At 40.7% G+C, this 72,089-nt stretch overlaps 3 protein-coding genes across 5 annotated transcripts; 1 reads left to right on the forward strand and 2 right to left on the reverse strand.

The window, feature by feature from the left end:
* The first annotated feature begins 18,507 nt into the window (after positions 1–18,507).
* On the forward strand, positions 18,508–22,542 carry LOC145435385 (uncharacterized). Its single transcript, XM_080312659.1, has 2 exons — positions 18,508–18,721; positions 20,789–22,542. Exons 1-2 carry the CDS (start codon positions 18,586–18,588, stop codon positions 22,540–22,542), a joined length of 1,890 nt encoding a protein of 629 aa, XP_080168785.1. The 5' UTR covers positions 18,508–18,585.
* A 7,177-nt stretch (positions 22,543–29,719) lies between these two features.
* Positions 29,720–30,531, reverse strand: LOC145435386 (uncharacterized). The gene is made up of 2 exons (XM_080312660.1): positions 30,438–30,531; positions 29,720–30,369 (listed from the first exon to the last, which is right to left on the reverse strand). The coding sequence occupies exons 1-2, from the start codon at positions 30,529–30,531 to the stop codon at positions 29,822–29,824; spliced, it is 642 nt and encodes a 213-aa protein (XP_080168786.1). The 3' UTR covers positions 29,720–29,821.
* Positions 30,532–55,045: 24,514 nt separating this feature from the next.
* On the reverse strand, positions 55,046–58,223 carry LOC145434915 (uncharacterized). 3 transcript variants are annotated; one of them, XR_013913626.1, is made up of 5 exons: positions 57,328–58,223; positions 57,113–57,269; positions 56,626–56,800; positions 56,201–56,558; positions 55,046–55,803 (listed from the first exon to the last, which is right to left on the reverse strand). XR_013913626.1 is itself a non-coding variant. In XM_080312148.1 (5 exons), exons 1-4 carry the CDS (start codon positions 57,506–57,508, stop codon positions 56,424–56,426), a joined length of 648 nt encoding a protein of 215 aa, XP_080168274.1. In that variant the 5' UTR covers positions 57,509–58,223; the 3' UTR covers positions 55,046–56,326; positions 56,383–56,423. The 3 variants fall into 3 exon arrangements, 2 of the variants coding, with proteins under 2 accessions (XP_080168274.1, XP_080168273.1); XM_080312148.1 differs by having other exon boundaries at positions 55,046–56,326; positions 56,383–56,558; XM_080312147.1 differs by having other exon boundaries at positions 55,046–56,558.
* Between the last annotated feature and the right edge of the window lie 13,866 nt (positions 58,224–72,089).

The following is a 72,089-nucleotide window of genomic DNA, read 5'->3' on the forward strand; positions in this document are numbered from 1 at the left end:
CTCCGAAATTTAGAGGTTCACGTTCACAAACGAACCTTGGTAGGTTCTGCACTGTGAAACTTTTTCATATATTACAATTCTAACATCATTATAACATCTTTAGTTGAAATGTATTTATTTCAACTGCGGGCCACTCTATGCAAATCAACACTGAACGAGCATGCACCTTGACAATCTCAAAATTTTTACCTGCTTTGTTATAAAAGTTTGCTCAAAATATCCAACTTTCTGTTTGAGAATATTTAGCTTAACCCGGAATCATACGCTACATGTAGGTAGTCAGCGAATAGTGCTTATTAAACAAATCAAGGAAATTTATGCCGTTGTCTGATGTAAAAAATGTAGCAGGCGTACGGGGTCAATCTAGAATTCATATGTTTATTGTATCATAAAAACTAAATCTGTGCAACTGGGGTGTTGGCTAGTGCTCTATAACTTGTTAATGGGGTAAAACGCATAGCACACTCTGTTCAATATCAGTGTAGCAACGCGGACGAATATATTGTACGGTCTGGCCTAGACCGTTAAAGCGTAAGCTTAAATTCCCTTGTAAGTCCTCGTCGCAATTGTTAGCAAAACAGCGGAAGATATTTATTTTATGGGAATATTATATCATTTGATTGCTCCAGTTTGCTCATTTGGCGACGTTTAAAAAGTCAGTAAGTACTTCAGAATTGTGGCATTATGTGGCCCGAGTCGTCTCTAGGTATCGTGTACCAGTACAGACATTAATATCTATCACTTCACTGAAATGTAGGGTTGGATTTACCAATATGCCGTCGCGTGACGTCATGAGGTTCACGTTCTCGTTCACACAGAACCTTTCGAAAAGGTTCGCGTTCACACGAACCTGAACCTTTCAGAGGTTCACACCATCCCTACTAAAGAGTAGAACACACATTATCGTGAGTTATTTGCTCTTCTCATAAACTTGCAAGACATAAGTATAACTTGGAGCAACGTATCATCAGGTAGCGAGCTCTAATGTGCCTACTCTCCTTGACCGTTTTGCATCTTATGTTCCAAAGAAATAAAGCAAAAGCCTCAACACAATCATGTGGGTTTTTCATCCTTTCGACAAACTGGAGCCTCGCGGGACCTCTGTGTCAGCTCTCAAATACGATTTCTGCCAGCAAGTATTTTTCACTCGCGAAAAATACGCTGTATTTTGGATAGGAGTACAGAACAGATTTTAAGACCCGGCCATCCAAGCACAGACGTTGTACAAATTCCGAACAACATTGTTTGGCCCAGAAGGGTTTTGATGAATTAATTCGAAGCAAAACGAGCGAAAAATGTTGCTTTTTTATTGAGACTCTTGATAGCTTAAGCTGCATATAGTAGCCAATTTGTAGCACATCTGACCAAAATGTTGTTGAGCAAGCCTATCTTCATCTACTTTTTGTATAACAATTTTCGATTAGTTTGTGCGAATGAAATTTATTTTACAAAAAAGTGCGAACGGAGCACAGAAAGGTTGAAAAGCACTGGTCTACAGCAATTTTTGTTGCACATTAGCCAGTAATGAAGTATTTCTTCTTTCACCCGAGTACTCAAATATGTATGCCTACATGTATAGCAAACACCAAATGTTTATAGTAGAAGGTAGATTTGAGATATACTTGCGTCACCGTTTTGCGTGAAACTGTACGAGGACTATAGGTGGACGAGGCCCATATTGCAGCTATTTACTGTGTTATTGGTCGTTTGAGTTAATCGCGAAGATGCACTCCGCCATTACGAGAGTATAGCCACCCCGACTATAATTGCTACAATATGGTACCCATCCCCAAAATCTTTTTGAAACCTACCGATTTCATTACTAGTCCGATTTTTATTTTTCACAACTTCCCCTCTGACGTGCATTCGGGATTGTTACTTCGATATTTGTAACTTCGTGAATATTTACTGCAGTGCTGATAATTCTGCTTCAGTCGCAATGCTGACTACATACACCTTCTCCTGTTTGTTTTTATATTCAGCTAGCTGATTTGCGACATGGATCAAAAAATAAATACAGGCGAGATCAAATCATTCACGAGTTCCAGTATGAGATCTGAAAATTATTGCGAAAACAGTCAGCTGTATGAAAGACATAAAATTGTACGGAGTGGCGTAGTTTCGATGGATAGATGATCGAGAATACAAAAACCGTCACATTAGTCTAAGCAACAGTAACGAGAACAAGTAAGGTCTCTTCAAATACGGAGAGTTGAGGTCATCTGAATCTGTTAAAATAATATTCTTATTCAATGTCGTAGCGTAAATATCTTTAGTCAAACAAGTGTACGTGAAAGGTAAGGTTGATATGTAATGTATTCTCTAATAACGTGGTTCTCAACCTTTTTGGCTTCGGGGATCCCTTTGTGTCCGCAGACTCCCTAAAATTTTAGTTCAAATTTTGCTCAATTATGGTGCAGCCGCCATCTGTCTTGTGCAAATGATATCTGTAGGCTAGTGGTAATCTGTAACAAAATGACTTTTCTTGAAATTAACATACTATTTATGTAGAAATTGGGTTGACTTTTATTATTTCAAAGCTAACTTTGCAGCTGTATTTCTTGAAGTACGTGACCGTCTCTTGTAAGTCCATGTCTTCGATTTGATATGAACGACTGCCGCAAACCTGTTTCTACAAAGATAGATGAAGGCTAATGTAATATTGATGCGTGACGCTTCTGACGGCACTTTTGCCGTGATCGTAACATTCATGACACCTTAATAAAGAAACATATTTTTAGTGAACATATCACGTCCAACCTAGTCATTTCTATCTTGAATCTCATCTTGAATTAAGTTATTCTGTAATAGTGGTCATGTATATCATAGGATAGAATGGATTCGTGGTGAGGTTCCAATCCCTTCAATGGGACAAATTAGGGATAATACTTCAGGAATTTTTTTTTATTTCAAACGGCTGTTCACTAATTTGATGACACTGACAACTTCAAATCGAAAACGTTACGCGAACATTACGAAGTCATCCTGATTGACTTTACTATCTTCATATTTTTATATATTCCCCAAACCCCAACAAAACGCCTCGAAACAGTATTATGTTTATATCAGTAGGTTATTGGCAATTTGGCAATTAAAATGAATTTAGCACAGTAGGATACAACGGCGTGCTCTCAAAAGAGAACAGGCCTATTAAAATAAATTAACATCGCCCTGACCACAGCAATGACAAAGACGCCAACGAGATCGCTGCGACTCATCCTCATTCCGACACTCGGCACTATTCAACATTCCCTTATTTTTCCTATATTGTCCCTCCATTGTTCAGTGCCGTTCGGTGAGGTTCATAGCTGGTGACGAACAGATCCCCTCACATACACACACAAAAACATACACACACACGTAAAGTACCTGATAAAGATACACAAATATGTGAACAACAACAGCAACAGCAAGAAACGCGGTTAGGGGAAAGCGTTTTCTCCGCACCCAGTAAGCCGTTGCGATTCTAAATTTTACAGTACACGTTTAATTTTTTTCCTTTAGTGAAATATTCTGTTATTAAATACATATTGAAAATTAGGGTAAGGGGATTAAACGAAAATCATAAATTATATTCTGTTTAAGGTTCTAATTTTGGTTTTACAGTGTCTATTGCCCTTTGCTGGTCCACTCTCCGTTTTTACAAGATTGAAATGGACACTGTATTAGCAAAACTAAATATGTCACCCACTAACATCCGGACTGTGGAAAACCATGGTTATCTTCATTATTTTAATTGAGGATGCTGATTTCCGTGAATTAGGATTTGCAAATACATAAAACCTGATTGAGTTGACGTCCTGTCTGTTATCACCTTAGCCATCTTCAGACGCAGGCTATATATATATATGGGCTACTCCTCGTAATGTGTTCCATGTAAGCGGTGTCTAACATGCTAGAAGTTGGCAGATATGGAATCAAACATAGAATATTCACCTTACCTGTTGTAAATGACTATTGCCGTCGGGAACACCAGAAGACCACAAACAAAGACAACGCAGGCTATATGTAAATAGATATCACATACAACGATTTAACGTAGCTATGGATGGAAAATACATTTTAGCTACGTCACAAAGGGAATGTATTTACTTCGCATTACGTATTGATCTTCGCTACTATACAATTCATACAACACTGTCGGTTTTCGAAATCGATAACGCGTTTCACTGTGCTGCGATCGTCCGATTGTTAGCGAATATAGTGCGTGAGGCAGATTCGATTCTGTTTCACCTGGCTATTGTTTCTCTGCGCTGCAATTGTCCGTAATAAAGCCGAATTTTACCTTCCTTGGCTATTTTGAGGCGGCTCCAGTGCTCTAAGATAGGCAATATTCTGATTTTCAGAATCGGTGCGACAATAGCATTTGATAGATACCAGTTATTACGAATTATGAGCTGTTTATGATGAATTCCATTGTCGCAGATGAGGCACGACCCGCCCGTGCCTCATCTGTGCCTCACCCAGGGCTTTGGAGCAGCCGTAAATTTAAACTGCTCCAGCTCCGGCTCCGGAGCTCTCTTCTATCTTTCATTAGCTCCGGCTCCAGCTCCGGAGCCGCATTTTTTCCACTGCTCCGGCTCCGGCTCTGAAATTATCGAATGGGCCTATCTATATCAGGGGTGGCCAACCCGCGGGCCAAATGTGGCCCGCGAGAGGGTTTTGCGTGGCCCGCGAATAATTTCCTATTATATTATCGAAAATGAATTGCTCAGATTGTGAACTTGCAATGCCAACCAAAAATTACAATTCTGGCTGCGACACTTGGGATGTTGATGACTAAATTATCAGTTCCGACTTACGACTCATTGGCAGATCCAGGGTCCAGTCACATTTTCAGTAAATCGTCGTACATTATAATAAACTTAAATAGTAGCGAAATTTTTCTTCACGCTTCGCGAGTTTAATTGTCACACGATTTCTTGCTTGGTAGCCTCTCCTACTGAAAATGAAAAAAAAAACGCATAATTTACCCGATTGAGTCTAACTGTATTCGCAATTACGGGAGATAGTCTTTTCGCGTTTGCGCTCGCATAAAGATCGTCGACGATGAAATGTAGGCACAATATGATTGGAGACCTACGATATCGATGTGATCAGACGCCGAATAGTCGTGTCCTTGCAAACTGAGCCTAGCGGGCGGTATAGGCTACAATATACCCGCAATACTCAAGTAATAATATTATTGACCTAGTTTATTTATAAACTTTTTTACCCGCTTGGCGCGGCTAGCGGACCGCACACTCGTTCGTCAATTGCATATGCCCCTTTAGCCGAAAAAGTTGGCCATTACTGGTCTATATAGATTACTAATCTACCCATAGGTTAGTTATCTATATTAATCTAGAGCAGTGGTTCCCAACCTTTTTCGACTCATCGCCCCCTTTTCAAGCTCAACGCCGATCATCGCCCCCCAGATTTTGTGAACCGAAAAATCGGTATAAAATCTGTAGTCATCGGCGGGTTGATTAAAAAAAAAGGTCAACTTTTCGGATCGTTGTCGAATTTTACACTTTTGCAACCAAATTTCTGTGGGTTGAGTAAAAAAAAGGTCATTTCTCCGAATTGACTCCAATATAGCCGTTTTAACGCGTCATCGCCCCCCTATCGCCCCCTTCGCTATTTTCGCCCCCTGTCGCCCCCTTCGTCATTTTCGCCCCCTAGGCCGCCAAATCGCCCACGTTGGGAACCACTGATCTGGAGTCTGTCAGCAGTCAGTAACATCCGATGTAGCAACGAAGACATATAGGTGCCGCCGTGCCGGCTTGTGACGTCACACTGAATACTTGTCAATTGTCGACAACATCATAGTTGCACTAGATTGCACTTTATTCTATGCCATTGCTGTGCACAGCATTAAAATTCAGGCCTGCTGTTCAATTAAGATAAATCAGCAGATGTGGTTGTTGCATATATATATATATAATTATATCTTATGAAATAGGTCGGAGCCGGAGCTACTCCTAAAATAACAGGCTCCAGCTCCGGCTCCGGCTGAATTTTATGTAGAGCTCCGGCTCCGGCTCCAGCTCCGGTGAAAATGCACGGCTCCGGGGCTCCGGCTCCAGGCTCCGGCTCCGGCTCCGGCTCCAAAGCCCTGGCCTCACCTCTCCTTTCGTGCAGTATTTTAGAACAATAAATACGAAAATTGGTGATGTTGGATAAAAAAATATTGAAATTTAGTTATTCCTGGACATCGACGGTAAATATCATTAATCATTGAAGGTTTTCACAATTTTCTTTTCTTATCCCAGCGACAGGTTAGGCAGTGCCTCAATTGCCTCCATTGACCACGCGTCACTGCCATTGTTCCTATATTGGGTGTAGAAGAGAACAGGCAATCCCAAAAAATGCGAATACTGTTTTAATTCCGATCAAGTGCAATGAATAAATCTGTTATCATCTGCCGCTTTCCAACTTTATCGATACAAGAAATAAATATAAATATTGACGGCATTTCGAGCAGCTTCTCCCGGACGCCATAAACATGCTAATTGCGACTGTATGATTCACGATTAAGCCTGGTTAGAACAAGCAATTCAGTTTCCTGCTCATGACTTTATGGACTGCAGATCAGCTCCAGTGACGTGCGGTCCAATGAGGCAGGTGAGGCAGTGCCTCACCTGTCATCAGGGCGAGTGACTGAAAATTGTGAAAACCCTCCATGAGTCGATGATTATTGATAATTTACATCGATGTTCATAAATAACTAAATTTGAACATTTTTTCACACAACATCATCAATTTGCATAATTATTATTCAAAAACAGAGCGCGAAAGGAGAGTTGAGGCACAGGTGAGGAACGGGCGGGCCGTGCCTCATCTGCGACAATACAATTCATCATAGATAGCTCGGAATTCATAACAAATGGTGTCAATCAAATGCTATCGTCACACTGATTCCGAAAATTTAAATATTAACAGTGTCAGAACCCCCGTAAAATCGCCAAGGAAGGTGACAATCGGCTTTATTGCAGACAATACCATCGCAGAGAAACAATAGCCAGGTGAGGCACAAACGAATCAGCCTCATGAACTATTCGCTAACAATTGGACAATCGCAGCACTGGGAAACGCGCTATCGATTTCGGAATACAACAATCTTGGCTGTCTTGTAGGAATTATGTAGTAGCGACGTCGAATACGTAATGCGGAGCAAATACATTCCCTTACTTATGTATAGTTGCTATTTATTTTCCGTTAAATTGTGGTATGTGATAGGCATATTCATAGGCTGAACTGTCGTTGCTTTATGCTTCGAATAATTTCTATCGGTACTTGAAGAGATAGTAATTATTATCCATCTAAACTTGCCCATTTAGCACAATAGCGACCATTCCTACATGGATTGTATAATGTGGAATTGCAACGGCTATCAGTGTGCAAAGAAAATGCTCTCTATACCGGCTGCTGTTGTTATTCACATTTTGGATCTCTTTATCAGGTAGGCCACTTTACGTGCGTGCGATTTTGTGTGTGTGGTGGGGGAGTCCGTGCCTCACCAGCCACGAACCTCACCGCACGTCACTGCCCAGCTCCCATTAGACCTAAATAAAAATATGTATGATGTAGCCTACAGAATTGAATCTAACTGTATTCGTGTGTGCTGCGTTTGGTTATGGGACTAGTAGGCACCAGCTTTTTGGCGCCAAAAGACACACAAAGGCTGATAAAGTTTTAGCCAACACGAAGTGCAATCCAGGAGAGATCGTCGGCGATAGAACCTTGGCCGTAGATCACGCAAGATGCTGGTCCTGGCATTGCAATCTGAGTCCCACGGTCTTAAAGCGGCCACCAGTGGGAAATATTGCGCCAGTTAATAAATGCAAATTGGTAATAGCACGTCTCACCACAAAGGTTTTTCTTTATATTTGCTGTGGTACGAGTGAACGATCTTATGAGTGATGACAACTGTCTCCGACGGTCACGAAATAACAGCATAATTCGACTAAGTATTTTTTTACAATTGGCTCGCCCGACGCTTACCCTCCAGAAGCTCATACATATAATTCAAGATGTATAATTACTTGATTTCTAAGTCTTTACAGACACCGCGCATCGATCTGATCTACCGGTAAATCTAATATTTACAACGTTTATGCAATATGGAATTAACAATATCATTGACCAAATTCAGCGATTACCTTCGAAAAATATTCGCTCTTCGCGCGGCAGTAAAGGCACACTGATTTTCCATAACATTAATATTGTCATATAGTATTATGTCTGTTGGTAAAATAAATCTATAAAGATCCTTCCAGAAGATGTGGTAATCAACCAATCACGGTCCAAGACCATCGTTTTTTTTTACTATATATTTCCAAGCCATTAAGGAGGGGGTCATTTACCTCATAGCATTTTACCATCACCAAAAAATTATGGCTACACCCTTGAGTTTGAGTAGGCTACTACCATACGATTGTGAGTCGGACACCTTTGGTGAGACGCCGGCTCCCTACTCTGTCACAAAGCAGTGATTCCTACACTCACTTGCGACTATGTATCAGGACGGATTTCGCGGACACAGCTCCGTGACCATGTCCAATTGTCCATGACTTCAAATATAGATTGCTAAACCAATCACCGAAGCGCTTGATTGACAAAACGCAACGCCATCAGAATCCCTCATCACTGCAAAGCGATGCCCTATTTCGGGCTTTGAATTTTTGTATTTACTTGAAACACTGATTCATTTAGCTACGCCGATCACGCGTGAAAGACAACGAAACGGAGTATTGACAGAGTGGCGCCGTTGTTGTTTGTGCTATTCATGGTGCTTGTCGACTACTATAGTCATTTGCACCTGGCCAAGTTGCTTCATTTTTATTCCGTAACTGCCAACTTGTAGCACGGCCAACTTCAATGCTTTTATAGACACCGTTGTTATGGTGCTAATCAGGTATCAGTATTAACCGTGCTACTAGATATATACGGCATACCCATAGCATCAGGGTTGTAACCAAGTCACAAGGTTCCGAGTCATACGTCAATATCACTTTAATAGTTTTGACTCGAGTCAAGTTGAGTCATTTTCAATTAATCACCGAGTCAAGTCCTCGAGCAAAGCGTCGAGTTCGAGTCATATTGTTATGATTCGAATCCTAGTTCAAGTCATTGCATGTTGGCTGTTCAGTTTCGAGTTAAAGTCTTGTTAAACCCACTTTTTACGACTCTGCTTGGTGATCTCGAATTCTTCGCATTCATAATATACTAATTTTGCTTTCGAGTCCGACCGAGGTCGACTTCAGAATTACCATACCTAAGTGTTGGAGGTTTATCTAGGCTCCTCCTCGCCACCTCATCCGCGTAAGCGCTGTCTTACAAAAACAAGCCTAGAAGTGGCCTGTGCTGTACGTCGGCAGTTACGGAATATAAATGAACAATATCGGCCTGGTGTAAATGACCATAGTAGTCGACAAACAACATGAATACCTAAAAACAAACAAACTGATTTTGCTCACTTTTAACAGTTTCTGGTCGCATTTCCAAGTGCCAGCACTAATTGACGAAATACCAATATGTGGTAGCTTCCTTATATTCGAAATTGCAATTAAATGTCAGTCTTGGTCGTCCCAGGCTCGGGTCATGCGCAATGACTCGATTACAAGTCGAGTTAGGTCATTTTCCGTAATTTAAGAAAATGACTTGAGTCAAGGAAAGATATCAAAAAATCGCGACTCAGGTCGGACTCGTTTCGAGTCATGACTTGAGTCGTTACAGCCCTGTATAGCATACCTGCGTCCGGCCCCCATGGAAGACGGCATTATCACTTTTTCCCTTTTCGATCCTACTTTTGTACAGAAATGAACCCGTAACTCATTAGTAGACATGGACAGGAACGTATATTTTACCTACTTATTCTGCTTGTCCAAGTGGTTACGTTTTTCGACTATATCACTGGTTCTTAGCCTCGTCTCTAGCGCCCCCGAGGGGCGCTGGCGATTTTGAAGGGGGTGGTAACGCTCATGGGCGATATGGGGGGCGATGGGCTCAGGGGGCGATAAGGGGGCGCTGAGGAAAAATGGCTTCGCCGTAGATGATGTGGTAGTAGGAAACATATCCTTAATGAGTATTCAGAACAAATCAATATTCCACAAAACGTGTCAACTCCCTAAATTTTTGGTCGCGCTACGCGACAATGTTTGCATATGTTTTCATAAATGTAGTGGGTTATTTTAATTCATATAAAACGAATTGCGCGTACTTTTAGATCGCCAATTTCCCGTTATTTAAAACACTGGCGTCACGCTTGCGAGGGGTATTTTAAACAAAATGTTTCGAATTAGGTATTGTATCCCGCAGCGCAAAGCGTGTGAAAATCGAAGGAGGGGGGCACTGTATTTCCCTTTTGCTTAAGATTGAGAGCCCATGTACATCAAATAAGTTTTGAAGCTTTGTGCACGAAATGAATAACCAAATATACTTGTATTTGAGAGCTAAATAATTAAATCGTCAGAATATTTCTTCATCGTATCATAAAGAATGATACCGTACTATCTCGTGTTGTTGTTCACAACCTCACATGAACGTTATATAATATGAGTTGCTTTGTTTGGAATACATTCATGCTAAAATATCAACTGGGTGAAGTACTCAATTAAATGTGAGCAGATATTTGCATCCCATTCTCAGTGGACTTACTTAAGTTACACAAAGCACTAAGACAAAATCCAATATCATTAATTTCCCCGTATTGCCAATCGCCGATGTGAATTCGGGAGGGTCCGAACCACGGGGTATGAAGCCGTAACCCATTGTTGTTATAAAAACCTTGATTTGACCCTGAATATACCACACACAATTATAATATGGTTTATTATAGTCGAATGGTTCTCGAGTGCGATTAAAGCGCGACATATTTCCAATTCCAAAGTCCCAAAACAACCGACTGAACTTTGACCTCTTACCAAGACCAGAACTGCTGCAACCCAAGCCCCCAATCTTTTGGCGCGAAGGGTACCCTAAATTATTTCGGTTAATGAACATAAATTAAACATCATTTTTGACGACTCCCCCACGGAAGAATACGCATAATTATAGCAAATAGAAATAGGCATATCGGCGTCGGCCATTACCACGATTCACTTAGCCAAGGACGATTGCCCTTACGTTGAGCGTAAACTTCGATGTATATAAGTCTAATTGTCCATAGGTGAATAAATTGCTCGTGCCGAATTATCATATCTGCACCCCACAGGACAAATAACATTCATCCCATAAAATTATTTGCCAGTGACGAAATATCAATTTTGAATCGTGTGCTTACTTTAGTTGGATACGTTCATGGGTTTCAATATCTTTTGAATTTATAGCGGACTAGAGGTAACAAAATAACAACATGTAACGAATTAATTGTACCTACTGGCACGCTCGAATGTGTTTAATTATTAATTACGTGGCCTTCATTTTCCTACTGGTAAATCTGAATACGTAGGCTGAGAGGATAAAATGTGTAAAGCGACATATATATGCAATTACCACCTATTCATTCATCCGGTATAGAAACTTTTGGCGCCTAGGACGACCATCGAAATCACGCAACGGGGTTCTTGGGGGCGAAACCCTCAGAAGTTTGGTTTATCACGCTTTAGGTGCGCAAGACAATAATTTTTTTTGTGGGGGGGGGGGTTGACGAAGTGCTGTTACGGCCCTCCCTCTTACCCATTGTCTTTATTACAGTCCTTACAATATGAGTTGGGGGGCGCTGGAGCACGATAATTTTTGAAAGGGAACGCTGGAGGAAAAAAGATTAAGAACCACTAGACTATATACTTCGACTTCTTAACATTTGCAATATCGACCAAGATATAAGGCATTCAGCTATTAACTCAGCCTCACTCATTTATGCACCCAAAATATAGCCATGTCTTTTCGTTGCTGACATAACATTAAAATCATTGCTCTTAGTGTAACAAGCATTTGCTTGAAATAATGTTAGGTTGATGCAGTTTTGTGACTGCGTGTTGTTAGAAGGACCGAAACAGCAGTAAGTCATCCCCCAAAACGCTGATAATGCCATCCTTTCATAAGATGATCAACGCAAGATTTAAGAGCTTCCCCACCTCCAGTTATCCCTTTACCCTACTGTGCATATTATCATTTCCTTTTACAAATAATATCGAGAAAATATACTTTTTCAGTAGTGAAACAAACCTTGTATTTAGCGATTTACAATCAAGCTAGAACTATAAGTGAACGCAACATTTATCAGTTCATTTCGTCCCTTTACCACTGGCATTCGGTATCTAGTCACAAAAACATAATTCTATACCATATCATCAATTGGGGGTCAGGAGGTGCAGTATAGTTACTGTCCTGATCGTAACGTCTTATCTACAAACAGTTTGCACGACTGGCACGCCCCACAGTTTGAGAAACCCTGAACTAAAATAAGCCAAACCCTATTGCTGGTGCTCTTAACAGATAGTAAACAATTTACAAGTCATGTACGAGTTGCAGACATGTCTAAATCTTACTGCTCTGGCGAACTAAGAATGTTCACTGCCTAGGAAAAGCTTTGGGGGCCATTGGGATAGCAGCGGGCAACGTGAAAAAGCTTGGACAAAAATGAATTTTCCAAAACTCCGGACATGAAGGCATAATTAGCATATCCTCTTCGACCCAGTTTAAACACGAAATCCCGGACATCCGGGAAATTCCAGATGTATGGCAACCCTAATCTAGACCAACCGTAAATGGATGAGGTTATTCTTGGATGAACACAAACTGATTACCTCGTCATTCCCAGGGATGAGTTGTGTACACGTGTCGTGTTAAAAAAAACTGGCCAAGACCTCAACAGTCGAGGAAAATGATACCAGCGCCAGAGTCATTGAGCAGAGTTTAATTCAGTCGAATGAGAATACAACAAGCCCAATTCAATGAACTTTGTGATGATTTGACAACGTGAATAACTTGACAACTTCTGTAACCGCAACGGTTATTTTTAGTAACATTTGGTTCGATTAAAATTTACTTGGGGTCGGAGTCAGAGTCAGAGCATTTCAACATACTGCGACTCCGGCTCCACCCAGTATGCGCTTCCTCAACTCCGGCACCGGCTCGCATGAGTGCTACAAATGTTTTTTGACTCCGACTTCGACAATACAATCTCAACGCTCGAAAACATTGAGTTACACTCTGGCTATTCGACCCTAAGGATCAGAATTGATACTCGATTCGGCTTCGAGTACCCGAATCGTTATTATATTATATATCGACAAATTTCACCATAACACTCCTAGTGATCGTCATTCGACTATTCATGTTGTTAGGTTCGACATCATAAAGTTCGGCCATAATGACGCAAATCAGAACTGAATATTGTGATTCCATGTTTGAATCTATAAATCGAAGTGCGTCAGTCAATATTTTCAAGTTAGAGTGTAAATATGGACTTTGTTTACCATATAAGTCTCTATTTGCACTTATGCTCAATGTATAGTTGTATACAAAGCAGAATCGTAATAGACGGGTTAGGTTTTCAGGTCATGACTCGGCGAGGCAGACAGGTCACGCGATATCTGTTTTCACACCAGACAGTTTACATGACTGGTCAGACAGTTAGATGGTTAGTTAGTTTTCCTAGTTAAGTTTTAACCTTAAGCGAATCTATTAGGCTTGGAAACTGAACTTGCTACTTGGTATTATGGATGGTGTGAACGTGAAGTTCGCCTTTGCGTTCTGTGTGAACCTCAGAAATTTTAGAGGTTTGCGTTCGCAAATGAATCTTGGTAGGGTCTACACCAGTGATTCCCAACCGCAACCCAGCAAGCCTTCTTGCGGCCCCCACAAAATTATTAGGAAATCGATTTATGACATAAAATAAAATTTCTATTTATAAAATACTCTTGCTTGATTTGGAGTCAGGAGTTTTTAATTAAAATTGCAGGAAAGTTGTGAGTAGCCTGCTAACGTTACGTCACTGCTGTTTCAATGCAATGTGCCCTAACTTTCCAGTTGAACGAGCAGTAGCTATAGATATAGGTATTGATAACTAATCTACGGATAGATATACAACACGTGACTCACGGTTGAATACGCGGAGATGCGTACTGCTGAGCCGGCTAAAAGCAGCATAATTTGGAGTCCAATAGCTCGCGACCGAAGCGTCCGAATAATTTGATATGTCCGGTCTTTATCGAAAGCTAGTGCAGCACTGATTCCAAAATGACGAATTGAAGTCTCGCCAGGGCAATAAAACTACTCCAAAAAAGCCGCCGAAGGTCGATCGTTCTGACCAATTGGAGCGCGGCAACGCAATGACCATACCAATGACCAGGCCGTGTTATTTTTGGCATATGCCAAAACTGCCAAAAATAACTTATTTTTGGCATTTTTCGATTTTTATTTTTGGCAGTTTTGGCATCGTCCTCTAAATAGATAGTCTCAGCCTCGAATTAGTCACAAAAACGCTTTATTTGGGCTAGTCTTTCAAAAGACACCACCAAATGTGCAGTATCCACGTATAATCAGTGCCAACAAACAATAAGAAGAAGAAGAAACCTAACGGTTTCATAGGTTATTAATATCAAACGAAACCACAAAATGTGCAGTATCCATCGGAATCGGTGCCAATAAGCAAAAAAAAAGAAAAGCCTAACAAACACGGTCAACAGCTGATTGTTACAGCTGTTGAATAGACTTAAATCATTTGCACTGTAACAATGCTTCCAGACTCAGGTCAGCTAAGTTTCTCCTAAATTCATTTCCCGCCCAGCGAATCTGGGAAATATCGGCTTCAACAGTAGCCGTTGAGGGAAAGAATATTGCCAGTCATCCACAAAATGCCTTCAGAGCTTCAAAATCTTTGGAGGGCCGAACCGGCTTCCAAGCATCATGAAAAGAGATCACTTCGCCAGTGCCATCGATCACATCGCGGAAAGAATTTTCTTCCCGATCCTTTTCCAGGAGTTTCCTGTGTTGTCTCTCAACACATTCTATTTAGTAGCCCAACTATCATTTCTCCTTTAGTCTACCGATATATTTTCGGAGGAGTTTTGTCACTTCAGGTGGCTTTAATATTACCAACTCGCATGGAAGAGTCCTGGGAAGGTTAGCTTGTTTAAGAACGTTGACGCAACAAGACTGTCTGGCAAAACGAGACTATGCAGCTCAGAAATAGCCAGACAGTTTGTTGCGTCACAATGTTCAACTCGATCACAATGCAAAAATCGTGGTTGATTTTGGGGGTTCCAGTTCCATGAGCACAATATAATTTATATTTTATTAATCAGTACTGCGGCAGCTTCTCATTGATACCAGTTTTATCAAATTTAGTGCTCGACAAGCCGGTCAAAAATGGCCGTAAAATTGCCTTTGGACAAATGGAAAGTATGACGCAAACCAAATGCAGTCAGCCGTTCAATCTCGCTGTGCCCACACCATTTAGCACACCATGCTTTCACCCCTAATAGGTGGGCTGGACCCAGATTAAGAAACCTGCCTTTCACAAACGCTCTTCTCGCTTGTAACGCGGTCCTGTCAACACAACACCATGAACGAAATACACTATTTGGCAGGCCGTGTTATTTTTGGCATATGCCAAAAATTGCTTATTTTTGGCATTTTCAAATTTTTATTTTTGGCAGTTTTGGCATCTGGCTCCTGAAATGCCAAAAATAACACGGCCTGCCAATGACCAATGGCGTCGAGCGATTGTTCGGAGCAAAGCCAATTTTCATATTTTGATGACTATTTTGGGTTCGTTTCATTGCCTTGGCCATATTTAAAATTGTATTTTCTGAATCAGTGCGACACTTGCTTTCGATTACGACCAGACATATTAGACATATTAAATTTGGACGCTCGGACCGCCAGTTATAGGACAACCAATTATGATGCTTTACCGGGCTCAGCAGCAGGCCTCTCGGCGTTCAAGCCGTGCGTCATGTGCTGTGCATCACCCCGTATGTTAGAAATCTACGATTAAGGCAAAACCCGGCAGCAGCTGTCCACTCCAGTTCTCCTCAATTTTACTCTATTTAGTGAACTTTTTATTGATCTAAAGCAGACAAAGATTCTATAGAGCTGTAATCATTTGGTCAAGTTGGTACGTGCTTTGATGCTTAATAATAGGGTTACCATATTTTGGAAATCTGAAAAAAGGACACTTCTTCAAAATTTTCAGACTGGAAAAACTGGTGGAAAATCCTGAAAAAATGGTAAATTTTCCACACTTCGTGGTCGGTTGACTAAAAAAGGTCAACTTTACGGCTCAGTTCCCGAAATACCCGCGGAAGCGTTACTTCAGTGATGATTTACTGTATCTCAGTCGATTTTGCCCTATATTTAACCAAAATTCTCACAAGATAGGACAAAATCTCAAAAAAATGACATTTGGGCGTCATCCGAGGACAGTTTCAAAAATATCAAAAAAGAGGACAAATCCTCTTAAAAGAGAACGTATGGTAACCCTACTTTATAATTTTTGTTATACTTAATGAGTGTATTCGTGCGGCCCCCACCGTACTCTGAAATTCTAAATTTGGCCCTGACACCGAAAAAGGTTGGGAACCACTGCTCTACACTGTGAACCTAGACATTACACTTATTCAAAGTTATTTCAACGTCATTGACTGAAATTATTTCAGTTTCAACTTCGCCTCACTCACTACATGACGCTAGAAGTATGGAATGAAATTCATCACTAAATTAGACCTTGCTAATTTCAGAAAATATTTGCCGTTCTAGAAAAGTTTGATTGAGATATTCAGTTTTTCCGTTAGTGAATATCTAAAGGGGCACTACACGTACACTCTAAATACGACGTGGCTTCAAATGAAGATAAAATCGGGAGAAAAATTTGGCCGTAGTCAATTTCTCCAGACAGCCACCGTGATGGAAGTGTAGCTGAACGAAAACTCCAACTAGCCCATTCCACGCCAGTTGAATAAATAATTTCTGCGGTGGCGCGGTTGCGACACTCCGCTACTTAACCCGTTGCGAAATTGCAGGTACGATATGTTCACTTGCGCATTTTCGACCCGTTTTTTCTTCGACGCGAGCTCAATATTCTAGTCTCGTCATTTCTTAATGTAGATGCATAGTCCTACGCATCACGTACTACCTAAAGAAATGATGCGACTTGAATATGGAGGTCGTGTCGAGCAAGTGCAAGTAAAGACATCGTGCCAGCAATTTCACAGCGGGATGCAACGGAGACTTGTATCAACGCCACCATAGAGATTTATTTATTAAACTGGCGTGGAATGGGGATTGTTAGAATTTTCGTTTAGCTGCAGTTCCTTTACAGTGGTTTTCTGAAGGAAATGGCGCCGGCCAAAGTGTTTTCTCGATTATATCTTTAATTTGACACCTCATCATATTTAGAGTGCGGTGCCCCTTTAAGACACTCTACGGTCATTGCTGTTAGATTAATCGACCTTGTGGTTTTGACATTGGGTCGACCTTTTTGTCTCGATTTCGGAAAAGTCGAAACTCTTGAAGAATATTTTACGGTTATAAAACCTTCCCGCAATCACAAAACATCGCGAACATATTACATTGCATGTAGGACGTAGTAACTCAGCGAACCGCCCTGGTTCAACCAATCAATTGACAATTTACCGAAATTGCGAGAATGCATCGTTTTTCAAGGTGAAAAGTTGTGTTAGTACCATGTGCAATTGTACAAATGTACGTTGTACATGCATACAATAAACGCAGATATTTGGGGACTTGAATATCCTTCGGACAGAGGCACAAGACGTTTACAGTACTACTTCTTTCGAAAATGACAATTAAAAGAGCTTGGTTGCTTTCACACCATATTTAACGTCCACCTGAAAAGTAATAAAAAAAAATCAGAACCAATCTATCCGGATCGATGCTAATTTCAACAAGCGGATTCAACAATGCAGGCTTATATCCAACAATACAAATAGCTATACACATAGTTGTGGACATGTGAATACTTTTCTACAATGTACAATTGTAGAAATGTACATGCGTGACTGTAGTCATTGGTAATGTGATGAGCAATGTTACCTCTAATCTGTGCACGTGCGCAAATGCGCAGTGCTGACACCGTCTCTGCGCACATAAAATCGAAGTTGCGCAAAAAAAATCCGAAGTGATGCCTTTTTTTAGTCGTTACGCACTATTGTCCAAGGGTCTGCGCAGTGAATTGGTGAGTGTGCACATAGTGTCGTCAAAAATTAGAACATTGGAACATTGGTGACGAGCGTGACTATTATCCAGATTTCACCTTTCAGTTTTCTACTATTATTGCGTTCCAAAAAACTAATTCAATTGGTCCCTCAAGTATTGTGCAATGTGCACGTGCACAATTATACCCTTACGCAAATATCGTGTTTGAAATTAGAATTGTGACCTCACGTTACGCCAGAGGTTCGTGTTCAAGTTCGCGTTCACAACAAACCTTTTGTAAAGATTCTTGTTCACACGAACCAGAAGCTTTCATGGGTTAGAACCATATCCTCACTTGGTATACTAAATTACTACATGGATATATAGATCTGACTTATATAATCATCTTCGTATCAGGTTTAGCCTAAGGAAGCTAAGGAACCGAATAGACTCATTGTTCGTTGTCACTTTATCGATGCTGTGCAATCGTGCTGCATGGAATTATTTGACAGGGAAGAAGAATGTGTCAAATTGTGCGTGTGTAATAAACATAGCAGTGAATGTCACGTAGCACCGAAGGATAATATGTTCGAACAGCTTGGCCAGATTGATGATTTTCTGGAACAAACGGGTGAGAACTGTATTGACTATAATTAGAATGACCATTATTATGAGCCTTATTCGACAATTGTAATTTCTGAGAAGGGCCATTCCCCATTGCATGTTTTACCTGCAACCAGCACACGGAATTTGTTAACCGAAATATGAGAAAGGCAATAAATCCGCCACCACCTGCTTGGTGCGGATCGGAGTCATTTTTTGGATCGGACAAGTGGTTCGAACAAGCGGTTGAACACTGTGCCGGCTATTGACAACTCACTAGTGAATATATCATATGAAATTTCTCGGATATATATACGAAAAATCAGAATGTTCAAAGGTTCGCCCCGAACCTACGCACCAGCCGTCACAATACTTGAACGGTAATAACCTCCACCACCGATTTTCGAGTTTTCGACCTTTCGATCTTTCTGACCTTGTCGCACCCTCTTATAGGGAAATTTAATTCGCGACACACTGGCTAACACTTCGAACACCCTGGAATACGAGTAGTGTAGTGTTACGTTACACCACTGCAACTCAAATGGGTTGCGGGGTCGCGTCCAAGCAAGTTCGACTCTGTAAACCCTTACCAAGTGTAGGAGTTTATCTATCAAAACACCGTTTTGTGCGGACCGCATAAGCCCCAAGAAACGTGGCAAAATTATTGATAAAATTAATGTGGGTAATCAATCAAACTTTTTCTTAATAAATTTCATCATGATAATGATGCGTTGTTTATTTTCTTATCATTATATTTTTCATTTCACTGATGATGCGACAGTCCGGCCTCTGGGCACGTGCATTTTGAAAGTTTTCGATTGCTAAACATCATATATAGTCTAATCAAATAACCATATTGAATTTTGGCTAAGTATTCGAAGTTTATATAGTGCGACCCGCGAATGGATTCGAATGTTGAACGCGGCCCGGTTTCTAAAAAATTTGTCCACCCCTGATCTAGGCTCATCATCCCCACTTGAACTGCTAGGTGATGTAACAATAAAACTGGAGGGAAAGTGGGCCGTGCTATATGTCGGCAGTACAGAAATCATAATAAACAATGTAAAATGATCATGTCGAAATAGGATGAATAAAACAACGAGTACCCCTAGTGCAATATTTGGCAAGAAGATGACTGAACATTAATAGAAAAAGGTCGCCAACCATATCGTGTCACTATTCAGACCTTGATTCTGATGGGGTGACTAGAAAATGGTCAACACCATTGGTCAACACCTCAACTTCGCGGTCGAATTTCCTGAGTGGTGACCTTTTGTCTAGTTATCAGCCTTTCAAATGATATTATCTATAGGGGTTCACGTTCCACTGCCATTGACGGTGGGTCCCCACCCCCGTCGCTGCGCTCGCAATCTCATTACAAAAAAAACAGACGAATACCCGAATAATGACAAATTCAAGGAAGTAAATGAGAAGGAGTGAGGAATTCTAAAAAAATGAATAGAAATAACCAACACTGCTGTATCGGGCATTAGGCTGGGTTGATGCGTCATTGAGAGACCGTACTTGGTCGTTTCCTCACATTCCTTCCCTACCCGTTCATTACATCGTATGGAACATTGTATGTCCACTGTCCATAGCGAGAAAATTAATAGAACCACCGACAATTCCACAGTCATGATTAATACCCTTAATTTTAGTTATATGTCGACCTTATTTACCCCATTTTAAAGCGGCAATCTTAAACTTAGTCTAGTTGCCACTTCAGTATGCCAGACCGGCTGAGAGCCACTACCCTGATCTCTACCAAAGCGGTTCACAAACTTTTTACACACCCTCTTTTATGATAATGAAAAGTTGCGCACCCTCTTTATCGTCATACTGCAAAATGTAGCCAGAATGCTAGCAATCCCAACTGATACTTGGATGGCGTGGAAGATTATGGCAGCTGATGAGAGAGTTATCAAATATGGAATTTGGACTCTGCACAGAGCAATAACTATGAATTAGAGGTGAATCTTGCGGAGGGTGAAAAAAATTATGTTGACCGCAGATTCGCGCCCCCTCAAGATGCTTTCACGTCCCCCTCCCTTCAAAGCCGATTTTCTCACTGTTTCAGTAATGATTTCTTTTGCAGCAGGTCTTCTACCAAAGGCGGCGATAGGTCAGAAGACCAATGAAGCCTCCTGCACGGAGTGGAAGTGGGATGAAGTCAAAGAGTGCTTTTTGTATTATGTGATATTTTATGACAAGAAGGAAAATCGGATTCGCAATCAAGATATGATAGTGTCTCCTTCAACGACCAGCATCACTCTTACATGCTCTCCACGTGAAGCAGCCGATGCAAGAATTTTAAGTCTATATAAAACAGATAAAGTGCAGCATGGTTTAGTAGGTATTTACAGGGCGCGTGGACTCAAAGACGTAAACCTTGTGATAGATCTGTCAAGGATGACGAATACGAATCGCGAAAAAAAAGAAAATAGTGAGAGGCTCATTCATTTCGGATTCTTATGGGACAACGAGATAAAATTTGAAGACTGTACAAGAATTGCAGTGAAAAGATTTTTTCCTGTAAAAGAATTACAAAGAATACATGAACAGATTGATTTAGCCATAAGAGCGGGTGGACAGTACACTACGAAGTACCTCGCAACAACGCGAATCGAAGAGGGCATTGACATTTGGATAGCAATGGAAGGCTGCTCACTCGGTACACTGGATTTGTTCATTGACAAAAAGACGACGTTCGAGATTAATCAACGAAACGTTAAAATTTGTTTCCGGCAGATTCTTCTTGGTTTGATCGATATGCACAATAAGTGTATCATACACGGAAAGATGAAACTCTGGAATATTCTCGTTTGGCCTGATGGGAAACGTTTGAAGATCGCAGAATTTGATCAAATGCAATATTGTGGCAAGGTTGATGACCTGAAATTAAAGATTGATCAGGACATAAGAATGACTGCCAAAATGCTTTACAAATGCTTAAAAATGAATTCAAAGGCTAAAATGAAAGCAGATGAAAAATGTCCCGACGTGGATTTAAGGGATGATTTCAAATCGCTATCGGATGTGGCTTCCAGAAAACATGATGGAGCTTTCTCGGAGGCCTGGATAAGTCTACTTGACACCCTGGCAAGTAAATGTTTATCGGGAGATTGCGACGCGTACTTGGGTGCATATCTTATCATGCACATGAAGCTGGATAAGCCAAAAACAGATGATATACTCAAACACCCGTTCTTTTGGGATGAGCACAAAGCGATGTCATTTATCACACGAATGGATGGCTACTTGTTTAAAGCCAAAAATGCAAATACAGTTGGTACGTCCAAGATGCCTAAAGCGAATACGAGGAATACCGCAAACAAATCTGGGGATGAACTCAATGACACCAGCTATACAACTGATGATCATTCGGAAGATGGGATTGAACCTAAAGCTAGACAAGAAATGAAGCTTTTGCGAACAGTACGAGATAGGTTCCAGAATGATTGTAAGAAAATGTGTTCAAATATATCTTGGGTGGAAACTGTGATATCACGTTTAGAGAGTCATTGTGATAATCCACGGAAGCGTCCAGCTCTCAGTGGGATGACAACAAAACTTACCAAGAATGTAAATCGGAAATATTTCCCACAAGATCTGACGACATTTTTACGGTGGATCCGAAATGTACATTGTCACTACATCGATCCTGATGTGAAATTCTTTGACTCAGATTCCGATTTCCTGAATTTTTTCAACAATGTTAACCCTTGGATGATGTGCTTGTTGCATCGGGCTTTATGGTATGAACGCGACAACGCTCATCTGCCGCAAGACCTTCGCCAATTCTTCGTGACGCCACAATTCCTCGAAACCCTTGACTTATTGGGGCAATGATGATAGAGCTACCATTCAGGATACTTTCGAGGAAAACGACACTTGAAACAGTTTCACCGTGTTTATTGCATACCTTGTATGCCTATATAAGCGATGAAGGGAATCATAAATGTTAATTGCCATCTCCTTAGTCCGTTCATACCGCAGTGGATGCAACGTAGATAGGCAGCAATGACGGAACGAATGGAATGTGCCGAAATTTACTACAGGAGACTCAATAAGCATCAAGGTGGATATGTTTTGTTCCACAACAGAACTGACATCAGTTCATTTCTGTGATGCGGATTGATAGTACGCAAATATTAGGGTTACCATATTTTGGAAATCTGAAAAGAGGACACTTTTTCAGAATTTTCAGACTTGCAAGACCGGAGCAAAATCCTTGAAAAATGGTAAATTTTTCCCACTTCCTGGTCGGTTGACTAAAAAATAAAAGGTCAAGTTTCTCGCTCAGTGCCCAAAATACTGTTTTTTCTTTCACATTATCAGGTGGTTGACCAAAAAAGTCAACTCTCCGGCTCAGCTCCCGAAATACCCGCCGGAGCGTTACTTCGGTGCTGATTTACGGTCTCAGTCGAGTTTGGTAGTTTCTTTGATCAAAATTCTTAAATAAGAACACAAAATCTCGAAGAAGAGGACATTTGGGCGTCTTTTTGGACATGCGCGAGTCACGAGTCATTTCGAGTCGTTGCAGATTTTGGCTTGAGTCAAGTCAAGTCAATCGATTTTCGAAGGTGACTCGAGTCAAGTCAAGTCACTCGATTTTTGGAGATGACTCGAGTCAAGTCGAGTCAAGTCAAGTCATGTCACGAGTCAAGTCACAATTCAAGTCAAGTTTCCTTTTCAAAGTGTGAGGCATGCTTACGTCATTGTATTCTGCTAGATGTCTAAAACGCAGATTAAGTGGTCATTGATTCTGAACCGATGAACTAATATAGAGTTAAATATTCACGCAAGAACGTGCTGTATGGCTCACATATGCGTAGAAATGCTACAGTTACCAGCCAAAATAAAAAAAAAATAGAGAAAAGAATTAATAAGATGCACTACTTTACCCATTTACAATGGTCGAGGACTATATAAACTATATTCGAATTCAATTTCAATGAAACAATAGGTTTGGTACAGATAACAGAAGTATGCATTTTGCCACTAAATTACTCTACTATACTAGTTTGCGACAGCGTAATCTGTATGCTCCAATCATTTCGTTTGCGGTCTATTTATTTGAGAGAGAACAATGGAGATTCAGTAAAACGCACGATCATTGAATGATTGGTCACTTTCACGGGTTACACCAGCGTTTCGCGAACAATCCGAACATATGCAAGATAGAGTGATTTTATCGACATCGTTTGTTTGATGACTTGAAATTGACTCGTGAATTTTGCTTCGAGTCACGAGTCAATCCGCATTTCTGATACGTCGATTCAAGTCATACGAAAAAGGTGACTCGAGTCTGACTCGAGTCAAGTCATGACTCGAGTCATCCCAACACTGCTTTGTTGCATGCTGTTATTTCTTGACCCACGATCAGAATTGTCGATTGTATCGGTATTGGAAATATATTAAAATCGCCAAAATGTACCATAACAAATTTCTTTCGTGAGGAGCACACAATTCCGATTCCGGCTCAGAATGAGAAGCACGCTACCATATTAAAATCGAGAAATTAAGTTATGTTGAATTGCGCGGAGCGTGAAGAAAATTTCAAGATTAATTAAAATCTCTCAAAAATTTGGCCGCACAAATTCCCTTCTACGGCAGCAGGTTGCTCATCCCTGATCTAATAGTATACATATAGTATGTCTTACGCCAAGTTTGAATCCACATTCCAGTTGCTGAGTCTTTAACATTTCTGACAAATTTCCCTAAACTTGTTTGAGAATAGCAAAAAAACATTAAACAGGACATCACTTTATTTCAAGGTAGGTTGCACTGAGACTAATCCTAATGCTGGTAATGACAACAGAGACCAGGCGTCGTTTTGTATTGCGATGCTAAATTTGATCAGTTATGAAATTGAGTTAAATTGTGTTGATTTGGGGTAGCTTAATTGAGGGCGAAATCGGGCAACTATATTGCATCTAAATCTGTCTTAGGCAGTGCAGTACGCCAACTATTAACAACAGCTACCCATCGCACCGAGCTTTAGGCTGCTTCCAAGGCTATGAAGTAATGAATGACTTACACGTGGAAATTGCTCAAATTTTCAAAGAATATCAAAAATTTGCGTATCAGCGTATACTCCGTTGAGCGCGACTGCTGGAGTTTGAATTTGGCGAGCTTTCTTGAATACGAAATAAGTTTCATCTTTAACAATCGTCTTCTCAGAATTATTGTAAAACACATTTTTGTCAGAATTCATACAGACTTGGTCAATTTCTCGCGCCCCCAGGTTGAGAACCACTGCCCTAGAGAATATCATGCAGTGTAAAGTTGTGGACGAACAAGAATGAAATTTAGCGCTGACAGAGACATTCAGAGCATCAATGTAAATAAACATTTTCTTTTCTCTGAGCCCACAAATCTGATTCCATGTATTAGGCCATGTATCCAAGAGATGATAATGCACTTCTAATTCACTAGCTAATTCTTATCTTTACAGTAAGTGGCAGAGGTACAGTATGTACATATATATATGTAGTGAATATATTGTTGATATAAAATAAAAATTGAGTTTATCTATAATAAAAGCAAACGCATTACAGTTGTTCGTGGACAATCCCAATCCGTGGGTTTACTTGTGCAGCGATTACGAAATAGGATTTAGGATCTACGAAATTTGAAAAGTAGCCCGCGACGCGTTCTTAGTTGGCGAACCCTGTAGGCTACTATACAGTTCTCTTGCATGGCTGAAAACTCTTTCCGGCGGAGCTGATGTTGCAGTCTACGAGTTATCCAGCAGAAGCCTTGAGATGAGGAAAACGAGTTACTCTTTTCCAGCAACTCAAAACATCACAGTCGATGCTCTCACGCTCTGCTGCGAACTAGAATTATCTGGTTGTCCCAGTTTGTTGCTGTACACGGCATTAAAAGACTTATATGACGTATACCGGCACAACACTCGGTTACATGAAGCCATACAGTTGGATTTAATTTCAAAATGTTGCGATTATTCAAGGTAGCTACAGAAAAAGCAGTATGGGCGCATGTCGCGACCTTATCCGCATAATCTGCTTTCTACCAAATACCCAATGTGTTGAAATTTGATATTGGTGTGCTCGTTACGAGTTCGTCTGTTGTCGATTATGTTTTTGAATATGAAAAAGTACTGTACAAACGAATTTAATAAAATCAAAATTAGTGCCACCAAGTATTTACCGTTTCATCAACGTTTGACAACCTAATTCAACGCCGCACACAGTACATTACAATGCATCATGTCCAGTATAACAAATTAAACTAGACGCTTGCAAGTGACATTGCGCGACAATTCCTGAAGACGAGTGTATCAAGCATACAAAAATGATTGCAGGAAGCAGATGATTACAAACTGGAAAGTTCGCATGCAATCAGTACTTTTACTTATTCATCCAACATTATGGGGTCCTGATATCTCATAGGGGTAGCTCACGTTCTGGTAATTGGTTGCTGAATCTAACGGTATTTTTGGGCTGCTCTGCTGCATTTGCTCATTTTCTTTCGCAATTGCTGGAGATGGCGTAGACTTACACCACAGCACAATGTCCTATTTCGTGCTCCGAAACTCCACCACAAAAGGTGTATTTGTTCGTCTAATTCGGAGAGGAGACGGTGTTTTTTGCATGCGCGCGCGTGTAAATCGACAAGTGCAGCCTCACACATCACCCAATCCTATTAACGACTAGTTATTTTGCTGACATAAACATCAGCCCCGTTTCGCGAAATGCATAGTAACCATTATTTCACAAACAGCACAATTGGTCATCAAGGTTGTGGTGATGACGAAACTGTGGGTATGCCAATGCAGAATACCAACAATAATATTTCCACTGTATGCAAGGCATATCTTGCATATCCAGGTTCAGGGCCCATGTTTGAACTATGAACATATGACAAATATGCTATAGAACAGTGGTTCCCAAACTTTTTCTGTGTGAGGGCCAAATTTATAATTTCAGAGTACGGTCGGGGCCGCAAGATTACTACGGCTATAAAACGGACCCAAACAGTCAACATGGCTATTTCGGAGTCTTTTATGGCCCTGGCGAGATTTCAAAACAGTACACTGTTTACCGCTACTTATCTGCTGCATTGGGTGTCCGTTGAGTGAATCAGCTTTTCCCGCCGAAACGCGCGAAGCGCGAGAAATTTCTTTAGTTTCATGACTGAATCGGTCAATATGATCGGGAATTCCATGTATTGCTATCAATTTTCATCCTATCTCTGTTCACGTAATCTGATTTACCGGTAGAGCTGAGTGAGGTGTGTTTGAAAAGGTATAGGCCCCCTCAATAGTAATTAAACATCTCCGGGGGTATACCCGTTGGCAGGAACGTAACAGCCCTTCGTCAGGACCCCGGGCTCCCGCCGGGTGATAAACTGACCCCGCATCACGTTGTTCGCTTTTGCCACGAAATTAAAGTTGTACTGTTTAGCGAGACAGCGCGACGCGCGAATATTTCAATAATTCATGATAAAATCGGCGAATATTATCGGGAATTGCATGGTTGTCCTCTTTGCCCACGTAATTGGATTTACCGGTAGAGCTGAGTGAGAGGTGTCTTTGAAACTGCAGACTCCGTAAAATTAAACATGTTCGGGCGGGCGGACCCCTAGGTATGACTTCTTTACATGATGTTATTTCGTGACCTCCTGTCTGCTACATCAAAATATGTAGAATTGCCCAAACCTACTAAACTGAAAGATCACACGATTTCAGATTGGTATTTCTTCACTGGCATATAATTTTCTTTTCTGCGGGATGGTATTTGTCTTGTGAGGTTCAGATTGCCAAGACAAGAACATTCGGCGCCAGTCATTTAGGCGCCTATGTAGACAATAAAACCTATATGTATTTTGTATATATAATGAAGTTTTTGTATTTCGAAGTTTTTGGTCAGCATAAAAGCAGTTCTTCACGGCCAAGGCTTTCTCGCTGCCGATCGTTCTGACATACTTCTTGGAGTCACATGTTACATGGCCTAACACTTTATATGTCTTGGTGCGTTGTGGTGTGGTTATGGCCAACGCTTATAAGCCCATTTCTATAAGTCGTGCTTATTTTTTCTCGGGGAAGAGTACCCAATAATCAAGATAAGTGGCAAATTCAAATCCCTCCTAGCGCGAATTTTTTTTGAAATAATTTGGGGCCCCCATCGAGCTCGGCCCCCCACAATTGGGGGGTTTGGGGTGTGGCAGTTACGGCCCTCACTATAGGACTATACCAATTAGGCTGCTTTTAGCCAACTGAAGCAGTATGCATTTCGGCGTATTCAACAGTGGGTCACGTGTTGCACATCCAGTTATCATAAGGTTACCATTCGTCTTCTTTTAAGATGAGTTGCCCTCTTTTTTTGATTTTTTCAAAGTGTCCTCAGAGGACGCACAAATTTCTTCTTTTTTGAGATTTTGTCTTCGTTTTTGAGGAGTTTGGTTACATATAGGGCCAAATTCGACCAATATACATTAAGTCAGCACTGTAGGAACGCTACGGCGGCTATTTCGGGAACTGGACCGGAAAGTGGAGCTTTTTTTCTGTCAACAACCGATTAATGTGAAAGAAAAACTGTATTTTCCGGGAGTTGAGCCTCTTTTTTTTAGGCCAGCGACCACGAAGTGGGAGAAATTATCAATACCTATTTTTATCTATAGCTACTGCTCGTTCAACTGGAAAGTAAGGGCATATTGCAGTGAAACAGCAGTGACGTAACGTTAGCAGTCTATACTCACAACTTTCCTGCAATTATATAATTAAAAGCTACAGAGGCCAAGCAAAGCAGGAGTATTTATAGATATAAATTTCAATTTTTGTCATAAATCGATTTCCTAATTTATTTTGGGGGCCAGAAGAAGGCTATCTGGGGGCCGCATTTAAATATCATCAGTAACCACGCATTTAACAGTATTATGACTCCAATAAGATAAGACGTGGGCCACAGCACATTTTCAAACCGGAAAATGGGCCACGGCCAAGAAAAGGCTGAGAACCCCTGCTCTAGCCGATTGCCCGTATAGGTCGGAGTCTAATTAATTTTGTCATGTCATGTTTGAATCGATAAAAGGGAATGCTTTGGCCGGTATATTCCAGTCAGAGAGTAAATATATCTCATGTTTACTGAATGGGACTCTGTTTGCACTTATGCTCAATTCACACAAATGAGACTAACAACAGAACGGTACACAGGTCATTGGCCAAACAGGGTCTGAGAGTCAGAGAGGCTGTGCAATATGTGTTTCAAATAGGGCAGTAGATATGAGTGCTAAGATGGAGAGTTTATTTCAAAGTCAAGGTTTACCGACAAAGGGAAACATCCCAAAAATGATGTATCTCAAATTAGGGTTCGCGTGAAAAATATATATTGGGGTCAGTCCGTGTCCTTATGAAGGCATCGTATCTGAGCTCCCGCTAAGAGATTTTTACAAAAGATACATTGCACTCAAGCTATCTTTGCGGTATCAAATACACGCGTCATTTCTTTTTAACCCTTTGCGAAATTTCTGACGCGTATTCCTTCATTACTTCAATTTCTCGACGCGATCACTGCAGAGCATTCTTCCGCTGATATTATGGATTAACTGTATCTTACGAATCACGGGGGGTTAGCTATTGTAGGCGTGCCGTAGCGACGATTAACTGACGGTGTTTTGCCAGGTAGGATATATGTGTGTGTGTGTGTGGATATTGTAGAAATATGCCCTGTATTTTCAAAGTCATCACCCCACGAACTTTACCGAGTAATCTGTGCACGTGGGCTGCGATAAAATATTGAATTGATAGTAATATATGCTAGTACCTGCATTATTAACAGGACTAATTCATGGTCATAAAAAAGGAAAAAAGGGTCTTGAAAGCCGACAAAAATATATGAATATGTCGCAAAGGGTTAAGAAGACACGACGTAATCACGATACTAGAGACATAGATGCAGTGGAGTAGTAGGCCTACAACTCGTGAACATCTCTTAGCAGTAGGGTTCCGGTAAATATCAATTTGCCTCTGATTCGAAGCGATAAAATCAATCCATAATAAAAACCATGATTTTTTTGCTTTTTATTACTATTTTTACTTAGAACAACTGAAACAACAACAGAACAACTGAAACAACAACAACAATGAGTTTGAGACGATTGAAAATCATCTAAATGAAGGTGCTGCGGCAAATCTCATCAACTGAATAATTCGAGGCTCTGAATCTTCATCTGCGTACTGGAAAATATTCATCCCAGCAGAGAAATGTTGGTGGCTAGGATTGTCCGATATCTGTTCTAGTACCAATCCGACATGTTGCGTCAAATCAGCAGCATCCGTAACGGTTGCATCTTCAGTAGCATCTTCATCATGAACATAGCTGTTGATGTCTGGAGTGGTCTCTGCCAGCAAGGCGTTGATTTTTCTCATCGCCTTTTCCACTTTGCCAGTTCCAGAGTCAGTATCCATGAAGTGATCTTTCACTCGAAGCATAACTTCAAGATTTGTTTGTGTTAGGCGATTGCGACTCTTGGTTGCAGTTGCTGCCGCAGATGACCAAAGCCTCTCACAAGACGCAGCATGTGGAACGCACGAAAGAACAGTCCTGGCGAGTTTTGAAAGTTCCGGAGAAACAACAGCTAAATCCTTCCAGAATAATGCCGGCCGTGCCGTTAAAAACGGTACCCAGATAGTGGATTCTGCATCAAAAACTCCTAAAAAAAATCAGGGTAATATCAGAAACGTGCAGTGATAGGTGTGCAGTGTGCACTGGTAGACTAACCTTCTTTACAATCATAGTCGAACCAGTGTTTGATGAGGTTAGAAGCAGTTGCCGATATTAATATTGATTCATCACTACGGTATAGTGCGATCATTTATCACCCATACCCGTTGCCCCGAAGACTACCAAACCTTACCCTAGCCCCAAACCTATGCTATCTACAATACCCCAGCCATAATTGCATGATGATACGTAACATCATAACCCTATAATTATTGACGCCATAAGCTGAGACATGTTCATGGGGAACGGGGAACACTAGCTATTGATAATCTTGTAGTTGTGGATAAGGAAGTAGGCTCAAAAAATGTTGTCTAGGACTATGTGCTAAGTATCTTTCGGTTGACGCGTTGCAGATCAGATATTACCACATCAAGCATAAGCAAGGGTTTTTAGATATGCAAAGAGAATTCGGTAGCAGTGCTGTGCCCATACCCTGTCAACGTATTACCATGCACAATGCACATACAGTATTCAAGCGATTACATGAATTGGATTCACTCATAATACAGTAACATGGTATCTTACCTGCGTATGAGTTTTCATTCTGCTTACTTGACCCATCATATCAGCACCGCAATAAATGCAAACAGCTCTTTTGCATCGCTTCGGCATTAGAGATGCGGGAATCTCCCGATATATACTCCAGATTGAGTTTCGTTTTCGCCCTCCCACCATCGCCTTGTAAACAGCAGCACCACGGACACACCGAATCCACAGCAAAGCTCAAGAACTGGCTGATCACCGTCACCGACTCGCCGCCTATTGCGAGCACTGTGTTCACGTATAGATAACTAACCTACGTAGGTTAGTTATCTATAGTTCACGCCTTGCCCTCGATTCGCTAAACCGTGACGGTACCGGTGACGAAAAACGATGTCCGGGTTGTGTCAATATACAATGGTTGTCCAAAAAATATATTCACGCGTCTTTTTAAAAATTAAAAATAAAAACCAAAAAATCATTTATATCAAAACGGTAAAATTAAAATCAAAAATCAAAGGAAAAATCATGATTTAAATCACACTGATTTAAATCAGCCTGATATTTACCAGAACCCTACTTAGCAGCGGATTTTCATCAACGAATACGGTCTGTTTCTGAGACTGCTGCCAATTTTTGCCATTACATTATGCGATGAGATCACAGACAGTTTGGTTGTTCATTTTAATGTTTTTTTTCTTCATATTTGAGGATAAGCAGTGGTGTAGCAGCCACTTGGCGGTTCTTGAATGCCTTGCAAAGCACTTTATGGCGACATGATGGACTTTTTGGAGTTACCTGTAGAAACTCTCAATTTGGGGGAATGCTGCGATGAAGTGAAACCACGTTTGATCGTAATGTAACAGTGTTCGATATTTTACAGTGGTTAGCTAAATCACCCTCATACTTTATTCGACACCTTATTGATGATTGTCTCTGACACTTTATCTTACCATTTGTGTTTTGATTGCGAGCGGTGAGAGGAGTTTCTCAAGGCTCAAAATGATAGAGTCGTATTTACGTCCCAAAATGAATGATTACCGGCTGTGAGATTCATCGACTCTGACTGTAGAAAGACTGTACTTTCACAAATTTGATTCTGAGGATTTATTGCTGATTTTGCTTCGGCGAGGGCTCGAAAAGTTCAATTTTGAGACGGCAATTGATCTTTAATTTGCCTAACAATACAATTGTTCTCCATTGTATGTCTTTTATTTTTTTGGCCGTAACGCTATGACTGTGAGGTCTCTTTCTCAGGGAATATAGAACTTCTGAGACGCGGACATTTCTTGTAATTATTTTTAGTGACAAGATTGCAGGAACATGAAGCTATTTAAAAATTTGCTGCAGTCTACAGGGCGGCATTTTCTACGAAAGCCAAGGGCGTCGACATATGCTCCTACGCCATTGACGATAAGTAGGCGGTAAATATTTCACTGTCGTAAACGGGCAAGTCTAAAAAGTTTGAGAATCACCGTTCAGCTAGATACTATCAGCATCAGGAACGTAAGTGATATACATTATGCCTCATCGTGATCATCGAATCTAAGTCAAGGGTGTCAAACATACGACCAGTGGGCTGCATTCGGCCCGCCAAATGATTTCATCCGGCCCGCGAAGTATTTCGCAAAATTGTCATATTATCCAGCACATTTGTAACAAATGTTGACATTTTTTGCTGTTAATACTTCCAATAAATGTTCCCAGAAGACCGGTTGCCCACGATCGCGGTACAAAATATTCTAATCGAAGATTTGAAAGTCAAAGCGGGGAAGGATTTGATATAAACAGCAGTTTAACGCAGGGCTTTGGTGCCGGAGCCGGAGCCCGGAGCCGGAGCCCCGGAGCCGTGCATTTTCACCGGAGCTGGAGCCGGAGCCGGAGCTCTACATAAAATTCAGCCGGAGCCGGAGCCGGAGCTGGAGCCCGTTATTTGAGGAGTAGCTCCGGCTCCGACGTATTTTATAAGATGCTATTATATATGCAACAACCACATCTGCTGATTTACCATAATTGAACAGCAGGACTGAATTCTAATGCTGTGCACAGCAAAGGCATAGAGTAAAGTGCGTTCTAGTGCAACTATGATGTTATCGACAATTGTATTCATTATGACGTCACAAGCTGGCACGGCGGCACCTATGTCTTTGTTACTACATCGGATGTTACTGACGGCTGACAGACTCTAGATTACTATAGATAACCAACCTATGGGTAGATTAGTAATCTATATTGACCAGGAATGGCCAACCTTTTCGGCTAAAGGAGCACATGCAATTGACGAACGAGTGCGCTGTCCACTAGCCGCGCCAAGCGGGTAAAATTTTCAAAGTTTATAAATAAACCAGGTCAATAATATTATTACTTGAGTATATTGCGGGTCTACTGTATACCGCCCGCTAGGCTCAGTTTGCAAGGACACGACTATTCGGGGTCTGGCCGCATCGATATTTAAGGTCTCCGATAATATGCGACAATCATTTTGTGCCTACATTTCACCGTCGACAAGCTTTATGCGAGCGCAAAAACGCGAAAAGACTTTCTCCCGTTTTGCGAATACAGTTAGACTCAATCGGGTAAATTAGGCGTTCTTTTCTTAATTTTCAGTAGGGGGTAGGGTACCAAGCAAGAAATCGTGTGACAATTAAACACGCGAAGCGTGAAGAAAAATTTCACTACTATTTCAGTTTATTGTAATGTACGACGATTTACTGAAAATGTGACTGGACCCTGGATCTGCCAATGCGTCGGAACTGATATTTTAGTCATCAATATCCCAAGTGTCGCACCCAGACTTGTAATTTTTGGTTGGCATTGCAAGTTCACAATCTGAGCAATTCATTTTCGATAATATAATAGGAAATTACCTCGCGGGCCACGCAAAACCCTCTCGTGGGCCACATTTGGCTCGCGGGTTGGCCGAACCTGATATAGACAGGCCCATTCGATAATTTCAGAGCCGGAGCCGGAGCTGGAGCCGGAACAGTGGTAATAATGCGGCTCCGGAGCTGGAGCCGGAGCTAATGTGTCATAGAAGAAAGCTCCGGAGCCGGAGCTGGAGCAGTTCAAATTTACGGCTGCTCTGAAGCCCTGGTTTAACGTGGGTCAGTCGACCCTAAGGAACATACGAACGCAGTTTTCGATCGGGGCGTTGCTCGTCTTCACCCACGCGGAGGCTCAACGGGAATTTAGTTATTGGTAGATGACGCTTCTTCACGAAGTGAGGTCATGCAACTGAGACGGCGACGCTGGTGTGAGTCCCGATGAGAGAGATTTATCTGTTCTGGGTATGTGGCGGAAAACCTGCCCAGTTCTCTGAACGTCTATGTGAAAAAATCCAACTTAGCACGGCTAGGCGGCGGGAGTGATTGATTGAAGTTGCCCTTGGGCCATTCCATATACAGACAAACGATGTTCACATCATTACCTTTTCAAATCTCCTGAAATTTGGTACACGCAGAGATGAGCTTATTTCAAACAGGCTGAACTTTATTTTATGAAAATTGGACTTTGGGGTCAAAAGTTACGTCACTTTGAAAATTGACAATTTTCTGCTCATTTCGGGTCTGCACATCTCAGGTTTTATCAATGAAATATTCAAGAAGGTGTAGCTAGATGTTGGACGACAGTTGAGATACGGCACTTGGATTTATCCGAAGCTTGTCTGATTGTCTATATTTCCAAGTGCAATTTAATACCCTGCAGGTTAGGGTCGAAGGTTAAATTGAGGGGGAAATCTAAAATCAGTCAGGCGTTACATGATTTAGACAGCGGATTGCTCAAAAACATATTAAAATATTTTGGAAAAAACGATCTTAAATGAAAGTTTGCTTCAAGTAGAATTCGTTCATAGCTGTTTGATTTTGGTTTTGAAACTGTAAAGTGATGAAATTGTAGTTTTAAGAGCACACTTCATTTGTACATGGAAATGCAGTACTAGTAGGACGTGTTCGGACATCGAGTCTGGGCCCTGGTGTGTGTGCGGGCAACATGCCTGGGGTGTGTTCGGACTGTGTGCCATTCGGACATCGTATCTGGGGTGAGTTCGGACTGTTTTGCCCCTCGGACATCGTGTCTCGAGGTGTTCGGTCATCATGCCTGCGGTGTGTTCGGATTGTATTGTGACTCGGACATCGTGTCTGGGATATGTTTGTGCTGTGCCAGACATGCCTCAGACCTGATATCTGCGCACTATTTTTATCCGGACATGCTTCGGTGCTGGTACCTGCGCACTAAATACCTCCAGGCATGGTCCGGACCGAATATCTGCACGCTTAATCGGCGAAAGACATGCGTCAGACGTGATACCTGCGTCCTAAACGACGCATGACCTATATCATATGTCTGCGGATTTTGCTGATATCTGCGATAGCTGAGTATATCCACAGTAGTGATAGCTGAGTATATCCACAGCTATCACTACTGTGGATATGCCCAGCTCTCACAGATACCACTACTGTGGATGTGGAATTGTGGATATACTCAGCTATCGCCACAGTGGATATACTCAGCTATCACAGATATCACCAAAAACCGAAAACATAGAGGTCATATATAGGTCACATGTCATTTAGGACGCGGATATCACGTCTGAAGCATGTATGTGTCCATTAAGCGCGCAGATATCCAGTCCGGACCATGCCTGGGGGAATTTAGTGCGCAGGTATCAGCACCGGAGCAAGTCCGAATAAAAATAGTGCGCAGATATCAGGTCTGAGGCATGTCTGGCGCAGCACAAACATATTCCAGACACGATGTCCGAGTGAAAACACAGTCCTAACACCCCAGACATGATGTACGAACACGCACTAAACACGATGTCCAAATGGCAACACATTCCGAACACACCTTAGGCATGATGTCCGAGTTGCAAAACTGTCCGAGCGCACCCCAGACACAATGTCCGAGTTGCAAAACTGTCCGAACGCACCCCAGACACAATGTCCGAGTTGCAAAACTGTCCGAACGCACCCCAGACACAATGTCCGAGTTGCAAAACTGTCCGAACGCACCCCAGACACAATGTCCGAGGGGCAAAACAGTCCAAACTCACTTCAGACACGATGTCTGAATGGCAACACATTCCAGACACACTCCGGGCATGATGTCCGAACACCCTTTGACACGATGTCGAAGTGACAATACAATCCGAACACACCCCAGGCATGATGTCCGAACATCCCCAGACATGATGTCCGAGTGGCAGCACAGTCCGAACACCCCAGACATGATGTCCGAACACGCCCTAGACACGATTTTCGAATGGCAACACATTACGAACACAGCCTAGGCACGATATCCTAGTTGCAAAACTGTCCAAACGCACCCAAGACATGATGTCCCGAACACACCCCAGACACGATGTCCGAGGGGCAAAACAGTCCGAACTCACCCCAGATACGATGTCCGAATGGCAACGCAGTCCGAACACACCCCAGACATGGTGCCCGCACACACCTCAGACTCGATCTCCAAACACGCCCTACTAGTACTGCATTTCCATGTACAAATGAAGTGTGCTCTTAAAACTGCAATTTCATCACTTTACAGTTTCAAAACCAAAATCAAACAGCTATGAACGAATTCTACTTGAAGCAAACTTTCATTTAAGATCGTTTTTTCCAAAATATTTTAATATGTTTTTGAGCAATCCGCTGTCTAAATCATGTAACGCCTGACTGATTTTAGATTTCCCCCTCAATTTAACCTTTGACCCTAGCCTGCAGGGTATTAAATTTCACTTGGAAATATAGACAATCAGACAAGCTTCGGATAAATCCAAGTGCCGTATGTCAACTGTCGTCCAACATCTAGCTACACCTTCTTGAATATTTCATTGATAAAACCTGAGATGTGCAGACCCGAAATGGGCAGAAAATTGTCAATTTTCAAAGTGACGTAACTTTTGACCCCAAAGTCCAATTTTCATAAAATAAAGTTCATCCTGTTTGAAATAAGCTCATCTCTGCGTGTACCAAATTTCAGGAGATTTCAAGAGGTAGTGATGTGAACATCGTTTGTCTGTGTATGGAATGGCCCCCTTGGGTTCAAAACAGCTGGTGAACTCAGGGCCCCATTATAACCCCCTGACTACGCTGTTGTGGTTTCACTCTAGATGCCACTATTGGAAAAAGTCGGTAACATTGACACCCAATTTCGAAAAAGCGAAAGGTGCACACTGAGTTCAGTTTTTTTGGGGGGGGGAAAAATGGACCAAATGTAGTTATTCAGAGAAGCATTGAAAACAGCAAAGCAGAAACGTTATATGCAGTTCACATGGAAAATATATTAGTTATACATATACATAAATAAACTATCCACAGTCGCAACGCTGTGTCCCTTCCGACCCAATAGGTCTTCATGAAGCCATGCACCAGGTATACACAATTTGTGATGCTGTTGTCGCATCGTAGAAAACTAACGAGGAATATAAGTTATATTAGACATTGATTGAATATTTAGCGATGGTGAAAGGGAGATAGCTCATTGTGTAGTACAAGACTCGGTACAGTATCTCTCAATGAATAATCTGATGCTACTACCTGCGAATATAAGCGATATATTATAACCCACTGAACGTCGAAAGCCTAATAAATTCAAGTTTTGCTCGCTTCTTTGGCCCATGTTTTCTTTTGCTGAACATGATCCGAGCTGCGTCACTGCACAAATTACCGTGGTTTCGTGATATTTCAGGTTGGTGGGTTTTCTATTACACTGCATTATATTTCCAACAATGGAGAAAATTTGTGCAATCGGTATCTGTTATTCTAGATATTTTTCAATCAGCGTTTTAGCCAAGGCACAAGGTTCCGAGTAACACGCAAATTCCACGTCTATAGTCGTGTCAAGTCGAGTATTTTTCAATTCACCACCGAGTCAAGTCCGAGTTCAAGTCAGGGAGCAATAGATCGAGTTCGTTGTTAAGATCAAGACGTCTTCGATAAACTTATGTGGGAGTCTGGGTGATATAGAAGTCCTCACATTCATAATACAACCATTTTCCTCACTCTCAACTAGGGCTGCATGTAAAATAAACATCAACCTATATTTCCATTGTCATGTCAATTCAATCTAACGTGTCGTCTTTTTAGAGGATTTTTACTCGTTTTTTACTTTTTTGAAAGTGTCCTCGGAGGACGCTCATTTGTCCTCTATTTGAGATTTTGTCCTCTTTTGTGAGAATTTTGGTCAAATTTACTGCCAAATTATTATTATCATATATATACTTATTCAGTATAAAACTGGTAAATACATACATAATCTGCGGAGCAAACTGCCCCGAAAGCGAAATGGCGAGATTGAAGTAAAGTGCAAGTGCAAGTCCGACTGTCATTCATATACAATACATAAGGAGGTATGATTACACAATTGCGGTAGATGAAGAATTGGAAAGGTTTGCCGCTGCAGAGCAGAGATGACAGAAAATATATAATCGTAAATACTGAAATTATGGTGTGATTCATGCGCACAAGTGTAATTTTCCGAAGGTCTTCTGACGAATATGCACACTTGTACAGTGCCCAATAACGTGATCGTTTGGATCATATCGAACCGAGCGTTATCCGAAATCTGTTGGATATGTCTCATGAGTTTTTTGCATACGACCAGGGCATGGTCTGGAACGAAATTTTGGTATGGAATATGGAAGAGTGCAAGTATGGTATGGTATGGAGATTTCCCAAGTATGGTGGAACTTTTTCTTCATACTTCAATACTTTTCCATACTTAGCCAGTGTTCCCAGAACTATGAGAATAATCTTACTTTGGATCCGTCAAATTGATTGCATACCACAAAAAAATCGTTCACTATCTATGTTCATATCTCAAATTGTGATTCATGACTCATCCATCCCGGTAGACATCTATTTTAAGAAAACACTATTGCGCAACGCGCAAATAAATGAAAATAATATTAATGAAAATTATTCCAATCTAAATATCATCAAAATGAATGATATTCGACCGCTGTCGCGTTACAAATTTCATTTCGCTTATCGTAACTTTAGCTGCGTAAACAACCAAAGGAGATATAAAATCTTAGACTCTGAGAATGTAGTCGTTAAATGAATATTTTTATCAATTTGCTAAACTTAGATAGAATTTTCTGCGCTTTTGCGAGGATGATCATCACGCAATATCATTGTAATTCAAAAATATGTAGCTTGTCTTGGAGCGACGTTACGATAGGCCGGCGTACAACACGCATTGTAACTTCATGGTGTTGGCAAATGAGTGTGACCCACAGATTGGCGGCGAAAATGGACATTTAATCAGCTGTCGCAAAATGATGTAGAGTTATATTCTTAGCTAAAATATATTTTATTGCAGGTGTTTCCAACCGCTGGGGAATTCTCCAATTGTGGGGAATTTGGGACTTTGTGGTTGGAAATAGACTCACTTGAAAAGAAAATTATTTAGACTAGTAACCTCGTTTATTGTACATCTGTATGAAATGCCGATCGTATCTGTAATATTTCTCAGCTTATTTTCAATTCAGGAATAATGCGTAATATCAGCGCCTCCAATTAGCGCGAATCGATTGGACTGCGGCACGCGATCTCCCTCATATAGGTTGTTATTCATTGTATTCGAAATGGTGTGATTGAAATCACCTGATTCGTTATAATAATAGCTCATATGTATATGAATATGTTTTCACGGGAGATCGTGGAATCGCTAATTGACAGCATAGCCGTACTCGTTGCTGATGAAATGACATATTACTTACTGTTCGAGTTATAGTAGCGTACAAAAGTGTAGCTTATTATGATGGCTTATTTATCTACCATGCGCATATGTTCGTCAGCACGAGGAAGTTTATCCGACGCATGCATTATATTCGGCATTTACACATGTAAATTGATGTTACCTTGATACACTTGGAAAAGTTTCAAACCCTTCGTTAGGGTTGTTCAGAATTGACCGACTTTCAAAAAGTCCAGGTTTTCAGTCCGATTCCCGTGCCTTATACCTTAAAAACATATTCTGGCTACTTTTTTTTGTAACTCGTCCCCTGCATCCGTGTGCACAGGGTTGTCCAAAATTTGAAAAATTTCGAAAATGCTGCGTTGTAATGTCTTATTCTATAGATTATTGATTAAAAACATCAACAAGCCTGAAAGAAGCTCTCAGGAACGTCGTTAAGATTTCTTACAAAGCGTTTGAAAGTAGCCGTCTGCATGTGGGCGGGGAATCGATGAAGTGGGCGGGCAATCACGAACCTAGAATTTTGATTGGTTGGAACCTGTAATAATAAGCTACTGATTGGCTGAAATACTGATTTTGTGATCATTGCTGGTCACGATTTCGTTCTACTCTGTTGTGTTGGTTTGCAGCCATTTCTGTTCGTGGCATTGGCGATATGGTAAATTGACGTTGTTAATGCTGCCATCGACAACAGCATAACGATCCAGTAATATATTTTCTACCTGAACACTGTGTATAACAGTTTTGTTACTTCTTGCACAGGAGCTTGGCCAATTAAGATAAGAATGAACTAGATGCATGCATCGTGCTACCTTCGAGCCTTCTAAAACATACCAGTTGACAACGACTGTAACTCATAAATTGCAAACCAGTAGTCAATTTCTCCTTATGGCTTGTTATGGTAAGTCGACGTCTCTCTCTAAAACGAACGCATATTACACTTTTTATTCAAGATTTAACAAAGGCAAAAATGCTATTTACAAAAGGCATCATTAAAAAGTATATCGCAGAGTCAGTGTTGCAGATCACTGGCCTTTGATAAGAGTAGACTTCCTGCTGTCTCCAAAAATCTTCCTATGCTGTTCCACAGCTTGAAGCAAACTGTCTCTTTGCTGTTCATTGTCAGTCAAGATTGCAGCATAGTCTGTGCTTAGCTTGACACCTCTTTCTGCGGCACCATTAACGACTTTGACAGAACTAACGTAGCAATTCATTTTATTGAATGAATCTGAAAAGTGCCAATCATCAACCGGTTGACGCAGCCAATCCCCAGAGCATTCAAAAACTTCAAATATGTGCCACGACTGGGGCCCAATAAGGTCAGACAACGTACTGTCCTTGTTGATCTGTATAGTTGCATTCAATGAGGGTGGGCCCCTTCTGAAACTGGAAGTTCGCTCTACTTGCAGGAGCGCCTTTGCCATATTTTCCCGGGTTTCCTTGCTTTCCGTCGGTGAAAACAAGGCGTATACAGCGGTTTCCTCAACAATATACCAGTCGTGCTTCAAAAGCTTTCGTGAAGCAGCTGTGGAAACTTGCTCATCATATTCCTTATAACTCAACATGTGCTGAACGAATCTCAAGTCATTACCAGCTGCATCACGACCAATGCTTGAATCCACCCACGCAGGGATATAAAAGAGAACCAAAAATAAATTGAAGCGGCGCAGCAGTTCAACTTCTTCAGATTTGTAATCTAATTGGTCGGCCCACATGAACATCTTTTGAGCATACAGAATTGTACCCATCCATCTCGCATGGTGTGCTGCACCAGGTTTGTGATGACGTATATCTTCATCTGCACCTAGAAGAGCAAGAGCATTAGTCACACATTGCTTGTAGTCATCCCGTGTGAAAAAATCTTTTCTGTTCAACAGTAGCTTGAACTTATCAACTATCATTGCAGCTCGTTCAGCAAAACATAGAGGAATAGTCAGAGTCTTGAATTGCTGTTCCCTGTCAAGACTGCTCCAGTGCTCCAGTTCCTTTTAAGGTGGGCAAACCATGCATTCTCTGGTCCAGTTGTGGCCTTTCCAAATAAAGATTTCCAAACGTCTTTCACTACCAGCTCATACACATGGTGCCGACATGCATGGTAGAACACCTTCCTTCCTAGAAGGTCTTCAAGAATCTTTGCTGCACCCTTCTTCCAGCCGCTGTTGCTTGCTGTAGTGTCAAAAACCAAAGCTGTTACAGCATCTTTTATATTCCAACTTTCAATTATGTTGAAAGTGGTTTCTGCTTGCGTCTGACCTGCAGCATTTTGCATCTTTTGAATGCCAAGTAGTTTTCCTTCTGAGTATTGAGGATGACAAGATAGGACAATTGACAGAGCCTCATACCGATTTCCTAATCTATCCTCTGTGAGCTTTCCATCCCAATGAATAGCAACATGTTGAGGTTTATTTTCTGCAAATTTTTCTGAAATATCCTTGGAAATTTCAAGACGATTTGTTTCCCTGGCTCTCTTTGTCAAAGATCTTGACAGAGAGAACATTGCTATGTCACCGCCACAAGCCGTAATAAATGCTCCGATCAGCATTGTTGCCTTGTTGTCTGTTAGTTGCAATCGATCCAGAGCTTGGGACACATGGGTATTATTCATAATATTTTTAGGTGCCATCAGCTTAATGGCTGTCGAGGTGCCAAGACCAACATCAGCATCATAATCAGAACTTGAACTCAAACTATCACCCTCTTTTGAAGATGAAGAAGGTGCTAAAACAACATAGTCATCACTTGAGTCATGTTGAATGTTTTTAACAGTTCTATCCGCCATGGTTGCTGTTTTCTTTTCGATGTCTTTAGCGAGAATCTTGTCTCTTCCAACATTATGCATTTGCGAGATTGCTGTTAATCTTCATAGAATGCAATGTCTTCGAGCTTTCTATCATGTGATAGATAAATGTCATTTTGTATTATTGCTATCGCATCTGTACTTCCAATATCCCACAACTTGTCCAAATCTTCCGTGAATTTTTTCCTCTTACCCTTGGGATCACTTTCCCGTTTCATGGTCGCCTTCAGAAAAATATATTTTTTGTTCAGTTTTTCAAGTAATTTCACCGCATTTCCTTCAAGTATTGTGGCAATTCTCGCCATTTGCCACACTGTCATGACATCATGAACCACCACATTACATAGCTCACGAGTAGGGGTTGACTGAGGGCAATGGTCTTTCAGATGCAGAAAGTAACTCATTACTTCTCGCAAGGTTGGTAATCTCGAGCCACAGATGTAATCGCAAGCATATCCGACCAAGTAATGCTCAGATCGAGATCTTGTTCTTCTCTGTGGCAAGTGCACAGTCTTCCGCCGTTTTGCCTCTGCCATGACAGTAATATTTTTGCCTTCTATCATAAATTACAGCTACGCCTAAAACATTTAAGTAACAAGTGTTACATTACGACTATTAACTCACCAACCCACAATGCCCTTGTACATAACCACAACCACTACTAACAAAATCGACCTCTTCAGAACAGAAAATGCTGCTGCAACTAAAACATTGAGCAAGGAACAAGTGTTGCATTACAACTATTGATGCATCAACCCACAATGCGCTTTACAAATTTCCGTCTCTACTAACAGACTCGGCCTCCGCAAAACAGAAACTACTGCTACAACTGATACATTCGAAGAACCACTGTTACATTACTACTATTGACTCATCAAACCACAACACGCTTTTACAGTATTACAGCCGTCACCAACAGACTCAGCAGCAGCAAAACCTACTCCTTCTGTCAAACACGGTGAAGCACCCAAATCAGAGCTGACAGCCGCCGTCATCATTGAAGCATAACCGATTACCCAATCAAGAATCGTGGTTTCGTCATTGCCCGCCTAGTTGCAATTTCGCCGTCGGTGGCCCGCCCACTCTTTGGCAGCTACTTTCAAACGCTTTGTAAGAAATCTTAACGACGTTCCTGAGAGCTTCTTTCAGGCTTGTTGATGTTTTTAATCAATAATCTATAGAATAAGACATTACAACGCAGCATTTTCGAAATTTTTCAAATTTTGGACAACCCTAATGTTTATATCAGTCAAATAACTATATCTAGGTATGTTATTTACATAGTGATAATAACAAGTAACGCACGTAGATATTTGCACAGTAACTTGAAGGTATCGACCGACAATTAAATTTTTATCGATTCAAATACGACATTACAAACAACAGACAGTGATTGTTACCCGATACAAATGCGCGAAAATTACTAATTCGATACTAATGCGATACTAATGCGATACTAATGCGCGAAAATTTTGCAATCATAAATCTACCACAATATACTTTACATAAATCACTATATATCACTGGTGCACAAACCAACTGTACATCAACAATCAACATAGTAGTTTTGAAAGAATAAAATCATCAAAATACGGACGTGTTGGAGTTTTGAGTGTGTGCTGCCTTGACCTCCGCGGGACCCCGGAGGCTGGCTCACTAGACCCCTAGTGTCCAAAGGAACCAGTGTTCCATGGAACACTGCGGACCACTGCATTACAGTAATTCAGTTTTGAGCTATAAGCGCTATCGGTGAAACATTACAGTTTTGAAATGATAAAATCAATAGCCGTGGTAGCCTTGAAACCTCGCTTGGCCATGACATCTATTTCAACACAAGTAGCACAAGGCTATGCAAGGGGAAGCGAGTGGCGCAGTTGGTTAAACACTGCTGTCACGACACCAATGGTTGGTGGTTCGAGTCACGACTCTGCCATGTTTCTATGTGTCGGAGGTTTATCTGGGCTTCTCATCGCCGATCTCGCTGTATATACAGCGCCTTGAAAAGCCCAGAAGAAGAGAGAGCCGAACTCTGGAAAGATGGCAGCTAATGACCAGAAAGACGAAGCAAGAACGCTAAAGACATTGTGTTAATGCAATTCATGTGCTAGGCGCAATTCATGTGCGATAAGCGCCAATGATGTAATAAAACAAACAAACAAGGCTATGCACGTGACCATGATCATGGAAACGACATTTCGGTGAAGTAGTAATTAACCGGCAGTATTGTTACATTATGCCATGAAATTGTCGTGTGACCACACTCTCATCAGTGGCGAACGTCAATAATGGGGCGAATCAAGTGCGGAATTTAGGAAATATTTGTCCATGTACGTAACAATGACAGAAGAAAAAAAAAACATGTATTCAGGTATAGACAGAGTGGCATAGAACAAACGTACACTAGTGGATATTCGGTTATTAATAAACTAGAACATTAGTAAAATATTCCGAAAGTACCAAGGCGTTCTTTCTGGAAATGGAGAACCAGTCACAATATTTTCTCTAGTGTTTGTTATTATTACGTCAAACAGAAGAAGTATTTCCTAAACTTCGAATTTGATTGACACATTTACGTTCTGACATTCGCTACTGGTAAAATTCAGTCGAAAAGTTTTAGCGAACTAACTAACAATATAAACATACGGTATTGTGTCGTTAATATAATATTATTTTAATAACATACTTGATTACTATGTCGATATACAGAAAACTACACTAGGCTTTCACACGATCATACCATGCGACCACAATACTGCATACGTCAGAATAGTTCCATTGAAGAGTTGGTCCAAATGGTTTGCATTACTTGCAGTCAATAAAACTCAAGGTTTCGAGTAATTGTGGCGTCGCAAAAAACTGATGAAGGTCACGTGGCAGCCACTGCTCATCACGATGCTCCCATAACGATCTGTGTAGCAAGCAAAGCATCCACGGGTATACTTTGGAGCACACATTTAATATATCACTATCGGAACTGAAGAATTTCACTGGCCTATCGTTGTAGTGGCCGTGAGTCTTTCTGATGAAATGAAGAAAGGAAGTCATCTCCGATTCTTTATAACTCTTCTCTTTTAGGACACTGACTTCAAGATGTTGGGAAATCGTCTTTAGAGGCTTCTTTTTTCTGGAAGTGTTGCAATGCTTGGTTAGAATCACTCTCAACTTCTCTTTCCAATTTATAAAATTTGAATGGTTCATATCTTCACCAGCACCGTCAGAAGCACGATCAATTTTCGTCATATCTTTACATGCGCTGTCAAACGTATCAGCGATTTTCTTCATGACTTCCATCTCTTTCCTATCTTTCCGATCATCGTTTGGTTTGCGGGATATCGAACTCTCTCCTTTACTATCGTCCCTCATTGGATGTCCGGTAACGCATTTATCTTTTCCGTTGGTTCGCCCTTTTTGTGTTTTATACCTATCTAGGTAGCTGTCCATGCGAGCGATAAATGACATCGTTTTGTGTTCATCCCAAAAATATGGATGTTTCAAGACTTCTACAGTGTCTGGCTCATCAAAATACATGTGCAGGATTAGGTACGCGCCTAAGTATGTGCAATAATCTCCAGGTACCAACTGTTTCGTCGCTAAATCTTCGAGTAGCTTCAACCATGCTTGTGATATGCCTCCCAATTCAGGGACTGGACTATCGATTTTGGATATCAGTCGTGTGTCACATTTCGAATTCATTTTCATACATTTGTAAAACATTAAAGCGGTATCCTGCAGATCTTTCTTAATTTTCATTTTCTTTTCGTTTTGTTCAACTTGGCTCATTTCGTCATATTCGACTATCTTAAGTTGTTTTCCATCGCGCCAAATAAGAACGTTTTCTAGTTTCATGTCCCCATGTACTATGTTCTGATTATGCATATCCATCAAACCTAGAAGAAGTTGTTTGAAGCAGATATCAATGCTGTCACCTGTGAGAGAATAATATTTCTTTTCAATGAATGCATCCAGCGTGCCGAGTGCGCACCCACCCTCCATTGCTATCCAGGTATTTTTGTCTTTCTTGATTTTGGTGGATGCAAGATACTTCGTGGTGTATTGTCCTCCAGCTAGTATGGCCAACTTAATTTGCTTGCTTATCTCTTTTCTGGTCTTCGTTTTGTCAAAACATTTTACCGCAATCCTTGTATGCTTGTCGATACCTCCTTCGCTGCCGTATAAGAATCCAAAATACACCGGCGTCTTCCTGGTTGATCCCCAAATCATGTTTTTCCCCATAGGCTTTAACGTTTTTCGATTCATATTTCTCATCCTAAAAAGATCTATCACAAGATCGACAGTCGTGATACCCTGCGCCTTGTAAATACCAACAAAGCCATGCTTAGTGCGGGTATTTCCCTGTTTCCGATTGATTATCGGAAATAACGGCAAAGCTCTTACATTTGCGAAATCCCGGGAATTCGTAAACGTGTAAGAGGTTTTATCAGGGGATACGATTATCTCCTGATCGTAAGCGCGATGTCCGTCATCGTCGTATATTATAATATAATACATCTCGCAGTTGTCGACTTTCTCCCATTTCCATTGTTGTCCATTTTCGCTGTGTGGCTGTAGCTTCCCTGTAGCCTCATCTAGCAGATCTACAATGAAAAAATCCTCTTAAGCGGCATATTGTGGCAATGAAGTACAGTGTCGTGGCATGTGACTAACTAACCACTATTCATACCCAGGACCAGGGTTGTAATGTCTCGAATCATGACTGCACTCGAGTCCGACTCGAGTTACGTTATTCCGATAACACGTAATTTTTCATGAAGAGCTTCTTGGAGGTACAGAACTTCAATATACAATTAAATAGTATATTCATATTGAAATGAACCCGAATATTTTCGGCTGACACTCGTCAGGGGTAATCGTCAGCAACTAGTAGAGAATTGGAAAGAACATTTAAATAGTATATGAAAGAACATTGTATATCAACAGTCGTATCACAAAATATGACGTCACCAGCATGAAATTTCGAATGAGAGAACGTTCAATGTACTATTTTTAGGTGATACACGAACTCCTTTTGTTGACAGAGTTTTGGTTGGTGTATTTTGATAAAAGTTGATTCCAAGGCACACAAATGGAATTGTGAACGACCTCGACCTACGATTCGAAATCGGTCGTCTCGATAATTATTCGCACAAATCGGATTATCCAACAGATGTTTGCCGATGGCAGAATTAATGGCCTTTGATCGATCAGCATCAATCTTAAGTGGATGAGTTAAGGGTGAGCTTTTCACATCGCGTGACGCACGTGTTCTGATAAATCTGGGGACATGTTGGTTTATGCGGTCCTGCAGACGTCTTGACGTTCTTCCCACGTAGCCACAATCACAGTGGCACCTATATTCGTACACTACATTACTTTGTTGAAGTGCAGGAAGCACGTCTTTGCGTGTTGAAGGGAGCAGTTGTGTTGTTGTAAAAATCACATTGGTTTTGACTGTATCGTAACATTTACCGACAGCAGAAATCAATTGTTTTTCAAAGCGGGTGGAAATGGGGCCAATCCAAGGTAGATGGGTATAAACATCTTTTATTGTTCGTGCGGTGGGCTCTGCTCGTTTTTCTGCGTTGAATTGCGTTAATTTCCTCTCCATGCCGCGGCTGATGACGTGTTCAGGGTAACCGTTATCAAGTAAGATTTTTCGGATGTAGTCAAGTTCTAAACTCAGTTTGTTACCCGAACATATCATCAACGCTCTATGCACGAGTGTGCCTATGAGGTTAATTTTTCTGCGCCGAGGACTAAATGAATTCCAGCGGAGGTATAGCGGAGGTATCTCATTCGAAATTTCATGCTGGTGACGTCATATTTTGTGATACGACTGTTGATATACAATGTTCTTTCCAATTCTCTACTAGTTTCTGACGATTACCCCTGACGAGTGTCAGCCGAAAATATTCGGGTTCATTTCAATATGAATATACTATTTAATTGTAATTTTTCATGTATAATACGCAAAATTTTACCAATTTTTTGGCCTAAAATAGGGGGCGCGTATCATACATGGGTACAACAAGCCTTGAAAAAATTCTCTCTCGATAAGAAATTCGAAATCACACCTTTCTTCATGTTTGTTTCCAATCGCGCATCACTTCCAGCCATCGCGCCCAGTAATTCGTATTAGAGAGTGAAACGTGCTGCCAATTAGCGAAGAGCGTGTTGCCAATTAACGCTAGTTTGCCGTTTGTACGCGAGCAAAATTAGGTCATCGATTGTTGCACGCCACGCGCGCGCAGCAATCCTCGCTTATTCATCACGTCAACGACAGGCCTCAGCAATCGCATACACAAGAGGACATGTGAGAAAGATATGATGGCTTGCGTAATCAGTCGCATCTCCAACAGGCCTGGTGCGCACGACATAATCGTTGGCCTGAGCAATGGCATCTGTAATAGGCCTCGTGCGCAAGATGTCGTGTCGCTAGCCTGAACTATCGCGTCGCCGGCCTCGCAGGCTTTGGCTGCTATCTACTGTCGTTAAGAGACAATGCCGTCAATTGTAAAATTATTAGCGATAGTTATGTCATGATTGTTCAACGGTGACATCGCAAAACAGAATGATATCGTATACTAAAACACAACTATTCATGAACTGCGAATGCAGGGTGCGTACTATACATGGGTACAGGGTTTTCCCAGAATTTGCATGGCATTTTAAGGGTGCGTATGATACAGAGGTGGTCAAAGTAGTCAAGAAAGCTACTCAAGTAGAAGTAGAAGTAGCGACGAAAAAATCTGCTCAAGTACGAGTAGAAGTACTTCTTCCATAATCAACCTTAAACTACTTGAAGTAGAAGTAGAATTTACTGACTTTAAATCTACTCAAATAAGTAAGTAGTTGTGAAAACGATCGTAATTCGTTCGCATGAATTGTCAAAAGCTGCAAATTGGGCTATGCGAAAGGTGCCGAGCTTGATTCATATTGATGCATACCAGGAGGTATCCAATTTTCTACAGCAAAAGCATTCGTCCGTATCATGGGATGAAAATGATAGTAGTGATATGGAAATGCAATACTAATCCTCTGTTCACTCGAACAGCACGTTTTAGAAGATATCATGGTATGGCGCACTCCCCCATATTATAAGGCCCGTGGTTTAGTTGAAGAGCAATATGGAGAAGTTGTATAGCAGGGGTGGCCAACCTTTTCAGCCAAAGAGCCACATTCGATTGTCGAACTATTGCGCGGGCCACTAGCCGCGCCAAGCGCGAAAATTTTTCGAAGTTCATTGGTCAATAATGTTATCACTTGACTATATTGCGCGCATGCTGTATATTGCTGTTCGCAGTTTGCAAGGACTGAACTATTCGGCGCCTGGACATATTGATATCGAAAGCTTCGGCCAACATGCATCAATTATTCTGTGCCTAGGTTTCATAGTCGACGGGCTTTCTGCGAGCGCAAACGCAAGGTCGCAAATGTTGAACGACACTTTGACTCGCAATCGCGAATATAGTTAGATTCAATCTGATACATTACGCGTTCTTTCATTTTCACAAAGGGGTACCAATATTAAAAGCAAGAAATCGAGTGACAACATGTTGCGCGCAGCGTAAATCTATCGGAAATTATTCTGCTTTATTGTAGTCTACGATGTTCAACCAAAATGTGACTGGCTCATGGATCTGCCAACGCGTCGGAACTGATATTTTATTCATCACAGCTTAAGTGTTGCGGCCAGACTAATCAAATTTTTGGTTGGCCTTGCAAGTTCACAATCTGTGCAATCCATTTTTGATAATACCGTTAATTTCTGAAATTATCTCGCGGGCCACTCAAAACTTTCTCGCGGGCCACTTGTGACCCGCGGGCCATGGGTTGGCCGGCCCTGTTGTATAGGATACGGTGTAAACACTTTGCGCGATTAGTAAACGGTAATAAAAAATATGGTGGATCGTAAGAATGCCATACTGTGTAGCTTTATTTCCGGAAATTAAAGGCATTACTACACTTGCTTTCATACTTCAACATGTATGTTATCCAGACAAAAGAACTGATGTTAATTAGAACTCAAAGTATATGATACTTGGATTTAAAGTGAAATATAAATACTACTTATAAAAGCGGAAAATGTATTTCATGTCTTTAGTCCAGAAAGTTTCAAAGGTGGTATGCTGAAACAGCTCTAAAACTAAAAAAAGTCATCAGAGTTCACTTTTCTTGATTAGGACACGCGATGGACTGCTAGATTACGATATAAGTAATTGCTAGATTGCAAAACATCTGTTTTAAACGTTATGAGGAGGCATTATACTGTGATGAAATATTTCATATGGGCGAAGGGCGACAATGCGGTATGAACGGAACCACGCTAACCCACTACCAAAATTATATTCACCGATACTCTCGTGAAATCATATTGGTTAGTGGTTACTCCGTATTCATTGAGCGCGAAGCGCGACGAAATAAATTCCTAAATTCCTCAGGCTATCTTCCTGATTGAAGGATTACTACTTCTACTTGACTAACTGAAAAGAGCGAAAATTAAGTAAGTAGATCACAAATATTACGAATTAGAAGTGGAAGTAGCGAAAATCATATCTACTTGAGTAGGTATCAGAAGTAGAGGAAAACTACTTGAGTGCTTCGAAAAATAGAAGTACTTAGTTACTGACCACCTCTGGTATTATACATGGGGGCGTACTATCCTTGGAAAATTACGGTACTCGATTTGACTCGAGTCATTGTCTCAAAATACGGAAATGACTCGACTCGACTCGAGGAGTCCATCTGCGATACATTTCAACTCTTTTAACACATATCCGCGTTTTTCTATAAAGTAATTGAAATGGATTTGGGATACTACAAAGCTTATTGTCTTGGCCAATGCCTTCCGAGCAGTGTGCAGCTTGGCGAAACAGCCTTTATGTTGAGCGAAACTTGCGGATCTTTTGAAATTAACCCTCCTTTGACCGAGTGCATATCTTCGTGTCTTTGTCATAAGAGTGACTTGAATTATACCCCTTAAGCACATCGACATTCTGGGTGCTAACTACCAAAAGGACGGAATTATCCCTGAGTTCAGCAAACAAATATTTAGTGCCACAAAACTTATTTGAATTTCAGATTTCAGCTTTCTCTTTTGCCATACCTGTTCATCATTTAAAGGCATTGATTGACTTGATTTACGAGTTAGTGATTTGGAAACGTATCGCGTTACTATATGAAGCACAGACCATGTAATGCGTAATGTGACAATGGTAACAAAGAAGGTTTGTGAACTTCTTGTGACTTTGATTGCCTAGGCAAAATTTGCAGCATTGTCTCTATTTTGAATCTGGATTAAGCATGCGAGGTACGTAGACTGCGTATTCGCGGCATATTATTGAACAGATTTGAAAGTAAACGATTTTTTGGTTACGTTTATATACAGCCGGTTGTTTTAGTCCATGCAGCAACATTAAAAAGTAGGTTTTATGCTTCGAATTGACTACAATACCCTAATTTTGGTATGTGATAGCTCTACTAACATAGCCTGCGTTGTCGTTGTTTGTGGTAAGTGGCGCCACTCCTAGTGTTTTACACTAGATCTAGTGTATTTTGACTTGACCAACTGCATTTTCTTTCGAAATTCGGGAAATGTTGGCCTAGTGTTTTTTTACTTAAAACATTATACCGGTACTTGTAGAGATAGTAATTATTATCCGCTCAAACTTGCCCACTTAGCACAATATCGACCAGTCCTACATGTATTGTAGAATGTGGATATATTGCAACGGCTATCAGTGTGCAAAGAAAATGCTCTCTATACCTGTTGATGTGGTTATTCACATTTTGGTCTCTTTATCAGGTACTTTACGTGCGTGCGTGTTTCTGTTTGTGTGTGTATGTGAGCGGGGGGCGTGCGTTTGTATGTGTATGTTGTGCACAAGAATCCGAAGTGATGAGTATTTTTTAGTCGTTACGCACTGTTGTACAAGGGTCTGCGCAGTGAGTTGCTGATTCTGCGCAGAATCGTCGCAAATTAGAGGGAACGTTGACCGTGGGTGGGTATGGGGCATATTAGGGTAGGAGGTTGGTTGGGGTCCATGTTGGGATTAAGTTATCCCAAGATTAGGGTTGGGGTTGATGATGATATTAGGGTTGGTTAGGTTTAGGGCTAAGATATCCCAGAATTAGGGTTGGGGTGATGGGTATTAGGGTTAGGAGGAGGGAGATTACGGCTAGGATTAAGGTATTCCAATATTAGTGTTGGGGGTGATGGGTGTTAGGGCTGGGAGGGGGAGATTAAGGTTGTGTGGGGGGATATTATGGTTGGAGATTAGGGTTACAGTTACGGTTAAGGTATCCCAAGATTAGGGTTAGTGTTACTTAGGGCTAGGGTCGCCCTCTTCCAACCCTAATATTCCCACTACCAAACCCTAATACCCCTATCCCAACCTACAGTAACAACAACAAAAAATAGTTACGATAACATTGCCTAACCCTAACCCTAATCCTATCCTATCCGTAAACCTAACCCCTAGCATCGTCTCGTCGCGTGATCTAATCAAGCCGTGACTGCGTGATTTACGCATGTCCTGACATCCAAATCACTTGATAAATAATACATTGTACACAAAATTTCCCGAGGGCCGAATTTACCGATTGAATTCGGCCCTCGGCAATATTGGCCCCGTAAATATCCGTGTTATCTTCCGGGACTGCGTGATATACGCCTACCCTGACCTACAAATCTAACCTACAAATAATAATATATTTATCTAATTAATTCTCATTAATAGTTCCCAGTCAACAAAATGGGAAGCGATCGCTCGGCGTATAATACGCTTTCAATGCCAAAATGATGCTTCAAAAGATACAATTTTCGCACTTCAGCCGCAGACTCCTTGACCGCTAGTAACCCTGCCGCTAGTCTCGCCACCCTAATCGCTGTTGATTTCTAACCCTGTGTTGCAAGTCATCACAAGTTGACTCAGCATTTTCATTATCGTGTTAGTTTTATTAAAATCAACGAAAATACAGGTTGACCGACATATGACATATCAAAGGCGAGAGTTTAGCATGATCATTTGTCAGATTAAGATCGATTAAAATACAATACATTGGGCCCATGGAAAGTCGCTTAAATAAAGTACCGTAAACCGGGGTAACTTTGGACAATTTTTCACTAATTTGCTTTATATCTCAGAAATGACTGAGTGCAGGAAGGCAAGTTTTGTACTTTTCTGGGGTTATTGAGCAGGGATTAGAATCAACTAATTCAAAATCTTCATGGTCATAAATGAGTACCGTATTTTTGTAAATTATCCATGTCCAAAGTTACCCCGTCCTGATAAAATTTGAGGGGGTAACTTTGGACATCACATTTTTTCTATATTGACCTAAGGGTGGGCCCGTTGAGATTTCTGTCATTGATTAAGACTACTTAGAGGTAACGGCTGCCAAGTTTTAAATCTAGGACTCACATGCTATCTATATTTCGTTGTAAGAATTTAATAACCATAAATTTTGATGAAATTGACCCCCCCTACCAATAATTTATCAATGTTGGGTCAAGGTCAATGTTCCCTCTAAGCCAGCGGTTCTCAACCGGGGGTCCGCGGACCCCTAGGGGTCCGCGAAGCAATTTCAGGGGGTCCGCGAGACCTCTAAATTTTTAAAATGGTTGATAACCTAATTTTCATTCTATTTTTTAATTTGAGAAAGCATGAGGCAGTCTCGCACCACAACTGCTATAATCTCATGACTCATATCATCATAATAATCGTCTGACATGAACTATCGTAGTGTAAAAAATCATTTTAATGGCCAATTTTTCAATTTTTCAACCTTCTCGATGTGAAGTTTTCAGTCTCATAAAATTAGTGAACAGTCGTTTGAAATAAAAATTTCTGAAGTATTTCCATAATTTGTCCCAATGCAGGGATTGAAACCTCCCCACGAAATCCATTTTATCCTGTGATATACATTACCACTATTTGAACAGCTTATTGGAGGTACAGAACTACAATATACAATTGGATAGTATATTCATATTGAAATGAACCCGAGTATTTTCGGCTGACAATCGTCATAAATCAGACAATGATATACCTGCCCTTAAAGCTCGGCTATCAGATTTGGCGCATTCTTATTGCGGATTCCCTATCGACAAGGCTGGTTTTTTGATGAACAAGGAGTGTTTCGTTGCTATCAAAGCATTACGCTTCAACCCTGAAATTCATATCACCAGTTATATTAGTATGCAGCCTTGTCTTGTTAATGTTCAATTGTTCATGGTCGAAAATGTTTGGTCGTTATATGTAAACCCGAACATAACAAGTCGTTTCCTGACAGTCTTTCGCAGGTTGGAAAACTTGGATCCATTCTTTGGCGCATAAAATTTGTCTATACATTTAGATTAGGATTTCACTTTCACGGTAGAAACTCTCTGTTGTTCGCGATCCGTATGTTGCCCGTCCCTGCGCTAGATGCTGGACGTGATATGCTCATAAAATATATGTTTCTTTATTTTAGTGCCATAAATGTTGCGATCACACCAAAAGTATCGTCGGAAGCGTTATGCGTTAATATTGCATTAACCTCCCTCTATCTTTGCGGAAATTATTTTCGGCACCCCTCGTTCATATCAAAGCGAAGACGCTGATTTTCAAGACACGATCTAGTACTTCAAAAAATACAGCAGCAAAATTAGCTTTGAAATAATAAAAGTCTACCAATTTCTACATAAATGGTATGAGGTTATTTTCAAGAAAAATCATTATTTTGCTGTTTATCACAAGCCTACAGTTCATATTTACACATGACAGACGAAGGTTGCACCATAATAGAGTTAAAATTGAACTAAAACTTGAGGGGGTCCGCGAGGGTCCGTGACGGTCAAAAGGGGTCCGCGAAGCCAAAAAGGTTGAGAACCACTGCTCTAAGCGCAGTGATGACAAGGTCTCTGTGCACAGAAATTTCAAGTTGCGTACAAAAAATCCGAAGTGATGACCTTTTTTTTTGTCGTTACGCACTGCTGTCCAAGGGTCTGCGCAGGTAGTTGACAAGTGCGCGCAGACTCGTTACAAATTAGAGGGAACATTGGTCAAGGCTATCGGGTAGTGAAATGATTCCACCTTTTATTGAGACTACTTGTGGTACTGTTGCCTCATGAAAAAGAATTGGACAAGCAGCAACCCTTTTCCTTCAATATATATTTAAAGGTTTTACTTCTTAGTATCCAATGTTACCCGGTTTATGGTATACACATTGTCTGGCAATATAGGCTAATATGTAACAAGGACCCAAACTAGTTTCAACTTTAACCTCTATGATCAACTACAGCATGGCGAATCTGAACGGTCACACGACATAAAACCTTTGCGGAGCATCGTCCAGTCGATCATATGTAAATTCAACAACGTTGCTGACCTCTTGAGGGATCTGGAAAATAAGATGTAAACATTATTATTATATTTTTGCTATGAATTAGCACTGATTGCCTTAATCATATCATTTCTGTTTGTGCGTCATTTGATCATCTCACACCCAAGTATGTTACTTGATAAATGACAACTCTAAACCATACCCCAACCTAACCTGAACTATGAGACAGATGGTTATTGCCAAGTATACTGAGCTATTTTGTCCAGTACTTACATGTCTACAGACCACCTTTTCTGATGGCACGTCAACTATATCCTGGATCTGAGAACACCAGTAGCGGTTTTGTGGTTACTTACTTGATGGTCATTGATGAGTATTTCAAGGCAAAATTTTGGAAATAACGAAATACAATATACAATAATACATACTATTTTGCAAAATTAGGATCGGATACCTGAGGCAACACTATTTCATTTTCGGCGACCGGCATCCCGATCCGGCACTCCATGTAGAACAGTTTTTATGTGGGCTGAAATTTCATGATGGGTAACGAGCCTGAATCCGGTATGCTGCAGGACAGCTGGAACAAACTGAAGTTCAAGCAACGAAATGGAATGAAACTGTCATACCCCTCACATAAAAGATGACGCCAAAGATTTGAGCCTTGCACGGCTATCTTAAATCCACTTTGACGAGAAGCACCTGTCCACGAATACTTCTGGGCAAGTCTGAGTCATAAAATACTTGAAAAATGCACGCACTGTAGCCCGAAGATTTGGTTTCACTATTTTCAGTGCGACAGCAGATGGGATCTGACATATATCAAAAAGATGCTTAGCTCATAGCAGTTTGTTCCGACTAATAAATTGTTATGCTGACCTGATTCTTCAACAGCATATCCAGCTCTTCTGCACTGTCTGCTTCAACAAAATCTTTCATGGAGTCGTCTTCATTGACTTTATCATGCATATGTTTCATCTCTTCCCTTAGCTGGTTAATTTCATCTTTTATCTCGTCAAGCGAATTCGACAGCTTTGTAAGAAACTCATAGGGCCTGTTTTAAATATAAGAAGTATAAGTCTTTCGCAGCCAACTTATTCACAACTGGGCAATCTCTAGCCTCCAAACCAATGCCCTTAATGACCAACACCATGATTCAGGATTGACTGGCAAAGGCTAAAAAACCGGCATTCCCTGGTGGCGACGTTGCTATGACTTCTATTAAAATATACTACTTCTACACATGAGGTAGGAATGTGCAGTTGTCCACCTAATAATAAAATAGCCAAAATATGCCATAATTGTTCATTGACTTTCAACACAACTCAGAATTTACAATTATCTGTGAATGATCTCATCAACTTACATCTGAACAGTTCTTTGACTTAATGTTGCATATCTATCAGCTTGATAATAGCTGTCACTTGACCGGCTGAGTATTTTCGGATGAGTCGGGGAAGAATTTGCCCAATAGCCTGGTACTGGGTACCCGTATGCAGATTCATGGCACTGACTGTAAGTTACTGAGAAATATTGATAGGAAAATGTTACAGACAACAACTGAACATTAGTATAACCAACCGGAATAGCAAATGACTTTACGTCCATGGGCTTTCCATTCGTCTGTAGGGTGAGATGCAATCTTTGAAAGATCTTGCACATTTCCTTCAGGGGGCCAAAAACACAAGCTGTCGTTGCATGCCAGCCAATTTTGCGGAACTACCTCGTTGGTGCCATCATCAAACTGCACACAGTAAAACATCACTAATGATAGGAATAGTGGCTAATACTTTATTCTTTCCTGAATATTAAAATTCACGTTGATACAAGTGAGCAGACAGATATCGGATCTATGAAGCATTGTGGTTATAATATTACGATTGTTCTGAAGCAATGATCGGTACTTCACGGACAATTAAAGACACACACAGTAGATAGATTGAGCATATCGCACGTCTCTTGGCAGATTCATGCATCAACATTCAACAATTACACTACCGGTACCAAATGATGTCGCAGTCATAACCATGACACGTCTAACCAAGTGTGGAAATAATTTCATCAATAGCCAATCCGGTCTTTTACTTCTCAAGCACATAAATCGTCAACGATAACTTCATTCCTATTCCATTCCATCGTTATACCCTCGGAAATTCAATTCGCCAGTAGCGGTAAACAACATCCGAAGACTGCATGACATCACAATTACTCCACGCTCAAGTGCTCACAAACCTGTCAAAGCCAGACGGCACGGTAAAGTCACGTGATAATCATGCGCGGTTTGATTGGTTCATAACGCTACCACCAATCTCTTTGGCCGACGATGGGAAATAGAACAATCGATCTTTTGAATTCGAGAGCGATCAGTTTTTGTACATCAAAGGTGCCGCCTCGCTATAGTGAGAAAACGGCTGGGATCTCTTCTCCCCTTCACTATCTTCGCCTAGTTCGGCATTAAATATACACAATTTTGTTGACTGGGTTGGTAATACATTTTATACGATATTCACCGAGGGCATGGTGAATGTCCACGCATTGCGCAGGGTTTAATAAAGCTCCCATCTTAATGAAATGTCAAATTCTCAGTGGCACTAATTCAGATGTTATTCGATTCGTTTCAATGGGAAAATATTATATTCCGATGAACATGATCGACACCGGATGGACTGGTATCGCTGGCACCAATATCGAATTGCAAATCATTGGCTATTTGGCACAAAGCGGAATTCCACTGATAAGGTCATGATATGCGCCCATATTGCTCTTACTGCAGTTACAGTTGAATATTGATCGCACATTTAAATATTAAATTCGGCTGGTATGGCTTAATATTAACGAGTGCAGTGCCTGTGCCAAAACATCGCTTCAGAATTTTATTGCTGTACAGTGTACTGTACACAGCAAAGGCATACAGTAAAGTGCGTTCTAGGGCAACTATGACATGTAGTTATTATGACTTCACGCACTGATGCGACGGCACCTATGTCTTCATCACTGCAACCGATGTTACTGACTGCTGACAGACTACAGATTACTAGCCAACGGAGGTAATCAATAGACAGACCCATTCGATAGTTTTCAGAGCCGGAGCCAGATATCGAGCCGGGGCAGTGGTAATATTGATCTCCGTAACTGGAGCTGGTTTTAATTTATGATAGAAGAGAGGTCCGGAGCTGTAACAATGTAACATGATTATGATGAAGAATACAACCTTCAGCTTCGTTTGGAATCCGTGAAATCAACATTAGCGCAATAAAAGTTAGTATACTTCTAGATATTGAATATCACTTGCGAAATCTATTTACCTGTAATTTGACTCCGTGTCAGTTTATTTCCTTTTCGTGATCGTAAATTTCAGGGTACAAAGTATTTTATTTGCGAATGATATCACCATCGTTAACATCAACATTTCAATGTTAACTAATTTCCAGCGAATCAGTGTCAATATTGTGTACAATAATTCGCGATGTCTTTACCCAAACTCTATCGCATGCCCTGACAAGGTGGAAACTATGGATGGTGCGAACCACTGAAAAGTTCAGCTTCGTGTGAAGGCAAACCTTTCTGAAGGGTTCGGTGTTGATGCGAAAGTGAAGCTATGACGTCATGTGACGTCATATTGCTAATTACAACACAACATTCAGTGAAGTGATGTATTATTATACGTAAACGATACCTATAGCGACAGGGTTGTAACCAAGTCACATGGCTTCGAGTCACAAGTCAATCTCAGTTAGTTTTGACTCGAGTCAAGTCGAGTCATTTTTACTTCACCACCGATTCAAGTCGGAGTCCAAGTCAGAGAGCAGAGTCCGAGTCATGGTAATATGACTCGAGTCCGAGTTCAAGTCATTATGTTGACTGCTCAGTTTCCAATTGAAGTCTTGTTAAACCCACTTTTCATTACTCTGTTTGGTGATATATTTTAGCAGTTTCTGGTCGCATTTTCAAGCACCTGTACCAATAGACGAAATCCCAAGAGTGTGGGTACTTTACTTCTGTTCAAAATTACAATGAAATGTCGGTCGTGGCCGTCTGACTCTCGGGTCATATGACTTGATTCGAGTCATGCGCAATGACTCGAGTCCAAGTCGAGTCAATACACAGATTGACTCGAGTCGAGTCGAGCCATTACCGTATTTTGAGAAAATGACTCGACTCAAGTCGAGTCATCAGAAAATCGTGACTCGAGTCGGACTCGAGTCGAGTTATTACAACCCTGACTAGCGACGACTCAGGTCAAATTGAGCTGAAGTACAAGCTAACTTTTTGAACGTCACCATATGTATGAACTGAAGCAATCAAATGCTGTCATAATCCGATAAAATCAATAACTTTCGTCGATTTGCTAACAATTTTGACGAGGACTTGCAAGGGCATAAAAGCCTTCGCCTTAACGGCCTATGCCAGAGCGGTCAATGTGTTTGGCTTCTGACAATTTCTACATTGACATCGTGCAGATTATAAAACGGGTTTCCATATACTTCCTATCGATAAACATGTTATATATCAGTCAAAACCTCAATCGCACGGTTTTTGTTTTTATGATACAATAAACATATCAAATCAAGATGGATTCCATACGCCTGCTAGATTTTGTACATTAGACAATGATCGAGTCTTTAAATCAATTTCATTGGTTGGTGGAATAAGCATCATTCACTGACTTTTTACCTGGAGTTTATTTCGTTATTGATGTTGTGTGATTGTGTCACAGCAGAGAGTTACTAGGAAACTTTTGTAACAAAGCAAGTAAAAATTTTGAGATTGCAAGGTGCGTGATCGTTTAGTGTTGATTTTATATGCTGCTAGCGCCATGTAGCCTATTTAGTGGTCTGAAGTCGAATGCAACGATTTTTAACTAAATATGTTATAATGGCATGAAAAATGACAATATATGAAAAGGGTTCACGGTGCAGAAGCTACCAAAGTTTGTTTTTGAACGTGAACCTCTCAATTTCATCGTGAACCCCACGTTCACATCATCCCTAGAGGAAATGCTTGAACAAAACATCACTCCTTCGTCAGACAAGCGTGTGAAATACCATATAAGGTCAAAGTGACGAAATTCTATTCATAAATACTATTATATTTCCAAAAATAGTCGAAATTTCAAATGGGTTTATGGTTCCATAGCAACGTTTGATGGACAATCTGACGATTAAACAAGTAAACCCATGAACTTCAAGAAAAAGTGTTTCGAACACCCCTTATATGCAATGTGCGTATATACGGAGGTTGCTTTGCTGTACTGGCTATATATTGAATGGAATTCTTATCACTACCTATTTCGGAATTTTCTATTTTGAACGTAATCCGTCTATTAGTCCTAGTTTTCTGTTTATTTTACCAAGCGTAGCAAACCATTTCCGAATTAGATATATGCTCACCCCAATTTTTCAGATGCCAATCAATATCCTTAACCGACGAAAAGGCATTCTTTTGCGCATTTTTCGTCGGTTTGATCCGACATTTCCCTCGATTATTGCAAATACACAGCATGATGTCTCCCTCCATGTCTTCGCCCAAGTATTCGTCCATATATTCCAACCAACTATTGATAATATAAGAAACGATGCTCCCCATGATGCTTTGAGCCTATGCTGAAACTTAATATTTGATTTCACATTATTTTAAAGCCAAATAAAAAGTTGATGTTGCAATTTAATATTGATTCTTCGCCCCCTTCCTGGGAAATTCTATAATTCGCAACTTTAATCCAGACTCATGATTCCGTCAGTATTGAAGTTTAAAATCTGGTGCGGATTATGCTGTCGAATAAAAACTCCGGATAACGGTCCAGTTACATTAATTCCATCCAATCCAATATTGCAAGTTGCTGCGTTTGCGATTAGCTACAGAATCAGGAGCAATGAGAACGCTTCCGGCTCTTGGAGCTGAGCGTATATAGTGTATTTTGCTACTTCTGATCAAATCCTGATTCAGTATGTTGGAATGACGATGCAATCCCGAACCTGCTTTCAAACATTAGCGGTTACGCAATATCAGCATTCCCACCAATAACTACCGGAATATCAATTTCATCGCAGATCTCTGCGCGACGGGTGTACTAGGCCCAACCTTCAATTTACTCTGTTTGATGTTGCTATCTAACCCAGCGCTATCGCCTGCTCATGCTGAATATGTTCTCTCCAATAGTAGAGTCATCTAAGTGGCGTTTTCACGAATTTTCCTGAATTTGCTTGCGTCCATGGCACACAAGACCTTAACAGCTATTGAGCGCCACGGAACACTTTTAATTATAATATTGTTAATATTGATTCATCTTAAATAATGCAAACAGTTTAATATCACCACTTCAACAAAAAATTGGCTAGATTACAGTTCAGCAGCACCAGTGACAGAAAACGACCAAGTAAAAATTCTTTCGGATGTACCAGTTATTACTGACGGCGAAATCAGTAGCGAACGCCCGGATATGATGATCAAACTAAAAAGAAAGAGAGAATGCTTATTCATCGAACTGGCCGTCCCAGTTGATCACAACACAGCACCACAAGAATCAGAAAAACAATCAAAATACCCTGATTTGAAATGGAATGTGCGAAAATGTGGCGACGCAAAATAAACTTTGAACCGATCGCCATTGGCGCTACAGGGGTCGTAAGCAGGGCATGGTATGAAATGGAATAGAATGGGAATCTTCCACCCGCTCAATCGCTCCACACCATACTTGTCAATTTTCCATAGGCTACCATAGCAAATATCTTCCATTCCATATTTGATACTCTTTGCATACCGTCGCAACTTGACCAGCCTCTCAAGTGATTTACTATTTTTGAAGTGTGGAAATGTTCCCGCGTTTATATTCTAATTAATTTTGAATGAATTATCCATTAAAACAGCTTTGATGCACCAATGATATCTCCAGTTTCTTTCTATCATATGGTGTCAGCGGCGTACGAACGTATAATAGAATATATACACACGGGATTATTTGGAAAGCACAACAGAATCTCATGATATCTAAATCTACACTAGCTCGGCTAGCAGTAACATCATCCACAGAATTACATAAAACAAAGGTATTGTTAAATTATAAGAGGTTCCCAATCTTTTTATTTACTCAACGCAACCTGATATAGATATTCTTACCCTTTAAAATTTCTCCTCCAATTAAATTTGATAAGACTTTGTTTTGTAAAGACTTGCTCTTGGTGAAAGTCAAGACCCACAAAATGGGACAGCATACGCAATAAAGGTAATGAGCAGTGAACTGGTAACCCTAAACGCAATGTTGCGCCGCCGTAAAATATATATGTAAGATAAGCCGACAGAAAACACGAAGGGTAGGGTTGTTCAGAATTGACCGACTTTCAAAAAGTCCAGGTTTTCAGTCCGATTCCCATGCCTTATACCTTAAAAACATATTCTGGCGACTTTTTTTTGTAACTCGTCTCCTGCATCCGTGTGCACATTGAGCTGGAAGAAAAGCAGCTGAAATAGGGGATTCCCCTAAAATCTGAGTGTCACGATTTACCCAGCCTAGTTAAAGTGACATATAACATGGATTTATGCAGCTGTTGCGGTTTGGAGTGCTACAAACCCCACTATATAAGGCATTCCTATTTCAGGATATCATTTCCATGTCCCACACTGCCTAGGAACTGCTCAAAACTACCTAAAACTGATAGTAATTTTGTTGGATCACATATCCTACACCCCTCAAACCTACCCGGCACTGTTCATCAATTTCCTGGATCCCCATGTGCAAGAATACAACTGTAAATGTAACCTCCACTCACAGCCACATAATAAACATCACAGGAAACAAAAAAAGAAGGCAAAGAAAGTGATCAACTTTTCAAAATATTACATAAATCAGGTGGATGAAATGGTTGATATCGAGAAATCCGCATATATGTTCCGGTGATCTTCCACAGCTTGTAGGAGGCTCGCTCGCCGTTTTTTGTCATCCGTTATGAACGCAGCATAGTCGGTATTCAATTTTACCATACGCTCTGCTGCATCATTAACTACTTCAACAGTATTCACAAATTCTTGAGCAGTCACGAAATCCGGATCAGTATGTCATTCCGAAACTGGAAGACTTAACCAATCATGTTCCACATGTATAGCATCAAATAGAAACCACGATTCTGGCCCAATCAAATCGACCATACTCATTGACTCAGAGACAGAGTCAGAGATCAGACTGAGAGGCATACCTCTGAGAAAGTTTTCAGGGATTGGCATTTTCAGCAATTTAGCAGCCATCGCTTCATTCAGTTTGTCAGGAATCTTTGGATTAGCCGAGAACATGGTAAATACCACCATTTCCTCAGTTAGATACCAATGACGTTTTCGCAATTTCTTGTATGCCACATCAGCAACAGTGAGATCGCATAATGAAAAGTTTTTCATGTCATGAAGGAATTTGAGACCATTCCAAGGTGCGTCACATGCAATACCAGTTTTCAACCAAGCTGGAACATAAAACAAAGCAATGAATGTATTAATTCGTTCCAACTTTTCAATGAACTCTTCAGAATAGTCCATTTGCTCACTCCACATGAACATTTTTTGACAGTACAGGACTTGACTCATCCATCCAGCGCTATGAGTAGCACCAGGCTTGCGAAACGATGATCACCATATTTGTCATCCAAAATCGCCAAGGTGCCTGTTGCACATTCTCTGTAGTCATCTCTTATCAAGACTTCTTTCTGCTTTCCATCATTGGGTTTTATCAGTGGAATTATTTCTTGCTTTGCTTCATCACCTTTCATCGCCAACCAGCTGCCTTCAATAAACTTCGGCGTTTTATAGCTTCTTGATTTATCAATATGTTTCCACTTCTTCTTGAAGGTATTAAAATCCGTGTTTTCAGGGCCTGTGGTTGTCGATCCAAACAAACACTTCCAAACCTCTCGAATGACCAGTTCATAAATATGATGGCGACAGGCATTGTAGAAAACTTTCCTGTTAATCAATTCTTCAAGTAACGGAACCGCACCTTTGTTTTTACCAGTGTTTGAGGATGTTGTGTCAAACACATGAGCTCAAACAGATTTTGTTAAATTCCAAAGTTTCAGCAGTTCAAATGATGCATCAGCCTGTGCTTTTCCTGTAGCACTTTAATGATGCAGCAGAGCGTTTGGTAAAATTGAATACCGACTATGCCGCGTTCATAACGGATGACAAAAAACAGAGAGCGAGCCTCCTACAAGCTGTGGAAGATCACCGGAACAGATATGCAGATTTCTCGAAATCAACCATTTCATCCACCTGATTTATGTAATATTTTGCCAAGTTGATCTCTTTCTTTGCCTTATTTTTTCGTTTCCTGTGATGTTTATTATGTGGCTGTGAGTGGATGTTACATTTGGAGTTGTATTCTTGCACATGGGGATCCAGGAAATTGATGAACAGTGCCGGGTAGGTTTGCGGAGTGTAGGATATGTGATCCAACAAAATGACTATCAGTTTTAGGTAGTTTTGAGCAGTTCTAAGGCAGTGTGGGACATGGAAATGATGTCCTGAAATAGGAATGCCTTATACAGTGGGGTTTTGTAGCACTCCAAACCGCAACAGCTGCATAAATCCATGTTATATGTCACTTTAACTAGGCTAGGTAAAATCGTGGCACTCAGATTTTAGGGGAATCCCCTATTTTCAGCTGCTATTCTTCCAGCTCAATGTGCAGGGCCTGCACATTGAGCTGGAAGAATAGCAGCTGAAAATAGGGGATTCCCCTAAAATCTGAGTGCCACGATTTTACCTAGCCTAGTTAAAGTGACATATAACATGGATTTATGCAGCTGTTGCGGTTTGGAGTGCTACAAAACCCCACTGTATAAGGCATTCCTATTTCAGGACATCATTTCCATGTCCCACACTGCCTTAGAACTGCTCAAAACTACCTAAAACTGATAGTCATTTTGTTGGATCACATATCCTACACTCCGCAAACCTACCCGGCACTGTTCATCAATTTCCTGGATCCCCATGTGCAAGAATACAACTCCAAATGTAACATCCACTCACAGCCACATAATAAACATCACAGGAAACGAAAAAATAAGGCAAAGAAAGAGATCAACTTGGCAAAATATTACATAAATCAGGTGGATGAAATGGTTGATTTCGAGAAATCTGCATATCTGTTCCGGTGATCTTCCACAGCTTGTAGGAGGCTCGCTCTCTGTTTTTTGTCATCCGTTATGAACGCGGCATAGTCGGTATTCAATTTTACCAAACGCTCTGCTGCATCATTAAAGTGCTACAGGAAAAGCACAGGCTGATGCATCATTTGAACTGCTGAAACTTTGGAATTTAACAAAATCTGTTTGAGCTCATGTGTTTGACACAACATCCTCAAACACTGGTAAAAACAAAGGTGCGGTTCCGTTACTTGAAGAATTGATTAACAGGAAAGTTTTCTACAATGCCTGTCGCCATCATATTTATGAACTGGTCATTCGAGAGGTTTGGAAGTGTTTGTTTGGATCGACAACCACAGGCCCTGAAAACACGGATTTTAATACCTTCAAGAAGAAGTGGAAACATATTGATAAATCAAGAAGCTATAAAACGCCGAAGTTTATTGAAGGCAGCTGGTTGGCGATGAAAGGTGATGAAGCAAAGCAAGAAATAATTCCACTGATAAAACCCAATGATGGAAAGCAGAAAGAAGTCTTGATAAGAGATGACTACAGAGAATGTGCAACAGGCACCTTGGCGATTTTGGATGACAAATATGGTGATCATCGTTTCGCAAGCCTGGTGCTACTCATAGCGCTGGATGGATGAGTCAAGTCCTGTACTGTCAAAAAATGTTCATGTGGAGTGAGCAAATGGACTATTCTGAAGAGTTCATTGAAAAGTTGGAACGAATTAATACATTCATTGCTTTGTTTTATGTTCCAGCTTGGTTGAAAACTGGTATTGCATGTGACGCACCTTGGAATGGTCTCAAATTCCTTCATGACATGAAAAACTTTTCATTATGCGATCTCACTGTTGCTGATGTGGCATACAAGAAATTGCGAAAACGTCATTGGTATCTAACTGAGGAAATGGTGGTATTTACCATGTTCTCGGCTAATCCAAAGATTCCTGACAAACTGAATGAAGCGATGGCTGCTAAATTGCTGAAAATGCCAATCCCTGAAAACTTTCTCAGAGGTATGCCTCTCAGTCTGATCTCTGACTCTGTCTCTGAGTCAATGAGTATGGTCGATTTGATTGGGCCAGAATCGTGGTTTCTATTTGATGCTATACATGTGGAACATGATTGGTTAAGTCTTCCAGTTTCGGAATGACATACTGATCCGGATTTCGTGACTGCTCAAGAATTTGTGAATACTGTTGAAGTAGTTAATGATGCAGCAGAGCGTATGGTAAAATTGAATACCGACTATGCTGCGTTCATAACGGATGACAAAAAACGGCGAGCGAGCCTCCTACAAGCTGTGGAAGATCACCGGAACATATATGCGGATTTCTCGATATCAACCATTTCATCCACCTGATTTATGTAATATTTTGAAAAGTTGATCACTTTCTTTGCCTTCTTTTTTGTTTCCTGTGATGTTTATTATGTGGCTGTGAGTGGAGGTTACATTTACAGTTGTATTCTTGCACATGGGGATCCAGGAAATTGATGAACAGTGCCGGGTAGGTTTGAGGGGTGTAGGATATGTGATCCAACAAAATTACTATCAGTTTTAGGTAGTTTTGAGCAGTTCCTAGGCAGTGTGGGACATGGAAATGATATCCTGAAATAGGAATGCCTTATATAGTGGGGTTTGTAGCACTCCAAACCGCAACAGCTGCATAAATCCATGTTATATGTCACTTTAACTAGGCTGGGTAAATCGTGACACTCAGATTTTAGGGAATCCCCTATTTCAGCTGCTTTTCCTTCCAGCTCAATGTGCACACGGATGCAGGAGACGAGTTACAAAAAAAAGTCGCCAGAATATGTTTTTAAGGTATAAGGCATGGGAATCGACTGAAAACCTGGACTTTTTGAAAGTCGGTCAATTCTGAACAACCCTACCCTTCGTGTTTTCTGTCGGCTTATCTTACATATATATTTTACGGCGGCGCAACATTGCGTTTAGGGTTACCAGTTCACTGCTCATTACCTTTATTGCGTATGCTGTCCCATTTGTGGGTCTTGACTTTCACCAAGAGCAAGTCTTTACAAAACAAAGTCTTATCAAATTTAATTGGAGGAGAAATTTTAAAGGGTAAGAATATCTATATCAGGTTGCGTTGAGTAAATAAAAAGATTGGGAACCTCTTATAATTTAACAATACCTTTGTTTTATGTAATTCTGTGGATGATGTTACTGCTAGCCGAGCTAGTGTAGATTTAGATATCATGAGATTCTGTTGTGCTTTCCAAATAATCCCGTGTGTATATATTCTATTATACGTTCGTACGCCGCTGACACCATATGATAGCAAAGAAACTGGAGATATCATTGGTGCATCAAAGCTGTTTTAATGGATAATTCATTCAAAATTAATTAGAATATAAACGCGGGAACATTTCCACACTTCAAAATAGTAAATCACTTGAGAGGCTGGTCAAGTTGCGACGGTATGCAAAGAGTATCAAATATGGAATGGAAGATATTTGCTATGGTAGCCTATGGAAAATTGACAAGTATGGTGTGGAGCGATTGAGCGGGTGGAAGATTCCCATTCTATTCCATTTCATACCATGCCCTGCTTACGACCCCTGTAGCGCCAATGGCGATCGGTTCAAAGTTATTTTGCGTCGCCACATTTTCGCACATTCCATTTCAAATCAGGGTATTTTGATTGTTTTTCTGATTCTTGTGGTGCTGTGTTGTGATCAACTGGGACGGCCAGTTCGATGAATAAGCATTCTCTCTTTCTTTTAGTTTGATCATCATATCCGGGCGTTCGCTACTGATTTCGCCGTCAGTAATAACTGGTACATCCGAAAGAATTTTTACTTGGTCGTTTTCTGTCACTGGTGCTGCTGAACTGTAATCTAGCCAATTTTTTGTTGAAGTGGTGATATTAAACTGTTTGCATTATTTAAGATGAATCAATATTAACAATATTATAATTAAAAGTGTTCCGTGGCGCTCAATAGCTGTTAAGGTCTTGTGTGCCATGGACGCAAGCAAATTCAGGAAAATTCGTGAAAACGCCACTTAGATGACTCTACTATTGGAGAGAACATATTCAGCATGAGCAGGCGATAGCGCTGGGTTAGATAGCAACATCAAACAGAGTAAATTGAAGGTTGGGCCTAGTACACCCGTCGCGCAGAGATCTGCGATGAAATTGATATTCCGGTAGTTATTGGTGGGAATGCTGATATTGCGTAACCGCTAATGTTTGAAAGCAGGTTCGGGATTGCATCGTCATTCCAACATACTGAATCAGGATTTGATCAGAAGTAGCAAAATACACTATATACGCTCAGCTCCAAGAGCCGGAAGCGTTCTCATTGCTCCTGATTCTGTAGCTAATCGCAAACGCAGCAACTTGCAATATTGGATTGGATGGAATTAATGTAACTGGACCGTTATCCGGAGTTTTTATTCGACAGCATAATCCGCACCAGATTTTAAACTTCAATACTGACGGAATCATGAGTCTGGATTAAAGTTGCGAATTATAGAATTTCCCAGGAAGGGGGCGAAGAATCAATATTAAATTGCAACATCAACTTTTTATTTGGCTTTAAAATAATGTGAAATCAAATATTAAGTTTCAGCCATAGGCTCAAAGCATCATGGGAGCATCGTTTCTTATATTATCAATAGTTGGTTGGAATATATGGACGAATACTTGGGCGAAGACATGGAGGGAGACATCATGCTGTGTATTTGCAATAATCGAGGGAAATGTCGGATCAAACCGACGAAAAATGCGCAAAAGAATGCCTTTTCGTCGGTTAAGGATATTGATTGGCATCTGAAAAATTGGGGGTGAGCATATATCTAATTCGGAAATGGTTTGCTACGCTTGGTAAAATAAACAGAAAACTAGGACTAATAGACGGATTACGTTCAAATAGAAAATTCCGAAATAGGTAGTGATAAGAATTCCATTCAATATATAGCCAGTACAGCAAAGCAAACCTCCGTATATACGCACATTGCATATAAGGGGTGTTCGAAACACTTTTTCTTGAAGTTCATGGGTGTACTTGTTTAATCGTCAGATTGTCCATCAAACGTTGCTATGGAACCATAAACCCATTTGAAATTTCGACTATTTTTGGAAATATAATAGTATTTATGAATAGAATTTCGTCACTTTGACCTTATATGGTATTTCACACGCTTGTCTGACGAAGGAGTGATGTTTTGTTCAAGCATTTCCTCTAGGGATGATGTGAACGTGGGTTCACGATGAAATTGAGAGGTTCACGTTCAAAAACAAACTTTGGTAGCTTCTGCACCGTGACCCTTTTCATATATTGTCATTTTTCATGCCATTATAACATATTTAGTTAAAAATCGTTGCATTCGACTTCAGACCACTAAATAGGCTACATGGCGCTAGCAGCATATAAAATCAACACTAAACGATCACGCACCTTGCAATCTCAAAATTTTTACTTGCTTTGTTACAAAAGTTTCCTAGTAACTCTCTGCTGTGACACAATCACACAACATCAATAACGAAATAAACTCCAGGTAAAAAGTCAGTGAATGATGCTTATTCCACCAACCAATGAAATTGATTTAAAGACTCGATCATTGTCTAATGTACAAAATCTAGCAGGCGTATGGAATCCATCTTGATTTGATATGTTTATTGTATCATAAAAACAAAAACCGTGCGATTGAGGTTTTGACTGATATATAACATGTTTATCGATAGGAAGTATATGGAAACCCGTTTTATAATCTGCACGATGTCAATGTAGAAATTGTCAGAAGCCAAACACATTGACCGCTCTGGCATAGGCCGTTAAGGCGAAGGCTTTTATGCCCTTGCAAGTCCTCGTCAAAATTGTTAGCAATCGACGAAAGTTATTGATTTTATCGGATTATGACAGCATTTGATTGCTTCAGTTCATACATATGGTGACGTTCAAAAAGTTAGCTTGTACTTCAGCTCAATTTGACCTGAGTCGTCGCTAGTCAGGGTTGTAATAACTCGACTCGAGTCCGACTCGAGTCACGATTTTCTGATGACTCGACTTGAGTCGAGTCATTTTCTCAAAATACGGTAATGGCTCGACTCGACTCGAGTCAATCTGTGTATTGACTCGACTTGGACTCGAGTCATTGCGCATGACTCGAATCAAGTCATATGACCCGAGAGTCAGACGGCCACGACCGACATTTCATTGTAATTTTGAACAGAAGTAAAGTACCCACACTCTTGGGATTTCGTCTATTGGTACAGGTGCTTGAAAATGCGACCAGAAACTGCTAAAATATATCACCAAACAGAGTAATGAAAAGTGGGTTTAACAAGACTTCAATTGGAAACTGAGCAGTCAACATAATGACTTGAACTCGGACTCGAGTCATATTACCATGACTCGGACTCTGCTCTCTGACTTGGACTCCGACTTGAATCGGTGGTGAAGTAAAAATGACTCGACTTGACTCGAGTCAAAACTAACTGAGATTGACTTGTGACTCGAAGCCATGTGACTTGGTTACAACCCTGTCGCTATAGGTATCGTTTACGTATAATAATACATCACTTCACTGAATGTTGTGTTGTAATTAGCAATATGACGTCACATGACGTCATAGCTTCACTTTCGCATCAACACCGAACCCTTCAGAAAGGTTTGCCTTCACACGAAGCTGAACTTTTCAGTGGTTCGCACCATCCATAGTTTCCACCTTGTCAGGGCATGCGATAGAGTTTGGGTAAAGACATCGCGAATTATTGTACACAATATTGACACTGATTCGCTGAAATTAGTTAACATTGAAATGTTGATGTTAACGATGGTGATATCATTCGCAAATAAAATACTTTGTACCCTGAAATTTACGATCACGAAAGGAAATAAACTGACACGGAGTCAAATTACAGGTAAATAGATTTCGCAAGTGATATTCAATATCTAGAAGTATACTAACTTTTATTGCGCTAATGTTGATTTCACGGATTCCAAACGAAGCTGAAGGTTGTATTCTTCATCATAATCATGTTACATTGTTACAGCTCCGGACCTCTCTTCTATCATAAATTAAAACCAGCTCCAGTTACGGAGATCAATATTACCACTGCCCCGGCTCGATATCTGGCTCCGGCTCTGAAAACTATCGAATGGGTCTGTCTATTGATTACCTCCGTTGGCTAGTAATCTGTAGTCTGTCAGCAGTCAGTAACATCGGTTGCAGTGATGAAGA

The sequence above is a fragment of the Botryllus schlosseri genome, chromosome 3 (assembly GCF_051294905.1).
Source record: "Botryllus schlosseri isolate E-star chromosome 3, Bs_hap1, whole genome shotgun sequence".
Taxonomy (NCBI): Eukaryota; Metazoa; Chordata; class Ascidiacea; order Stolidobranchia; family Styelidae; genus Botryllus; species Botryllus schlosseri.

What these genes read in the sequence shown, in the direction of transcription:
- LOC145435385 (XM_080312659.1), top strand. Translation starts at nt 18,586, where the DNA reads ATGGAATTATTTGACAGGGAAGAAGAATGTGTCAAATTGTGCGTGTGT. An exon ending in TGATTTTCTGGAACAAACGG is followed by an intron (nt 18,722 to 20,788) that starts GTGAGAACTGTA and finishes TTTCTTTTGCAG; the next exon opens with CAGGTCTTCTACCAAAGGCG.
- LOC145434915 (XM_080312148.1), bottom strand. Translation starts at nt 57,508, where the DNA reads ATGTTTTACTGTGTGCAGTTTGATGATGGCACCAACGAGGTAGTTCCG. An exon ending in TAAAGTCATTTGCTATTCCG is followed by an intron (nt 57,270 to 57,327) that starts GTTGGTTATACT and finishes AATATTTCTCAG; the next exon opens with TAACTTACAGTCAGTGCCAT. An exon ending in AGTCAAAGAACTGTTCAGAT is followed by an intron (nt 56,801 to 57,112) that starts GTAAGTTGATGA and finishes TATTTAAAACAG; the next exon opens with GCCCTATGAGTTTCTTACAA.
- LOC145435386 (XM_080312660.1), bottom strand. Translation starts at nt 30,531, where the DNA reads ATGATCGCACTATACCGTAGTGATGAATCAATATTAATATCGGCAACT. An exon ending in CGACTATGATTGTAAAGAAG is followed by an intron (nt 30,370 to 30,437) that starts GTTAGTCTACCA and finishes GATTTTTTTTAG; the next exon opens with GAGTTTTTGATGCAGAATCC.